We start from the raw sequence: 72,089 nt of genomic DNA, 5'->3' as shown, positions 1-72,089 counted from the left end.
TCTTCCAGCACCGAATACAATGCCGCATCCACCAAACATCCTCTGATCATCGAGCATGCTTTCTTTTCCAACGATGCCCACTATCTATCTGTCATTCCCTCAGGCTTCTCATCCAAAGCCTGATCCAGATCTGCTTGCACCAGAAGATCCTCTACCCGGATTTTCCACATGAAAAAATTTTTCTTGCCATCAAACTTCTCAAAATTGACCTTCATATTGCTATCCATGACTGAATCCAAGCCAAACAAGCAATATAAAATCAAGAAGCGTAGAATATACCTTGATGGTACCTTGATGAAAATTTTCAGCACTTGGGATCTTCAACTTCTCGCGCTTAACCACTTCCTCACCACTATGGCTCTGATACCAACTATTGGAGCATGATCCTGGCTCCTCCCACAAACCTTGGGTGCAGCAAAACTAGCAACAAACAAATCTGGAGACTTCTGGACTCGATCGAAGGCCCTTGACAAAATCAGCCTAGTTGCTGTCTTCTTCATCAGCCTTTCGTTCCAGATGAAGAACGCCTCTAAGATCACCACTAAAAAATCCAAGATCTGGAACCCAACTAGATCAGGCCTGGACTGAGGTCTTTCAATTTGTAGATCTCAAATCAGGATATTTTAGATAGGGAAGAAGGTAGATAGAACCAGACCTTGCAGATCTATCCTGCTGCAGCCTTTCCTGTAGATTTGGTGATGGAGATCTCACCCGTGCCTCAAATGACCTCAGATCAACTCCAGATCTGAGAGAAACTTGTACCAATCTCATAGCAAGAGATTTCAAGTCCTGGACCTAATGTTTGGATGGCTGCAAGAGAGGGAGAGGCAATATGGTTGGCGGCACAAAGGGGGAGGGGCTCAAAACCCTAGCGCCTCCCCTGCTTTTCCTGCCTTCTATGGACTTGGTGACAAGAAACCCTAGGGTTTTTTGCTCCTGGGGCATGGAAAATAGCTGAAGAGAGAGGGAGAAGAGAGAGAGAGACTTGGGAGAAAGGGTTTTTGTATTCCTTGGCTTAATCAAACCTATACAGTGCATGTATATATAAACACAGGGTCAAATGACCCAAACCCAAAACTCTCTTGACCAACTCTATGGAAGATTAGGTTAACCCAAGCCCATGTACACCCATGACTCGACCTAATCTCACCTATCCTGGGTTCAGACCTGGCCCATAAAGAGTTGGTCCCTTGAGGCCCACATAACCTAGACCTCAAGAACCCGAAAGGCCCACAGCCTTTCAACCTAGGGCCCAACTAGCCTTAGAGCCTCCATGAAGCCCTCATGAATGATGGACCTTGGCCTTAGCCTTGATCTCCTGAAGCCTTGGGCACACCACCTGGATCACAACACTAATGAAACACAAGTCTGAAGCCTTTGAAAGGTTCAAAAAATTCAGACATGAAGTAGAAAAACAAACAGGAAAGCCCATTAAGATTCTTCGATCAGATCGAGGAGGTGAATATCTTAGTCGGAAGTTTCTAGACTATCTTAAGGATAATGGCATAGTCTCTCAATGGACTCCACCTGGAACGCCACAAATCAATGAAGTTTCAGAATGGAGAAATCGGACCCTATTAGATATGATCCGTTCCATGATGAGTTTCACAGACCTCCCTGAGTTTCTTTGGGGATATTGTCTCATGATAGCAATATACGTATTGAATAGGGTTCCATCTAAAATCGTTCCTACCATATTGTATGAGATATGGCATGGTAAGAAATCAAGTCTGAGTCATCTCAGAATTTGGGGTTGTCTGGCTCATGTCAAGAGACAGCAGGTGGACAAGTTAGAGTTCAGATCTTTTAGAGCTCGATTCATAGAATATCCTAAAGAGTCATTAGGATACTATTTCTATATTCTGAAAGACCACAATGTGATTGTGAGTCAAAATGCTATTTTTCTTGAAAAATAATTTATTCAAGATGGTGGCATCGAAAGAATAATTAAGCTCAAGGAGAATGTCTCCCAAGAGTAATGAGCTAAAGAACCTGAGAAACCAAATCAATTAGAACCAGTCCTAACACAACCTTTTCCACCTCGTAGATCGACTAGGGTTTTCCATCCTCCTGAAAGGTACTTAGGTATTATACAAGAGGAAGTAGAGAAAATATTTCTCATAGGAAATGGGGCTCATGGTGATGATCCCAAGACTTATGATGAGACAATATCAGATATCGACTCCGAGAAATAGTTAGAGGCAATGAGATCAGAAATTGACTCGATGCACTCAAACCAAGTCTGGACCTTAGTAGATCCACCTGAAGGTATTGTACCTATTGGGTGTAAATAGATCTTCAAGAAAAAGATAGGTGCAGATGGGAATGTGGAGACATTCAAGGCTAGGCTCGTAGTGAAAGGTTATAGTCAGCACGAAGGCATTGACTATCAGGATACCTTCTCGCCCATAGCCATGCTAAAATTCATCCACACATTGCTTACTGTTGCAGCCTATTTCGATTATGAAATATGGCGGATGGATGTGAAAATGGCATTCTTAAATAGATATTTTGAGGAAGATATCTATATGGAACAGCTGCTTGGTTTCACATCCAGTGATGATGATCACAAGGTCTGTAAGCTGCAAAGGTCCATTTATGAACTTAAGTAAGCATCTCAGAGTTGGAATACTCATTTCAATGATGTGATCAAAATGTTTGGTTTCATCAAGAACGAGGAGGAATCATGTGTATTCAAGAAGGTCAGTGGGAGCATAGCTATCTTCCTCGTACTGTATGTTAATGACATCCTCCTAATTATAAATGATATTTCATATTGATCTCAGTCAAAATATGGTTGTCTAAGGAGTTCTCTATGAAAGTCTAGGAGAGGCATCCTTTATACTGGGTATTAAGGTCTATAGAGATGGACCAAATAGGATGCTAGGACTTTCACAGAAGATGTACATAGAGGAGGTGCTAAAAAGGTTTAGCATGAAAAACTCCAAAAGAGGTTTAGTACCTTTTAGACATGGCATTCATCTCTCCAAGAAGATGTGCCCTAGCACACCTGAGGAGATTGAATGTATAAGCAAAATCCCTTATGCTTCGGCAATAGGGAACCTCATGTATGCCATGCTATGTACATGATTTGAGATAGCCCATGCTGTGAGTGTCACAAGCAGATATCAGTCGAATCTAGGCAAAGAGTACTGGACTTTTGTGAAATGTATCCTCAAGTACTTGAGAAGGACTAAAGATATGTTTCTAGTCTTTGAGAATGGAGAACTCCAGATTTAGAAATATACAGACTCAGACTTTATGTCTGATATAGATGATCGACAGTCAACATCTGAGAGTCTGTTCATTTGCAATGGTGGTGCAGTTAGCTGAAAGAGTTCCAAGCAGACGGTGATTGTAGATTCCACCATGGAGACAGAGTATATTGCTGCATCGAAAGCTACGAAGGAGGCATTCTGGTATAAGAAGTTTGCCACGAAGCTTGGAGTGATGTCATCGGATGCCATCCGTCTTTACTATGACAATAATGGCACCATAGCCCTAGCTAAGGAGTCAAGGTCTCACCAGAAGTCCAAGCATATCGAGCGATAATTCCATCTGATCCGTGATTACTTCAAAAAAGGTTATGTTGAGGTTAAGAGAGTCGACTCCATAGAAAATATGGTAGACCCACTGACAAAGCTATTAGGCCAGCAGAAGATCGAAGCCCACCTTGAGAAGATGGGACTTAGATATGTAGCCAATTGACATTAGATCAAGTGGGAGTTTGTTAGATGTGTACCCTAGATACCAGATTGGCTGACACATTTCTGTACAAATCTAAGAGCAAATTTATAATTTTAACTATAAATCAATAAATGGGTTATTCTTCTATCACATTGTGTCTGTGATACATCCTTTGAGTTAGTAGAAATGTCAATTCATAATTTTAAGAGTTGAAAATTTAAGGCATGAATTTACATAACTAACTAATAAACAACTCCTGACCATAGGATCATCACGAGGATGGTGATCGATCCGAAAGATTGGTGTACGATCGCTTCCTTAGGATAGATGTGTCTTGAGTCTACGATGTGGAGACACTGGAGCGAGAGTACAGGTATTCATTGAGAATGAGAGTACTGAGCGTGACCATATTGAGCAGTCATAAGGAAGTCTACCTTCTCATCGATGACTAGCTCGATGCCGCAGTTGTGTGTCTAGTTCTTTGACCTGAGGTGCATCGATAGTTCACCTTGAGTGTGTTATAGTTTGACTACACCATAACTCGGTCTCCTAGCCATTCGAAACCCTGAGGTGTATGTTGGCTGTAGCATATTCATTGTAGGAACCAGATCACACCAAGATGGGATCTATCAACCTCGGTAGATGAGAGGAGTAGTCCTATGATGATCGAAAGATCGAGTCCTTAAGCTCATGGCCAAGGCAGAGTGAAATAATGGAAAAGAGTTTTCCATTGGGATTTCACATCGGACTCAGATCGATCGATTGATTCATATGACTGATGTTGGGTTTGACGAGTTCACCTTAATCCTAATTCAGTTGAGACTCATGATAGAGAAACTCAATCACATAGGTAGCTACACCAAGAGGTTCATCTTCAGTTCTGATGGGTTGCCACTATATACTGTTAGGTGTCACTGGTAGATTTTGAGAGCAATTAGAATGATCTTGCTGATCGATCGTTCTAATTGTATGAATCAGAAGAGTTCTGATCCATCAAAAAGAGTTTCGATGATGTCAATGATGAGATCATGACATGTCTCATTATCATATAGAATTGAACCTAATTGGGTCAGACTAACAAGGGTTAGGATCTGGATGTCATAAATTGGGCTAGCCCAATTGATTTGGATTAGATCCAATTAGGTTTAAGGAAATCGTGCTAGCACACGATTGAGCCTAACTTTCTCCTCGTGCAATCTTTTTCATTTCGACTGAGCCAAATGTGACTCACCCAGAGAACCTTGAGAAGGTTTTTCTCAATCTGACTGGAGCCAGTTCAGCTCAGAAAAGTCTTGTCTTAATTCATGAGATGAATTTAAGACAACACCTGCTAATTCCTGACACCTGCCATTTTTATTTTAGGACATCTGTCAAATATTGACATATAGGTCTTAAACTGAAGGCCACTTGGCAAGAGGTTATTGGAGGTTTTTTGTGGAGTGTCCACATGCCAAATCAGCACCAAAGTGGGCACCACAATTGGATAAGGCTTGCGCCCCAAGTGGATAAAGATTAAGAGGAGTCTTGATCAACATAAACTCTTGGGTGCCATCTCCCTTGTGCTTATCCAATGTTGACGCAAACATAGGAGAGAGGGTGGGGGTTCTTATCTGATGTGATCAGATGACATCACTCTATCAATTAGAATTTTTTTTGGATTAAATAGAATTTTTTGATTGATCGAATGATGTAGCACTGCGCAGCGGAGCAGGGTCTATATAAACCCTGTCTACGCCTAGGGTTTAAGATATTCTGCTTCCTACCCAGCAAAAGCTAGCCACCCCTCCTCTTCTCTACATCCTCCCTAGTGCTCCCTCTCCCCTCTTCATGCCCAAGAGGTTGGGCATTCATCTGGTGCAAGATCAAGGTGTGGTGATGCCTTGAATAGGAAGGCTGTAGGAGTTCTTCGACAAGCTGCTGCTCCAACTTAAGGAAGACTTTTGAAGATCTTCCTAATCATATTTAGTTTTGATTTTTAGAGCATAGATTCATGAGGAGAAGATGATCCAGGTCCTGCTTGAGTGGATACTGATAGAGGCCAGGCGATTGCGTGGCTAAATCAGAACCTCAGGATTGCTACGATCATCTATAGGGTAATCAGATTACCCTTGAGGTATTTCATATTTTTTCATACTTTTAGATTTATTCTAGAATTAATATCATATAATAAAATTAGATCTAGAGATTTAGATCTGAAATAAATATAGGATAAATTTTTTAAAATTATTCCATCCTAGATTTGATGAAATCTGGAAGATCCTATAAGGAAAAAAGTGATTTTTCCTTCAGATTGGCCATGAGGTGGTAGTGGGCATTGATCCAGGGAAAGGAGAAGGGTTGATCATGGATGGGTCTATTGTGGGGTATGAAGCTGTGGTGGGCTGTTTGAAATCAGCCCTTCATGCTATGGGGGAGCAAGCTGAGCCTGGTTCAGTAAAAGATATCCGGTCTAGATTGGGAGATGTAGTGGCCGAGGAGCTTTGAGACCCATCTCCAACCAGCCATTGATTTTTTTTGACTTTGAATGTTTTGAAGGCAAGCAAGCCCTCTTTCCAGTCTACATTCAAGAGGATCATGCAACTCCATAATCCTGATTTGTGTTCTTGTCGAAATGAGACTTTGTGGTTCGAGTTTGGCTCATGCCCGTTGTCACTTCCCGATGAATTGGGGGTTCTATGAGTGGATTCTCAGGGTTTGGTCTGGGGTATCATTGTTGTTTGGAGTAGTGTTGCTATGGTGGATGTCTTCGATCGATATTTCCAGCAAGTTGCCATTGTCATTTCTAAAATGAATAATCTTATTTGGCTTTTGTCTAGTGTATATGCTAGTACTGACTATACAAAGAAGATTATTTGGCAGAAGATATCATGCTTGATTGATTAGGATATTCCTATTGTTGTGGTCGGTGATTTCAACTGCATGTGGCTCCCCATGAGAAACAACGGGGTAGGCCATGTGGATGATATAGAGTCCAAAGAGTTCAAAGACTTCTTATATTCCATCGGCTTAGTTGATCTAGGCTTTGTTGGTTTGAGGTTTACTTGATGTAATAACTGCCAGAGGGATGCTAGTTTTCGAGAGAGAACTGACAGAATTCTCATGATGGCCTCGTAGATTCAGAGATTTTTCAATCACTAGTTCACCACCTGTCGAGGACAGCCTCTAAACACTGTCTGATCTTGTTTACTTCTAATTCCTCCTCCTCTTACTGGGGTCTATTTTAGTTTGAAAAGTTCTAGCTTTCTTACCCTCAATCTTGGGATATTATGAGGGAGGTCTGAAGATTGCCAATAAGAAGGGATTCAAGGAAGAATTCATCCGATTGCATCGGATGTCAGGAAGGTAGAATATATTAGCAATTAAAATTTTCATAATATTTATGAATTCTCATTTTGATTCGCAGCAAAAAAGGATCAAGATTGAAGAAGCTCCTCAATCAATATGCTTCACGAGATCTGGATGTGCAAATCCTCTACTTTGCATGCACGTCAAACACTGTAGGAGAGAGGAATGAACTCTTTCTTCAGAGAGAAAAGAGATGAAGCCTTGTGATCAGATCCTAAGGGTTTGGAAGAGCTCCACATGCCACCATAAAAGGAGGGAGGATGCCAAGAGGGAGGGAGATGCCCAAGGGAGCATGCCAATAGGAGGGGACACCCAAGGGAGATGTTCTCCACGCCTAGCCCAATGGTTGATTGATTTTCTCCTTCTCCCAACCCCTCCTTAAATAGGAAAGAGGTTTTAGATCAAATCAAACTCCTTTAGGTGTAAGGATTAGAACTCTCTATATTTGGAATCCAAACTCCATAAAGTACAAGGATTCCTAATGCGAGTAGGAGAGGTGTCTCTCTTCCTGATGTCCCATGCCCAAAGGGATGGGACTGTTTCCAACCCCTTCTCCACCACTTTGGTTGGCCATAAGGGTGAGAGAACTCTTAGAAAATATGGTTAAGTGCACCAAACCTAATTTGGTATAGATTTGGATTCAATTCGAATCCAATTCAAATCCGATTCGAACCAATTTCAAAAAGACTGCTGAACCTAATCTAATTAGAATTTTTATCCCAATCTAACTTGGATAGTTAACCCAATTAAGCCTTAATAAAACCATATCTAATTAAATTAAATCTCATATAAAGTAATTAAAACTTGATTTATTCTCTCATAATTGCATAGAACATTGATTTGATCAAATTCATCCTTGAAATCAAACATGCACCTCATGCACAGTGCTAGCTGAACATAGTCAGTGTTTAATTCCATATGACCTTCAACTTAATTCTTAATTAGGTTAATCTATATATTCAATCAAGCCTCATACTTTCAAATTGAATACATAAATATTCAATCAATTCTCTTTTACATTGTTTGACTTTTATGCACGACTCTATAGGTTCGAATGCTAAGCCAGTAGCATAGGAACTCCTTCCTATACTAATCGAAGTAACATCTAGTAATAATATCCAATATCCAGATAGATCAAATATTTATAAAGCAATATTCAAGAATCTCGACATATAGTTACCATATAATTCATCTCTTTGATCCTAGTACTCAAGATGACCTAGGATTTAACTATCAACCCTGAAACAGTCATCTACATTGTATTTCAATCTTTTAAATCCATCATATGAATTATTCTGATCAAGATTTTATTAAATTAAAATATAGTGATACATTAACTCCTATAATTTAGAGGAGTCAATCCTATCTTGATCCATATATAGACTTCGTAAGTATTTGATTGTACCCAGTAGTCTTCTATCATTGCATTAACAATGCAGGTAGCCCGATACCTAAGCATAGTGAGTTGCTTGCAAATCACTATGGTGATCTCAGATCTGAGAGATACTTATGCCCATACATTTCGTGAGCTACTCTTGATAGTAGAGTACTCAACAGGTGAGTCACTATTCAGTGACGATATACTCCTACATCTCATCTATATGCCATACCAGTATTACCATATTTCTTAGTTATGAGGATAACCAACCTATATGGCACACAACGTCTTACACTCGATAAACATCATCATCCTATTAATGACATATCATTTGGTCGTAAATATGTTTAAAATTATTCGATAAATCTTCTTTTATCAATCATAATATAGTTCTAAAGATTTCATCACAATACAAGAGTTCTAATAACGAAGATGTATATCTTGTGATGAAAATATCAAAATAATTTTATTCATTGATCAATAATTTATCTACAAAATTTAATTATTTATAATAAATTAATTGACTTTAGGACACAATTCCTAACAACTCTCACTTGAATTAAAGTTAATTGAGATAGTATCTTATACCTATCTTCCACTTATAATCATCGAACTCTTTAATCTCGAGAGCATTGGTGAAGGGGTCGGTCAGATTTTCTTTTTCGTCAATCTTTTTTAGCTCGACATCACCTCGATCCATAATTTCATGGACAAGATGATAGCATCGCAGAATGTGTTTGGTTCTGTAGTGGGATTTGGGCTCCTTTACTTATGCTATGGCTCCAATACTATCACAATATAGTAAAATTAAACCATCAATAAAGAAAATCACTTCAAGTTTAGTGATGAACTTCTTCAACCAAACAGTCTCTTTTAAAGCATCAGATGCCATAACATATTTTGCTTCACATACTGAGTCAGCCACTGTATGTTGCTTAGAACTCTTCCAACAAATTATTTCTCTATTCATGGTGAACACATATCCCAATATGCTTTTAAGTATATCTCATAAGTTTTAAATCAGTGTCTCTATAGACAAGCCATTAGTTCTTAGTATTTTTTAAAATACTTAAGAATTGTCTTCACAACCTTCCAATAGTTCTCTCTCGAATTATATTGGTACCTACTCACCACTCCTAGTAAATAAGCTATATTCGGTCTCGTACACATCATGGCGTACATGATAGATCTCACTGTCGAAGCATATGAGATTCTACTCATATGCTCTCTCTCCTAAGGGGTTGTTGGACAATCCTTCTTGAAAAAAATTATTTTTGGTCTATCGGTAGATAGTCTTTTTTGAAATTTTCCACAGATAGTCTTTTTTAAAATTTTCCATACTAAATTATTTCAGTATGGTATCGATGTGCGTAGATTGTGATAATCTAAGCAACCTCTAGATCTATCTCATATATCTTCATCCCTAGGATGTAGGATGCTTCTCCTAAATCCTTCACGGAGAACTGCAATGATAACCACAGTTTTACACTTTACAAAGCTGGAATATCATTTCTTATTAACAGTATGTCATCTATATACAGTACTAAGAAGATGACTACAAAATCATTAGCCCACTTATAGATGTAAGGTTCTTCTCCGTTTCTAAGGAAACCATATGTTTTGATCGTTTTATCAAAATGCATGTTACAACTCCTAGATGCTTGCTTTAGTCCATAGATAGACCTATTTAGCTTACATACTCTAGATTCATTTGAGGATGTGAACTCTTCAAATTGTATCATATACACCACTTCTTTTAGCTTCCCATTAAGGAAGATAATTTTGACATCCATTTATCAGATCTCAAAGTCTAAGTGTGCTGCTATCGCAAGTATGATCTGAATGGACTTGAGTATTGCCACAGGAGAGAACATCTCGTCAGAGTCAATACCATAATGCTAATAGTATCCCTTGACAACTAGACAGGCTTTATAGGTCTTCACCTTCCTCGCTCCTCTTTTCTTCTTGAAAATCTATTTATACCCTATGGGTTTAATCTCTTCAGATGGATCAATGAGTGTCCATACATCATTGATCTCCATAGACTTCATCTTAAATTTTATGATATCAAGTCATTTCTGGGAGTCAGGCCTTTGCATAGAATCAATGTAGGTAATCGAATCTTTATCGTTCTTATCTAGTTCGACAGGATCACCATCTCGGATAAAAAAATCATAGTATCTATTCGGTTGATGTGGTACTCTATCGAATCTCCTTAATGGTGTCTCTACAGGTTTTAAATTTAATTCTCTAATCAAATTTGATTCTATATGTGTCGGTACTTCTACCTCATGAACTTCACTAAGTTTGATTTTAGTGGCATTAGTTCCTTCCCTAAGGAACTCCTTTTCTAGAAAGGCTGTCTTGTTGCTGATGAACACCTTTTGTTCTTCAGCGAGATAGAAGAAGTACCTTTTAATTTTTTTTGGACACCCTATGAACAAGTATTTATCGGATATAGATCTAAGCTTGTCTATCTTTAAATACTTTATATAAGTCGGACATCTCCAAATTCTAAAGTATGAGAGCACTAGCTTACGTATATGATTTTTTATTTACAGACTTACTCGAGACCTTATTAAGTATGTAACAAGTAGTTTCAAGAGTATATCCCCACAAGAAGATAGGAAGAGTTGCAAAATCCATCATGGATTGAACCATATCTAATAGTATTCGATTCCTCCTTTCTGATATCTTATTATGTTGTGATATTTTAAGAGGGATCCATTGTGAGAGAATTTCATTCTCTTCTAGATATATCAAAAAATTTTTGATGAGGTATTCATCTCCTCGATCTGATAAAAAAAATTTAATACTCTTTTCAGTCTAGTTTTTTACTTCACTAACATTTGAATATTTCAAATGATTCAGATTTGTGCTTCATAAGGTAGACGTACCCATACTTCGATAGGTCATCAGTAAATATAATAAAGTAATAATATCCTCCTTTAGCACCTATGTTCATAGGTCCACATACATCGCTATGTATTAGGCCTAGAATATTACTAGCTCGCTCAATTTTTTTCTTAAAAGGTGACTTGGTCATCTTATTAAGAAGACAGGATTCACAGGTCCGTAATGATTCATAATCATTAATTTCAAAAATATCCTCCTTGATTAACCTATCTATCTTATTCTTGTTCATATGACCCAACTTACAATTCCAAACGTACGAATCACTAATATTATCTATCCTAGGATGTTTGTTTGATGTGTACATTATCCCAACAGGCTGTGATAGTAAGTATATGCCATGTTTCAATTATTTTCATATAATTTTAGTATCATTCATAATGATATCATAAAAATCATCTTTTATTAAAAATTTAAAATCAAGTTTGGCCAAAAGGCCTATAGAGATGACATTCATCATAAAAAAAGGATAATAATGACATTCATCTAATATGACATAATTAGACTCAAAAATAAGTTGCAAAGTTTCTAAAGCAAGAACTGGAATAAGACTTCCAACTCCAACATTCAGGAACCGCTCATCTTCTCTAAACTTTCTACTGATCTATAGTCTTTGTAATAAATTATAAATATTAATTAGACTTCTAATATCCAATACCCAGGTAGTAGTATCACAGATAAAAAAATTATAAGAAGTTATCACATAAGTACCTTGTGAAGCAACAGATTGCTTGCTTCTCTTGTTCTTTGGCCTGTTTGAATCAAGGAAAGCTATATATGCAAGACAGTTTGTCTTCTAATGACCTAACTTTTTATAGAAGAAGCATTCTGTCTGGCTCTTATCAACTTTCGACTTTTTACTCTACTTTGACTTTGGATCGGTGGCACGAACCTTTTACCCTTCTTCTTCTTTCCTCTCTTAGAGGAATGATGACCTGTAGATGATCCTCTGATGACATGAACTAGCTCCTTCTAGAGCTGATGGTCCTTCTCGAATATCTATAGTAACCCTAGCAAATCATGGTAGTTTACTATAGGCTTAGTCATTCTATAATGACTCAAGAAGGGTAGGTAGGACTTTAGTAGTGAGTTAAAGATAGCATCTTTATCCAACTATTCATATAACGAAAAGTTAAGTTTGCTCAGATGTTCAATCTGCTCAATCATATACAATACATGATTAGTGACCAATGCTCCTTCTCACATATGGGCATTGAATACAGTGCATGAGGTCTTACATCTCTCAGCATTCTCAGGGGTGCTGAAGGACTCATTCAACAATTGAATCATCTCTTTAGGTTATGCATCTTCGAACTTATGTCTAAATTCATCATTCATGTCTGCCCTCATTATGCAACGCACAGTAGTGCAGTTATTGAGTCACTTCATATAAGTGTCTTTCACAGTACGGGATGCATTGGTAGTAGGTTCTTTGGATGTGGGATCCATAAGAATGTACAGGATTCTTTCATGCTCCAGGATGATTTTTAGCTTTCGATACTAGCCATTGAAATTTGCTCCAATAAGCTTGTCACTGTCCAACAGCGATCAGAGTGATAATATATTGGCCATTGCTAAAAAAGAAAATCAAAAGCCTATTACTATATGAATTATTTAAATCTTAAATATATGAATTTTTATCTAAATATCCTCTAACTATTTTATATGAATTGATAGTCTCTACCTCTAATTCAAAGAATTACATTAATCTTTTAACAGATACTAGAATCCATACAGACTATATTTGGATCCGAGTGTGGCTCGACCAACCCTAGTGCATCTATGGGAAGGTTCTTAACCAATTATTTCACTAAATAATTTTTAGTAATTAGATTTTATCCTAGACATCTCTTCAACAGGTGTGTGGCACCTTTACTGAAAATCCTAGTTAGGTCCAACTATTAATATGACTACACCAAGTACATCCAACAAACAAATGTCTAGGTCTGAGTGTGGCTCAGCCAACCTGACCATTGATCTGAAGGGCATAAAAAGATGGTCATATGATGAATGATAATTTTAATATTTAATAAATATCAGATGGTGGCACCTCTAATACTTATTTAGAATATTAGATGCATTATCATGCATCTTAATGAGAGGCAATAAACTAGTTATCCTTATAACTGTATTATTTTAAGGGCCTAATAATTTAGAAGATTTTGATTTAATGATTTGAGAATAAGAGAAGAGATTGACCTACGAGTCATAATCCTTCCATTGACTTCACCAAGTCATGAAGAAGACTTGATACAAGCTAGTCTAGAGATATCTAAATTAGTCACACTGATTTATCTTAATGGTTTGGGTCAGCTTGAATCAATCAATGATTTAATCAAAATATAATCTATCGAATTGGCCAGGTAAATGAGATCGATGGGAGAGTCTACCTCGACTTATCTTAGACACTATCAAAATAGCCAGATAAGTGAACTACCGATTAAAAACTACCAGTCAAATTGCCATGCAACGTTACCAAACTTATCTTAAACATCAATTGGTGGATTAGTTTCAATTCAGTCAGCTAAAAGATTTGGGCTAAACCTTTGAACCATGATCATGGTCCAATTGGTATGGTCAAAAATATAGACTTGATCAAGCTATATCTATTGAGGTTGATCTAAAAAAATTCTGACCTAATCTAATTTAATATTTAATTAGATATAATTAATTTCTCTAATTAATTTATATTTATTTCTAACCTTAGGTCTAATCTAGTTAGATGACCTGATTCGTGCTAACCCATTGCCCATTAATTTATGAGGTGTCTTAAGATCTTTAATTCTCAAATCTAGATCTTTTTAAAATTTAATTTCAAATTGAGTGTGTGAAACATATATTTTAATTTATAAAATTATTCTACTAAGATTTCAAGTAAAGCATATCATATGTTTCAAATCAAAAATCTAATTTTTAAATCAATGTTTAACAATTAAACATGTATGAATGTCATGTATACATCATATGTATCATAGAAAATTCAGATTTCTATATCATATGCAACATATAATTCAGATCATAAAATCTAATTTTTATATTTAAATTTATTTTATTAAAATTATAATTAATCATAAATTATTTTAGATCTAATCTAAATATATTCATGATCAAAATAATTTTAAAATTTTTTTTACTGTTCTTCATTATGACACTTGATCACAATGATATCCCTACATGTTATAAGAGCACCCTATTGAATAGGAAGAGAGAGTCTTTAAATCTTATTTGCTCTTATGATCGGATGGCTTGGTGATCTTCTCAATTCGAGTATCGGACTACTAAGATCTAAAATCTAATTTCAAAAACTAATTACATGAATAAATAAATTGTCATACAATCTATGCATACATATGATCATACAAATATGATGTGCATCTAATCATATTAGATCAATGCATAAGTTTATTTCAGATATAAATCTATTTTTATACAGCATATAAAATTATTAATTTAAACCTAAAATAATATAAAAATCTATTCAAAATATATGTATGATTGTATAGAAAAATTTTGGTTAGAGATGTGATCAAACATGCATAGATATTATGCTGAAATCAGATCTGAAACTTTATCAAATAAATTTAGATCTGAGTCTAATTCAAACATCAATTCTCTTATTGAATTACATCACAAAAAATCAATCAAAATAGATTTACATCCATGCATAATTAGATATTAAATCGGCACAAATATCTACAACAAAAATTCTCAAGACTCGAAGCTAACATAACACTTTGGCTACTGCAACAACTCAAATCACAAAGATTAGAAAATCAGATTCCCATCAATCCCAAGGCTATCACCCCCGAGGAGGTTATGAGGGTCCTTCAGAAACTAAACATTATATGAATAAGAAGTTTTTCCCACCACCTTTGGATCTCGCTAATACAGCCTCCTATGGTTTTCGTTACCGAGATATCTTTTCTTTTTTCCTAGGTGTGCCAATTGCCATTTAGCTAATAAGCCCATGGATATTGAAGTTTCGCAAGCCATGCTTCTGAACCTCTAAGTAACGGGACCAAAACCCGCTGCCTTATCGCTTGGCCATGCCCCATTTCAAATTTCTATTTGACACTAATAAACATTAATATTGGTATTAGTTATTCATCAATTCCAACTCAATAAATACATTTAGGATGGAATTAAAGCAAGAAGACAGGCGTTAGCCGATAAGCAAGAGTGAGTCCATCTCAGGGTGATTCTACGAACCTCCTGTCATTACTCAACTCATTTCAAGAAAGAATTAACTCTCTATCCTAACAAAAGTGATTTTCAGATAGTCAGACTAGTGGGTTGAGGTTATCCTCAATCCAAGCAGCTCATCCCTAATGAACATTGAACTAGCCAGTTTCGTTCCTTGGAGATTGAGTTGTAGGCCCATAACCATTTGTTTATTCCCCTACAGTTTAGTGCAAGTGAGTTTGAAAGCATACTTTTCTAGCCAGTAGGTAAGATAGCAAACCAGACTGGAAAGAGCGCTAACAGTATAACGGATAAGAGTACCAGTAGTTCTGAGTCTCGTTCCCTAGAGTAATAAGAAGTTTTATCAAACTAACCTAAAGAAAATTTGACATTCAAAATAGAAGAGCTGTTGTCGATCCATGAGGGATTTTTAGGGCATTTTCTGAAGCTAGGAAAAAGATCTCTCTTTCAACTCTAGCCATTCTTAGTTTGGTCACATGCAACCATCAAGAAATAAGCAAGCATTTAACAATAAAGCATCAATCGGATTCATTGAACTTAAAAAGCATTTCGACATAAAGCATTTTCACTCAAGAGTACGTTAGTTCAGGTAAGGTAAGGTTAGAAAAGGGTGCGAACTCCTAGCTGACGTTGGTTGTCTAAATCTGCCTCTGTGCTTCTGTCCTTCTTTCGTCGGGGGGAGATTCGAGTTTATAGGAAAGATTAGAGTCGGGGCACAGTTGAATGTAGATATCATGAATGCGAGGTGCAGGATACCAGGCCAAGAAATCCGAGGTGGGATAAAGCCATTTGTTTGAGTTTCTTTTCTTGAGGTCGGATTCAGGGGTTGATTTCAATTTGATACTCCGATCAAAATCAGATTAAAAATATACAGGAGATATCAAAAGAGATCAAGATTTAATCACATTAAAAATTTTGATTTAAAATCAAATAAAAAAAAATCAAAAAAATTCCAAAATTTGACTACGCGATCATGACATACAGGCCTGGCTCGATACCAATTGAAAGAAAAATTCGTCCAATCGCATTGGATGCCAGGAAGGTAGAATAGATTAGCAATTAAAATTTTTATAATATTTATAAATTTTCATCTTGATTCGCAGTAGAAAAGGATCAAAGTTGAATAAGCTCCTCAATCAATATGCTTCGCGAGATCCGAATGTGTGGATCCTTTACTTCGCGTGCACGCCAAATGCTGTAGGAGAGAGGGATGAACTCTTTTTTCAGAGAGAAAGGAGATGAAGTCTTATGATCAGATCTTAAGGCCTTAGAAGAGCTCCACATGCCACCACAAAAGGAGAAAGGATGCCAAGAGAGAGGGAGATGCCCAAGGGAGCATGCTAATAGGAGGGGATGCCCATAAGAGATGTTCTCCATGCCTAGCCCAACAATTGATTGATTTTCTCCTTCTCCTAACCCATCCTTAAATAGATAAGAGGTTCTAGATCAAATCAAACTCTTTTAGATGTAAAGATTAGGACCGTCTATATTTAAATCAAATCCAAATTTCATAAAGTACGAAGATTCCTAATGCGAGTAGGAGAGGTGTCTTCCTTCATGATACTGCATGCCCAAAGGGAAGGGACTGTTTCCAGCCCCTTCTCTACCACTTTGATCAGCCATAAGGATGAGAGAACCCTTGAAAAATATGGCTAAGTATATCAAATCTGATATAGTATAGATTTGGATTCAATTCGAATCTAATTTGAATCTGATTTGAATTAATTTAGAAAAGACTGCTGAACCTAATCCAATTAGGATTCTTGTCTAAATCTAACTTGGATAGTTAACCCAACTAAGCCTTAATAAAATCGTATCCAATTAAATTAGATCTGATCTAAAGTAATTAGGACTTGATTTATTCTCTCATAATTACATGAAACATTGATTTGATCAAATTCATCTCTAAAATCAAATTTGGATCTCATACGCAGTGTTAGCTGAACATAGTTAGTGTTTAATTCCATATGACCTTCAACTTAATTCTTAGTTAAGTTAATTTATATGTTCAATCAAGTCTCATACTTTCAAATTGAATACATAAATATTCGATCAATTCTCTTCTACATTGTTTGACTTTTATGCGTGACTCCATAGGTTCGAATACTAAGTCGGTAGCATAGAAACTTCTTTCTATACTAAATGAAGTGACCATCTAACAATGATATCTGGCGTCCAGATAGATTGAATATTTGAAAAGTAATATTCAAGAACCTCGACGTATGGTTACCGCATAATTTATTCTTTTGGTCCTAATGCCCAAGGTGATCTAGGATTTAACTATCAATCTTGAAATAGTCATCCACATCGTATTTTAATCTTTCAAATCTATTACATGGATTATCCTAGTCAAAATTTTACTAAATTGAAATACAGTGATGCATTAACTCCTATAATTCGGAGGGATCAGTCCCATCTTGATCCACACACAGACTTCGTAAGTACTTGATTGTACCCAATAGCCTTCCTTCACTATATTAAAAATATAGATAGTCCAGTATCTAAGCATAGTAAGTTACTTGTAAATCAATATGGTGATCTCAGGTCTGAGAGATACTTATGTCTATATATTTCACAAACTGCTCTTGATAGTAGAGCGCTCAGCAGGTGAGTCACTTGTTCAGTGATGATGTACTTCAACATCTCACTTATATGCCATATCAGTGTCACCACACTTCTTAGTTAGACGACAACCAATCTATGTGGCATACAATGATCTACACTCAATAAATATCATCATCCTGTTAATGACGTATCATTTGATCACGAACATATTTAAGAATTATTCGATAAATCTTCTTTTATCGATCATAATATAGTTTTAAAGACTTTATCACAACACAAGAGTTCTAATAACGAAGATGTATACCTTATGATAGAAATATCAAAATAATTTTATTCATTCATCAATAATTTATATATAAAATTTGATTATTTACAATAAGCCAATTAGTTTTAGGACATAATTCCTAACAGGGATGCTAGGTATCGAGTGATCTGGAGGCTTGAGTTTATGAGGCAATGCTTATTATGGTGGAACAAGATTAAGGTGGGTGATATCTTTATGGTGGAATAGGATTACGATGTTTCGAGAGCTTATCCCAAAGGTCGACAAGATCATGATCGGCAACCCTGCCCTCCCAATCCTCATGCTCCTCAAGCTTCACATCCCCCATATTTTTTTAAAATATTGGACAAATGTTGGCTAATGTGGTGTTGGAAATTATATCCATGTGTTTATTAAATGCAAAGAATTTAGTATTTTTGATGATATTTTAATTGGATCTTCTCTAGCATTTCTATAATGCTGTGCTCTTTTCGTCACATGTAAATATAGGAAAAGCAATCCATGATGATCATTTTATTTAAATATTGGGGATTGCTATGGTACTTCTTTCTTTTTTTTTATTTTTTAAAGAGTGAAATTAAGCATATCTATTAATCATATAAGATTATAATTGAAAATTTAGGTTAATCAGTATCCATCCAAATAACATCCTGCCTCCACTCTCTCCATCTCAAATTGTTCGCACCCTCCCTACTTTTCACTCCCAATGAATTATTCAAATACCATCAACCTCTCTCTCTCTCTCTCTCACCACTTCCTCTCCTAGAGATCTCTCTCCCTCTGCTTGCTCTCCCTCCCTTTCCCTCTCCCCCTCTCTCTCTTGTTCTCCACCCTCTCCCCCTCCTTCTCTCTTTCCCTCTCCTAACTCATTCACCCCTCCTACCCCCCGTTTGCTGTAATCCCAACCCCCTCTCTAACCGACTCCTCCCATGGAAACTTCTCTCCATCCCTCCCCTCCTCTCACTACCCCATCTCTCCCTACCCTAGGATGGGTCAGTGAGAAAGAAGGGCTCCATTTACTATTTTACTAGCATTATGTTATTCAATTTTGACCTCCCAAGTTGAAAGAATTATGTCACATGTTCACCCATGACCCCAAAAGTCATACAAATTACATCAGTTACCACCTCATATTTTGCCCAAATTATGGTACTTGGCACTCATATTTGGGCTTTCCACTAGCTATAGCCAGTTGCCATTAGAGAAATCAAGATCATTTATTTTATGATAAATTATAAATAGAAGTTAAATAGAAATTCTTAAAAAACTTTTAGAAAGTACCATAGCACAATCCTTCAATAATGCCTATGGTTTATGACATTTCAAAGTGTGGAGGACATTGGTATTTCTTGGGACACTTTGCTGTGATTTTTGCTAGCATTTGAAAGTATTTGAAAAACTATATATAAATTTGTATTTTGCCATGTTTAAAAAATATGGAGATTTAGCACTCATTGAGATATTCCTAGGAGACTTTTATGATATTTTTAGTGTAATTTGAACAAGTGTAAATATTATATAAACTATCTATACTATGTTGGGGATAGATTTTTTTGATATACTATGTTGTATAAAGCATCCAATGACATAGCAAAAGTTGAATTTAATCAACCAGAAAAAAATATGTTGATTTATATAGTTATACATACTAAATAACATCCATAAACAAATTTAGTCTTAACAACTTTATCGAAGAAATTTTTAATTGAAACAAACAAATTCATTTATATCTGATGTTCATGATAACTACAAAAAAGAAGTTTTGTTTCAGTCAGCCTTCAGCAAGTGCAACCTGGCAAAATAAATGAATGCATAATTTAGCTTATGATACAGAGTTTTTTTATTAGGTTAAGCAAAATGAATATGTATTAAATACATAAACAGTTTATATTGAGTATAACATATAGGTTGAAGGTGAGGTAATTGAGTATCTCATATTATCTATAATTTTTTTGAATGAGTCAATCTTAAGGATTTATCTAAGACTCTTGAGTTTTCTCAGTCACTATCCATCTAGAAACATCACAAAAAAAAAACACATGAATTAGAATTGTTATAATCCTTCCAAGATAGCATGCAATAGGGCATGCATGAATTTTCTGATACTCCAACCTCAAATTTTTAATTATCTTTTAGGCATCATAAAATATTTCTGATAGTCTTTCACCTTTTGGTAGAGCCTTCTTCAACATCGCAACACTACAACAAAAATGGACTTTGATAGCATTTTTAAGTGCCGCTATAGGCTAGAATGCTGTAAAATTATTTACCAGTATATACCATCTTAAGACGGTATCGATAATTGATTATCAGTATTTTAAAAAAAATATTAATAAAAGTTTTTATTTTAGGGGCATATGTAAGTGTCTTTACCGTTTCAATTCTATCATATGTAAGTACCTTTAAAATTTTAATGTTGGCATTACTTATATGCCAATAAAAATTATTAAAAACTAAACTATATATTATAAAATTAAAATAAAGAGAGGATTTGAACTAATGATCTCTTGTTAAATAGTTTATTTAACTTATTAATATATATTCATGTCATTAAATAAGTAATACTAAGAATATATATATATATATATATATATATATACACACATGTATGTATGTATATAATAACATATTTTATGAGATTGATATGACTAGACCAAGCTCTATATAAAAATTAATAATTTAATATTTAGTAGTAATTTTTTAAAATTCTATAAATTATGATATTATTTATCAGTATATTAGTTAAATGGTATAACAATAGTTTTATTTTTGGGTACCTCAAGTTATATGTTATAAAATATAAATTTATAGCAGCATCTATAATAAAATACTGCTAATAAAAAATATTGATTAAAAGATAGCAGTATTTTTACTAAAATATAGTAAAAAAAATTAATGGTATATAATAAGAAACATCACAAGTAATTTGCTATCAAAAATTATTTTTATTATAGTGCGAGCAATTAAGTAAATGAACTACTGCTCTCTCCATTCATGCAAGGACAAAGGAAGCCAATTTGCTAAATATTTTGAAACTAGGGTAGAGTTCTTGATTGTCATCATCAACAAATTTGTAGAATCTTTGGTCTTTTTCATTAAGCTCCTTAGCATGTTCATTAGGTGGATTGACTATCTCAGCTTTAATGTTTTTCAATTTGAATGCATCATATAACATCCGATGCATATCATGTTGATCATCATATGCATCAAAGTCATGAGGTAATATAATAGTTCGATAACCTTCTTCATGATAACTCAATTAGTGTACCCATTTAGAAAACCATCATATATGAGATCATTGTAGATATTTTTTCAACTTTCAATAAGCAGTTGTTATAGTTGATACATGAGCACAAGATCTTTTCTCCCTTGGATGCATTAGCAAATGCCAACTCATGAAATTGGGCATCCCCAGCTACATTGTTCAATAACAAATGAAAAAAAGTAGTCAAGACAATGCACTGTAAAGTGGTTGAATATATTTAGATGCTAAAGGGACTTCACCAAATTACCTAGAATTATTAATCCAACTCTTATCCATCAAAGAAAATTCTTATGTACTTAAATTAGTTGGTTTGAATATATATGGTGTACAAGTAAATAAAACAATATGAAAACTAAAAAATTAAATTCCAACCGTTGGAATATTAAATTATAGCTTCCCATAGATAAGTTAGTGGATTGGAGGTACTCTACCTATAAATGATAAACACTTCCACTGCCAGCCTTCAAGTCGTGCATTAATTTTGTCAAACTAGAAAATTTTAAATTTTTAGCCTTAAGATTGTTTCCTGATAAAGGTATTATCTAGACAAGTTCCAATTCCTACTTGTTACTAGAATGGAAAGAATGTCTAATTCTTATCTCTTCATATTTGGTTCTGTGTGGTGGAATAGACCTTAGTAGATGCAAAAGTTGACACAATCTGCACTAATTCATGTTCATTTTGTAACTTTCATCATCAATATAAAATCATTTGCAAAAAGTAAATACGATATTAGGGGGCCTTATCTACTGGGCTTGTATACTATCAACGATCCCTTTTTAGTGGACGCCTACAAGGATCTAGAGAGCATATCAATACATAATATAAAGAGAAAGGGGGACAAAAGACAATCTTGTTGAAGACCTTTGAAGGATGAGAATTATTGAGATGGTTGGCTATTGACGAAACTGCAAAATTAGGATGTAGCGCGTGGCCCTTGATCCAATTTATAAATTTGTTATGAAGGCCATAATACTGATTTGCATTTATCAGATAATTCCATGAGACTCTATCATATGCCTTTCTATATCTACTTTAACAATCATCAATCGAGATCTCCTCGCATTATTATTCATAGAATGCATATCTCCTATGCAATCATGATATTATCAAAAATACTCTTATTATACACAAAGGCATCCTTGTTCTTTTGATATTAATGGTGTCATCAAATCCTTCAATCTATTAACCAGAATTTTTTCTACTATCTTATAACAATCATCAATGTAGATTTCCTTGCATTGTTATTCATAGAATGCGTAATCTCCTATTCAATCATGATATGATCAAAAATACACTTATCATACACAAAGGCATCCTTATTTTTTTCATATTAATAGTATCATCAAATCCTTCAATCAATTAATCAAATTTTTTTTACTATGTTATAAGTGGTATTGTAGTCCTTTACCTTAGTTGTGTTCTCCTTCTTAGGAATGAATATTAGAAATGTATTCTTCCAATTTCTCAACACGTGATAAGTTACAAAGAATTTCTTAAGTACAGCAATAATATCCTTTTAGATCATTTGCCAAAAGAATCAATTAAAAGAATATTAGCTGGAACCCATCTTGTATCCTAGCTTACAATCAGCTCCTAGATTCATTATTTTATCTTCAATATAACTTTCTTAGACCGCAATGGTAATTAATAGATTCTGAATTTTGGTAACCATGATTGGAATAGGTGGTGATAGTGGTGTCCGGCCAAATGTACCTATGTCCCAATGGTTCTGAAAGTGCTGATAAAAAGTTTATTTAATTTTAGTGTTATCAGTGGTTGATCCATCATCCCTCTTAATACTGGTTATTTTATTCTTCCTTAAAATTGCTCATTTGTGAAAAGAAAAAGCATTTACATCATCTTCCTTTAACCATTTGATATGAGATTTCTGGTACTAGAAGATTTCTTGCAACCACAATATTTTGCTATATTCCCTTAGCTTCACTAATAATGGAACACACCACTGTGAATTAGGGCCTCCATAGTTTACATCCTCTTTCTACAATAAACAAATTTGCTGTTCCAAACAATCAACTTTCCTAAACAAATTATCAATTGAATCCCAATTCCATCTCAATAAAGCTTATTGTATTCTTTAACAATTTAAAACCTAGACCTTTGGCGAAATGTCCTCTTTGTATCTACAAGCTTTGCGAACATTTCTTTCAGTCCATCATAAGGTAGCTAGTAGTTTTCAAATCTAAATAGATATATATGAATGATACTGATTTGAGTTTTTAACAATAACAGATAGCGTTATAAACCTATATAATTATCCAAGTGAATTAACTTGCAGCTACAAGCACAAGGGAGGATATGAATGAATTATCGTGAGAAGACCATCATACAATGGACTTCGGGATGGTTAAGATTGTAAAGGAAGGATATTTGGAGAGCAAAGAAATTGACTTTCACTTCTTTTCTTTCATTTTCTAAGTTTCTTTCTCTTCTTTTACTTCTCTTTTATCTCATTACCTTCATGTAGAGTCTAGGAAGGGAGAAAATATTGCAACACTTCTAACTTTTGAACTTGAAAATCATATTTCATAGAGATTCATGGTGCCATGTGCTAAGCACATGATAATGATAGAATATATCAACATGATAAAGTAGCCTACGGGACTGATTGCTAGGGCTTATTCAATAATTTACCATGGAAGAGTTTTGAGTAATAAACCATCAAAGGTCCATTATACAAGCAGTTATGCTCCATTATCCAAGCCTTATGTGTCTTTTTTTTTTTTTGAGGGTAGATGGAGGAAGCAAGACACACCCCCATATTTTATCCAAGCACTAAGTGTCATTATTGGTTACATTAATAGACAGGTTGAGAAGGGATTTATCATATTACACTCTCTTTCGTCTTATCAAATAACACATCTACTAGATTTTTAGACATCCTTTTATAGGGAACTTGTAACAAAGGTGTAAAGAAATATTAAACTAACATCTTGGGCATTTTGAATCCTTCCTTGACAATATGATCTTATTGCTTTTTAGGAGCAACTTGACGCTTGCTAATGAAGTAGATACCTAGACTGCTCAAACATGGATGAGTGATGAATATTTCTTTGATAATAGAAGTGTATCTTGCCATTGGAGTACTCAAACAAGGGGTATGAGTAAAGAAAACAATCATGATAAAATTAAGCAATGGATGCCCATATTGCTTCTTCTATAAAAAAATCAAATCCAATCTTAAGCCATCATATACCACTTTTATTGATACAATATTTTGTCCTTCTTCCTCACTTCCTCTTCTCCTCTTTTTTCTTATGCTTTCCAACTATTTGATTAAAGTCAACCTTAGAATTGATTACCTGGCTAATAAAGCTAGGTTTATGGATTTTGTTATTGCAGATCCAATGGATCACTTGCAGCCTGATTTTGTGAATATTCTTATGTCTGATATTAGTGGTACTTTTTTTGAATGAGGAGATGCTGATACGATTTGGGTGAAGAAAGATTTTTCAATCTCTGATTCATCTGTGCCTGATTTTTTTCAGACCAGTAGTGTTAGTCTGGCCATCAGCTGAAATGTTGGGAGAAAAAATATTGGCTTTTAACTAGTGTCAGCTTTAAGTTCTCTTTTGCTATGCTATAGTTTTCTTGTTTTTATACTTGTCGGAATTTTTTTAATCTATAAACTGATGTACCTGATGATGAATCCACTATTGATGTGGTGGATGGCTAAAGGGAGGAATCAGTGAAACTACTGGCTTGGATAGCATTGGGACACTTGGGCTTTGCTTCCTCTCCCTAATTTTTTATGTCATAAATTAAAATGTTGGAAGGAAAATCATTGGTTTTCAACCGGTGTCAGTTTTGAGTTTTCCTTTGCTATGCTGCCGTTTTGGTGTTTCTTTAATTGTGAAAATTTTTTATCTATAATCTGAAGTACCTGATGATGAGTCCACTGTTGATTTGGTGGATATCTGAGGAAAAGAATCAGTGGAATTGGTGGCCTGTGCGGTATAGTGATACTTGGGCTTGGCTCCCTCTTTCTGATTTTCTATGTTTGAAGGATAGTATTGTTTTAATTTTTAATCTGGGCTGTTTTATGCATGTTGAAAGAAATACTCAGGATATTAACAGGATGTTGTTCCTCTTATTTACTACCTTCTATTTCAAATCTGAGAGTCATGTTGATTATTCCTTTACTGTATATTATTCTCCCCCTCTAAGCATACCTATATTGCAGATTTATTGAAAGAATATGCTATATGATATAAGAGTTCCTCTACGCTTATTAATACTTTCTAATCTACAGCATCAGAATTATCTGCTAATATCACTTTATATGCAGTGCATAAGTGAATCAAGGAGGTGGTTCACAGTTACAGATTTAGCTACTACAGCAGATAATTATATATTTTCACAACCGATCTTCTTTGAGATTCTCTACATCTAGTGTTGGTATCAATATCTCTACTCCTACTCTATACTACAATATTAAAGACCTTGGCTCTTGTTTATTGCTACTCTAGAAATCTCTATATTCTGATCATGAAGGACTTATATCAGCTGTTAAGTTTATTTTGTATATTTATTGGCCAACTGGGTGTGGAGCGTATATTTAAAGTCTTAGTTTCTTCCGTTGTACAATTTCTTTTGGTTTTCTTTTGATTATCAGTTGGGTGTCAATCTTTTGTATTATATTCTTTGGTGTTACTTATGGGTTGGGTCATTTTTTTGCTTTATGGTTTGGGGTGGTCTTATATTTGGGTTGTAAATATTTTATATTTTGGTGCCTCTCATAATATATTCTGATTTACCCAAAAAAAAAGTCAACCTTAGAATTGTGTTTTGACTAGAAATTGGATGTTCCTTTCTATTAGACATAGATCCCATATTGCCTGACTATGGAATTAATATACTAATTAGGTAGAACCTCTCTGACTTGTCGTGCACCCTAGCTAAGTTAGACCATGATCCTTAAAATATTTCTCAAATGTTACAATGCATAGCTTAAAAATAATTTAAAAAATATATATACAAAATCTACAAAGATTGGTCTCATGCCGCAAGACAAAATTTTGGAGCTATATATAGTATGATTAGATTGACATATAGAAAGATTGAATTACAAAAAAAATAAACTTAAAAAACAAATGGGCCATTCTATGTTAGATATATATGTAAAATAGACTTTATTAATTGACTTGTGGAAGTGGTATTTTTAGTGGCCTTATTTTTACATATTTATCATGAAAATATTGTATTGATTTTTAGACAATATATATACGATGACTCAAGGCCTCATCCAAAAAGCTTGATCGAAAGAGTATTTGGATTCTTTAGCCCTATATATAAATATATATATATATATACATATACATATATATATATATATATATATACATATACATATATATATATATATATATATATATATATATATATATATATATATATATATATATATATATATATACATATACATATATATATATATATATATATATATATATAAGGTCTATCCAGTGTATAAACAATATGGGACTAAATATATAGCCAAATGGATTCTCACAACCCTCCTGTTTAAATCTTAGTGTTTTAACTAGGTTAAGGATAGATCCATTAAAAGAACCACAATCGGCTCACGGTTCGCTTATATGGGCCCATGTTATAGTGCCCTATAATCCACATGGACCATGAACTAAAGCTACTCAATACCATTTATAATCATCTAGGACTTCATCTAAAAGAGTAATAATTAAAATGTATCATTTAGATTCCTTAATCCTATATATGTATTCAAGATCTACTATATATATACCTAATATCTATGTAGTATACAACCAATGTGGGATAATTAAATACATGCTTGCATAGATCCATGATCCATGTAGACTAGGGGGCAATGTAGCATATGTCTACATAGAGTTGACCATAGCCAATCATGGTATTTGTGAGATTCTTGGCTTAGCAAGGATGCTAGGATTTGAATAAGATAGTGTACGAGGATCTGCATGGGTATATATTTTACCCCATGTTAGTTATGCAATGGATAGATCTTGAGCATATATATATATAGAGGCAAGGAATCCAAATAGTATTTTTGGGCTAGATTTTCTGGGAGAGAACATAGGTCAATATATAGTAGCACGTGTAGCTTGTATGAAAGTTCATTTGAAACTGTCCCAACCAAACTAAATGGTAGAACAGCTTGCCTTTTGATTTTGACCTCACCAAACTAAAGACTGAGTTCACATAGCTGCAATACTCTTAGTATTTTAGATAACCCTTTTACTTCTTCATTTAAATTTTATTTACATTACCTTAATGAAATGGATGGTCTTACCACTGTTTTGCTAAAAAAGAAAAATTAATTTGTCGTATTTAGCCAACTTGTTAATTATTTATCTTCATTGGCAAGAGTAACAATTGTTTTTAATTTAATTCTTAATGTCATCTCCAAGGTCTTGCTTCTTAGTCACTGCACCTTATCTTTTCTGAGAACACAATGCACCCTATCTTCAATTTAGATCCTTGATAACTTTACAAGGCTCTAGTCCCTCTTCTTTAAAATTTTAAATTATGGGGATTGGATTCTAACTTTAGTGTTGACAAGAAAAAGAGCATTATGTACACCGTTATGAAGGCAAATAGCATCTACATGACCCATATACTATACAAACATCGATCTTTATGTCAGTCCAACTTACGTCTTATATGGGTTCCCCAAAAAGCTGATGCTCGGTGCATTAATATATCATGTTCAGATATTTTCTGCCATTTTGTCGCCATTTACCGATAGAACTCTTATCACTAATTATGTCAAAACTGCTCGCTGCTTCTAGAAGGTGGGTTTACCTAGTGGAAAGTGGAGAAAGGCGGCTGGTATTGGACTGATCCATGGTTTTGAACCTGTCCGTTATACACTTGGAAAAAGCTAATAAATTTTCAATAATACTTATGAAATCAATCGACATAACACATGTCAATTCTTGTGAAATATTACATCTGAAAAGCTAGTTTTCCACTTATATATATAATACTTGTGCTGGACTTTTAAAATGTTTCTTGCACACCCATATCAAGTGGAACTATTTTTACTATCAATAACTCATAATCTCATATATATATATATATATATGTGTGTGTGTGTGTGTGTGTGTGTGTGTGTGTGTTATGTATGTCAATATCTCATGCAAAATGCCTATCAAACCAATATTTACTAATGGTTAAGACAATATAAGCGAGCTGCATCCTAACAAAACTATGCCATTAATAAAAAATATGGCTAATATAATGATACTAAAATGCTAACATAAACTAGAATTGAGCATTAGCGATGCATGGGTTGAACAGGGGTTGCTTGATTATACCGAAAGAGTTACTAATGACTATATTCCTTCGCAACAAATATGCTCCCATTTCTATACTGCGCATCTCCTATATATATCTCTATCAAGCAAAAGCTAAATTCAATGGAGATTTTTTTATTTTTAAGAAAGAGTATATAGAGAGCATAAGGCAGATTCTTTGAATTTGGACCAAGGCTGAAAAAACAACAGATGAAGGCTCGTGCAGTTCGTATTACAAAAATAGAAGCTTCTGCAACAAATCTTGGTTCACTGGTTAGTACCTCTCTCTAATCATGCAAGTGCCTGCAGGAATAATTTCCAGATTATTCAAACCTAGAAGATGATAGCATCCCATCACATATCTCAAACAAACTTATTCAAAATTATAGTTTCTGTAATATTTTAAGTAAACTTTTAAGAATACAAGATCATGTTTGGGACATGCAGATAAATCTACAAAACATTTGATAGATATTAAGCTAAAGCAACAGATGTTGCAAGCTAATTGCATGTCGGACTTGCACATACAAACACCCGAGTAGTGACCAACTGAAAACAAAATGATTGTATTGTAGATTAGGTCCAACAATATTGTTGGAGCAACATGATCTGAGCCCTCTCTCTCTCTCTCTATCTATCTATCTCTCTCTCCACATCTCTTCCAACCACACGACATAGTGCATAATTTTGGCCAAGTATACGGCTGTGGACACTAGACATGGCACTTAACTCCCTCTTATTGCATTCCCTTTTCCATGGAACCACTAGTGTTGCCTTCTCAACTGCTGTCGTACCTCAGCTTGTTGTGGAATCCCTCTCATTACTCAGCTTACGAGCCAGCAACCACCAAGCACCAGTGGCGTTATATCCGACACTCTTCGCAACAAGCCAAAACCTACCTAAGAGATAGACGCCTCCTATACGTAGTGTTAACTGACCTTAAGAAATGGCTTCATGACTTAGTGCAACATCCACAAGCCACGCTTGGTTCCTTATCCCTGCCAGTTCATTGGGCTCTGCTTCCACTAGGGCTTTGGTGCCTCTGAGTGGAACACAACCACAAGCTCAATGGGGTTCATATATCTATTACAAGACGTGTTATGGCTTTCTTTGGCTAGTGATGTCACCAAGAGACTCTTATTCAAAATTTTTGTTGGGCTCTATAAGTCATTGTCTACTATAGGATGTTGCTCCTTTCTACTAGTCATAGTCTGAGATAATGACCTTGTATCGATGAGTCCAGAGTCTATGTAGCGTTAGTCTATATTTTCTAGTGGAGACATCAAAGCCATCAATCCTGTCGTGTGGTGAGCACGTTCTTTGTTAGGTCAACCAATAACACCACACGCACATATAAATATATTCTAGTGACAGCTGTCAATTTTTTAAGAAAAATAACATATGAAAATAAGCTATCATGCAACCCTTAGACTGCAGTATAAGAGTTGCAGATAAGTTATTTAATATGCATTGGACAAGTAAGCTCATGTCACTGAGTTCATATCATGTGGATACAATTGCAGTATGGTATATATGTGGTCTAGCGAGAATGGTAGTCTGTATTTAATTTTACTCTCTCCCTTTTTACTCGTGCTCATTCGATCTCTGATCTATAGAAGCTTATTGCCTTATCGAATTCTTTAACAAAAAGCCCGTGGCCATAAAGATCGTAATCTTTGAGCCCTGCCTGTACTTTAATTTATTTGTTTTTTTAACTTTTTAACTGAAAAAGACTCCTGCTTCGAGTGTACCATCCTTAACATGAAAAATACAAAGCTTCATATGACCCCTTTGACAAAGATTACCACTTTTCTGATATCATTTGATTGTTGGGGGAGCGCGGGGGGCCGCGGCAAAACCTAACTTTGACAGACAATAAACCAATAGGTATGCCTTCCAGAGCACACCATAGACTTTTATCCTAAGACAATGCTTGAATTTGAAACTGGAAAAGGCAAATGATGTTTAAGACTCAGATGGAGAAGGTAACCAATCACATTATAACAATCTCACCATGTACACTGTCTTGGAGCTGAATACTGCCACTTGTGGATGAGCTTCCATCATCATAGCCTCCAGAAATTATGATTAAGAATCCTAAATGCTTTAGATTAATGATTGAGTTTATTTGAGCTTCTAGGAGCACTATCAAAATTCAACTTTCATTTCTCAAGAGGAGGAACTCAAAGCATTCACGTTTCTAATTTGACCCTTCTAATTAAAAAGTTTATGATGCCAACATTCTGAGTTCAAATTAAACGTCATTAATTCTATATACAATTTACATATACCATTTCTGATAGATGACATGTATATGGGATACATTTCTTGTAGATAGACTGGTGCCTTACCTTTTAACCTACATATGTAAAACTGTTCAACGTAGTAAAGAAGATGTTATGGAAGTAGATGGACTTGGAAGATAGGTTGACAAGCTAGAGCAGCATGCCTACTGACTTTTTGATTCAAGGGATGGTTTACTTTACAAGCCACATAAATAACAATTAAAAGGTGCCTAGCTATGTTTTGCATTTACTTGCACATAAAGCCCTAAGTACTCCCTTAACCTAATCTTTATTCTTAAGAAATATGGTAGGATGCGATGTCTTGGATTCAAGTGTTGGACCTTTTCCAAGTGGAGAGAAATGGGAACCAACTGAGAGCGGCCATGAATTCATACTTTGAGGCTGAATATTTGAAAATTTTATCCCACCATATTTTTTGGGATATACATACATACATACACATACACATACACATATACATATATACATACATATGTAGGTATGTATATATTCTTTCCAACTATTTCAGAGATAGTTCAGTGAACCTAAACATGTGTTTTCGTCATAAAAACAGCACTGGCTATAGACCACATCTTGATTAGAATGTGGAAGATAATTGTCTAATTAGAGCTTGTGGACATGTCTTCCACAAGCCATGTATCTATGCATGCTAAGAGTACATTGCATTGGCAAAAACTGCATTTGGCTAATGTTCAAGAGATCCAACATATTTTCGACCTCCCTACCACCCTTTCAGAGCGCATTTAAGATTAGATATATATGTTAAGGTCGAAATTTGCTGAAAAGAAAAAAGATAGCACTTCCAGACTATACTGTAACGGTTATACATCTAAAGCACCTCCATTGGGCAATTGGAATACTAGAGTGCCAGGTATGATGCCAATTACAAAGTGGGGTGTCACGAAAAATTGTTGATAAGGCCTAATCATATTATTCTGCTGATGCTAAATGCAATAATTGATATGACTACTACTTTTGATATAGGTTGGTTGGAGAATTCTGGTATCCATCAGCATGGGTCGGTAAGCCGACAAACATAGAAAATATCCAAGTCCTTTTTTGGTACATAGCAAATATCTAAGTCATTCAAGTGGGTAGGTGAAGACTGGATAGCCAGAGAAAAGTCCACCTTTACAAGCTTTAGGGATATATCAATGTGCTCTTGATCGATAAAGCTTTGTAAAAAGAGGGTGAATTCTCCTGCTGCGAAGATTTTTTTCTCAAGTAGTAAACAGAAAGGACCACTAGTGCAAGATCTTCAACAAAAGAATGATAAAATATTTGAAGACGCAGAGAAAAGCTTCTTATTGTTTAGTAAAATATTCTTTCACATAAATAAAGCTTAGTGAGACAACTTTGTAAGATAAGTTTCATACAAAACAAAGGATATCATCTAGCTTATGGTACACGTACTGCTTGGTTGCATGAATAAAGTTCATTAGTCATTTTTGGAGGTGTGGTGGGTTCTTTTTAAAGTGTCCAGGAAAGGATGAATTTAAGCAAGAGAAGAGGGCGTTGATTTTTCTGCAAGTTGGCGTGGAGTCATATAACTTGACACGCACCTTCCTCTTGCATTAGAGAAAGTTGACACGCACGTTCAAATTCTAAATTTGGTCTCCTCGATGGTGCAGAATGGAGGGGAAAAGGCCTTTTTCGTTTTTTTGGTAAATGGAGGGGAAGTGGGTTGATGAAATATGTGTGACCTACACGTGCGCAAGCTCCTAAAATACTAAAATCATAGTATAACAGTTGTAAACATAAACTAACTGGTGATATGACATAACCCAAGACTATACTTTATGAAAAAGTAACATCTCTTTTTTTTCCAATTAATTTAACTCTTAAAAAAAATAATAAAAAAAAAAGAAACTTAACAAGAAAAGGAAGCTTGTATGTTGATAACTTGAAACAATTAGAATAAACTAAGCCTTAGAGATATTTTAACTTTGCTTTACAATTAAAGGACAGCCAGTTATTTTTTTTATTTTTTATTATTTATTTTAATTTTTAATTTTTGGTAAAGGAAAGGGTAAATAGCTCATTTTGACTAAGAAGCATGTACAATCTCAACATAATTGATTTAATACAATTAATATGACGAACATGGCGCTAATGTAATCCGTAGATAATAGAGTGCAACTGTGGTGCCATGTATGCTCTAATCCGAGAAAGAATGTACTATAACAGAAGTTGAAGGCACAATTTAATTAGCCTAATCAGGCCATGAGCATAGGAAAAAGAGAGTACTTTTAATACTAACTTCATGTTTGTCTGACAAGAATTTGAAGGTGGGAATAGTTATCAAATTCCTTTTAAGTCTATTCTGATGTTTGGTAACTTTGTGAGCATGAGAATGCTGATTCCTATAGATAATAACAATAATATGCAATTACTTATCTAACCAATAATTAAATTATGTATCTTCTTTGTTAACTTGAATCTTTTGCACTGATGTGTCCTCTTCAATGCATGCATATCTTATAGTCGATGATGTTCTTCAACACTTTTTCTTAGTATTGATTTGGCGGTTATTATACCAAGATTCTATCAAGCATTTAACAATGAACATCTAATTTTTAATTGCAAATATTGTGAGCATCAGTCAATACCTATAAATAAGTAAAATTAGAAACAAAACTTTGACCATATTCGTATACCCGTAGTTGAGTAGCTTTATTTATATGCATGTTTATGACCGGCTCCTACACATAGAATTAAATCTTTATGTATAAAGTCTTCAAATAATTTGAATTTTGGAGTAGCTTCAAAATTAATTAATATATCAAAAATCTTGTCAAATACGAAAGTACAACATAGATCATCCACACCAAGAAAACTTCTTATTGATTAATCTCTAAAACTACTTCAAAATTAATCTAATCTTTGTCAAGGTGGCTGATTAAATTTCTAGAATAAACATTTATATCTACGGTTACTTTAGCACAAGATGCATCTGCATAATTTGACTCCATTTAAATTTCTATTACTGGATGAACTATGACATCTTTTGACTCTTTTTCTAAGTAATTTCGAAATCAACCTATTTATAAGTCATGATCATTTCTGAACTTGATATAGCATCTATATGATCTACCATTTTTTCTTCTAAATCTTCTTCATAACTTGATTGATACTTGAGCTAACTAATCTTGTCATGCTCTTAGCCTTTCAACTTAATCTAATTAGTTTCTAATTGTTCATGCTCCTCTTACTTCAAATCTTTAACATTGAACCAATTCTGCTCTTCTTTTGGATTTTGGAGGAAGCTTGGAAGCAAAATCCACTCTTTAGACAACTTTTATTTGAGATGTATTATCTTATTGGAATTTGAGTGGACAAATCCCATATTTTCTTTGGCTCCTGTATGTCCTGGATATAGAGATAATCTTTGTTATCTACTGAAATTTAAATAATCCAAATCATCTTTTAGTTTTAATATTTTTTTCCTTCTCACAGTCTAATCATTAAAGATGTCTATTGGAATCATCTCCGACTAATCTAAAGTATCCTATAAATCTTGTTATGTCAAATAAGGCTTGACAATATATTTTCAAATTGAATTATAGGTGTTGTTCAACTTATGGAGACAAATTATAATAGTAAAAATAGCCATGTTAATGTTAGTGAAGTTGAGTATGTTGATCTCAAAGAAGATAGATGATAGCAATGTCAGTTGCAATAATTTATCTCTTGAATCATCAAAATAAATGTTCAAATCTTTGCACTATCACAAAATAAATTATTAGAAACCTTTTAGCCATATTGAGTTAAGAATATATGAACAATTAATTTTTAATTATATATAGCTTTAATATCACATAAAATATATTCAAAGCAAATCAAATATATCTGTTTAAACTCTAAAATAAATATTACATATAAAAAAGTATAAAGAGTTGCAAGACGGCAATAATAATGAATGGGAACTAAAACAAAATTATTTTAATAAAATAATAATAAAATTCACAATCAGAAGCCTATCTTTTTCTTTCTCCTCTCTCTCTGCTAGGAAGGAGCACTGTTAAAAATCCCGTCTAGGACCTTCATCCTCTCATGTCCTGTTAGATGCTTTATGCAAGAAAACATGCTGTCCGAAGCTCTCACGGCTTAACATCACTAAAAGACCGAAAAAAGATCCATTATGACATTTGACTACAAGACCCCTCAACCAAGCAACTTTTATTTCAATTTTTATTTTATTCCATTGAACCTAAGGCTCAACCAAGCAAACATGGACTCACGTTAAAAGGCAAAAAAAATGTTTTGTGATGAATTGTAGCGTAGCAATCGGCCAGATATTAGTTAGATCAACCAATATCCATATCCATCCCATCAGAAAAATAATCTATATCCATACCCATTCTGTACCCATCTCGAATTGGATCGGATCAGATAAAACAGAAATGTAAGAATAGATCGGATCAGGTCGAGTATATCCAAAATCTCTCTCTTTTGATCAAAAATCTCATGAGCCCCATTGATCAAAAATCCCCTCTCAGCCGTTCGATCTCCTAAGGTGCTCACCTTCCCCACATATCTCTGAAAAAGAGAATGAAATGAAAAAGAAAAGAAAGCAATAAAAGCAAAAGAAAAAAAATGATCAATCTATATAGGAAGAAGATTTATCTTTTAATTTTTTTCCCTCTTTTCTTTGATTTGTGAGTCTCAATTGGGTTGGAGGCTTGGAGCAGCTGAATAGGGAAAGCTTAGATGATGACTCGAATCTTTTTAGAGCTGTGGATACCATTCTGCTCTCCTCCTTTGCAGGCCAACTGGTCATCCTTCGAACCCCTCACCTCGTTAGAGCCCCCAGATCCCCACTAGAGTTTTCTCACAACAGCTGCTTGTGTCTCCACGCTCTCCACCCACCTTCATTCCACTCACTCCGCTCACCGTGCTCACCACCTCTGCCTCCACTGGCCGAATAGGAAAGATGAAGGCTAGGGTTTGAATTCTTGTCGGGTGGGACTTGGGAGGCCTAGAGCAGCCGAATTGGTATGTTTTAATGATAGTTAAGGCTTGTTAAGAATTTATATTAATAAGAGTTATCGGATCGATTTTGGGGTATGGCATACTATTATCCGAATTCGATCTAAATTCACTTTGAATTTTTTTCTAAAATCTATATATATTTTGGATTTTAATTGGATCAGATAAAATTTATCCCATTCAAATCGTATTGGGATGGATATCCGGTAGATCGATAAAATTGCCACCCGTAATGAATTAGAATTCGTATACGCAATGACTCCAACAAGGGATGGCCATTATAAGGGTTTTGAATATTGGTCCTTCCATACAAGGATGGAATCCAATCACGTTTCAGATCTATGGCATTATTGCTGTTAAATCAAAACAGTATCTATCCATTGCTGACATTAAAGTAATACCAGCACCAACAAAGCTCATTCCCACTAACGTAACTACATAATTTGGCCACTTGGGCTACTCTATAAAATGGGACCTATGGCCATTGATTCATACCAACTTCCCGGGCTTTTCCCAACTCTTCATTCTCCCTGACATCTCGCTGTCTCCATGTGCTTTCTGCATGTTAGGTTCACTATTCTTTCACTCCAAGGACGCCAAAATTTGTGAAGTTGAAGCCACTACGTGGATAGATTTGTTCAGCTTCTTTTTGTTGAGGATGTCATATGAACTGCAAGTATGATCTTCATGGAAGCTTGGTAGTGGCCAAACAATGTTGTTGCACTGATTTCGTTACTAAGTTCATCTTTGACGCCACAATCTTTCTTGATTGAGAAGGTGAGGATTGAGTACTCAGTAACAACATTTACCACCAACCTTTCCATCAGTTTCTGTACTGAACTTTCAATTCATTATTTGCTGCAGTTAGTCTTATCGAAGTATTAGGCTCGCTCCATCGAGAGTATTCATTGGAACACTGAAAATTATCCTTCTCCATCTCAGCTGCACTTCATTGACATTTCTGCATAGAGAAATGGCACTTGCTCCAACTGCTGAAGTGGTTCTGGGCTCAATCGCCTTTGGAATATTTTGGGTGCTAGCCGTTTTCCCCGCAGTCCCCTTCCTACCTATTGGAAGAACTGCTGGATCTCTACTTGGTGCCTTGCTCATGGTCATCTTCCGAGTTATCACTCCGGAGCAAGCCTACGCTTCCATCGACATCCCGATCCTGAGCCTCCTATTCGGAACTATGGTTGTCAGCATCTATCTCGAAAGAGCACACATGTTCAAGTACTTGGGCTGGTTTCTCTCTTGGAAGAGCAAAGGTGGTAAGGACTTGCTCTGCCGAGTCTGCCTTATTTCGGCCTTGTCGAGTGCATTATTCACCAATGACACCTCCTGCATTGTGCTGACTGAGTTTGTTCTCAAGCTCGCGAGGCAGCACAATCTGCCACCCAAACCATTCCTTCTAGCACTAGCATCAAGTGCCAATATTGGCTCCACAGCAACTCCAATTGGAAACCCGCAGAACTTGGTTATAGCTGTTCAGAGTAAGATCTCTTTCGGAAAATTCCTTACAGGTATCCTCCCTGCCATGCTCATCGGGGTGGTCATCAACATTGCACTTCTTCTATGCATGTTTTGGAACACATTAAAGATAAATAAGGTTGATGAAGAGGTGATGGAGGAAGCGGTGGATGAGGATGAAGTGAGCTCTCATAAGTTCTCTCCTGCTAGAATGTCGCATGTGACCCAAGAAGGAGCTTGTGGGGATGATGTCGGGAAGAACAGGCCGCGAACGAAGATAGCTTCCTTGCAAGTCTCTGATGTGAAGAGACTTTTAACTAAGAAGGCGTTGATCTTGAAGGGCTGTGTTTATCTTGTGACCATAGGGATGCTGATCTCTCTGCTCATGGGGCTAAACATGTCATGGACTGCGATTTCTGCTGCCCTTGCTCTCGTGGTCATCGACTTCCAGGATGCTGGGCCCTGCCTTGACAAGGTAACCAAAAATATGCTTGATGCCAGAAGTCTCCTGACTTTAATGTCAAAGAAGATGGCTGTTGGGATATGAGACTTTCTGATATATTTTTTTTTCATGTTTATTAAAAAAAGTTTTATCTTAATTAATTTTAGACTGTATATTAGTTTGATCATTCTTTGAAAGTCTTTATTTTAAAAGGAAAATTAGGAATCTGATGACTGGATTGATTTCATTATCGATGATATGATGGCTTTGGGAGACCATTGAGGACTCAGAAAGCTTCATAAAGTGCTGTACATGCACCATGAACTTTCTGTAGGCCGTACATCCTTTTTCGCCCATGATTGTCAGGCTTTCTACAGTATTTCAAAAGAGTAATCAAACATGTGTCAAGTGTATGAAATGGTTAGTTTTTCAAAAGAGTAATTAATGTTTAGTAAACAGATGCATAATCATCGATAGCTTGAATCCTTCGGTGAATCATTTCCTCCTACGTACCAAGCTCTACATGGACAGGTTCTTTCATATTTCCTCCTTGTTTGCGAAAACGCTCTATGGTAAAGCTGACGAGCGTCTTTAACTCAGGTATCATATTCGCTGTTGATATTCTTCTGTGGGATGTTCATCACTGTCGATGGTTTCAACCAAACGGGACTACCGAGTGCACTGTGGAACTTCATGGAGCCTTATGCACGGATCAATCATGCTAGTGGAGTGGTGGTGCTCTCTCTTGTTATACTACTACTCTCAAACTTCGCTTCCAATGTGCCCACTGGTAAACTAACTTTCTTCCCTCCAATTTCTTAGCTTCCTACTTTAGTGTTGTAACCTACACTAAATTTTATGCTCATTAGCATCATTCCATTTGCATTCACAACTTTAAGATATAGCATCAAAATTCAATATAAATTAGACTTGGAATCACGGCATCCTATTGTTTTGTCATAATTGGAACAATTAAGTATTAAACAAACACAGTTTTAAGTAAACATCAAAGAACTGTTGAAAAAGAAAGTGGTACTATCTTTTTAAGGGAAAGCAGAATAATAATTCATTTACTTACTAAGAGCGAGATCTTACTCAAACGAGGAGATGCCTTTTCTTTTTTAATTATAAAACGATGCACATTTCATCAGTAGAAAAGATCACTTTTGTGCATAGATATGTTTTTTTATGATTTTAATGGAAGCAAAAAGCATCAAATCTAAAATTAGTGTTCCACCTGAACAACTACATTGCCGACAAGATGCTATCATGAGACCCTATATTGATAGATTCTTATTGAATAAAGTTGGCCTGAGATTTGAAATGCAGTCATCCTACAGTAACCTGTAAAGCTGTTCATAGTGAAGGACCTGAATGGCCTAGTGACTCATCTCTATATACTTGTTATACTCCTGTAAGTCACTAATAGGGACCTTTATATTAATGAATAGAAATTAACAGTACGCTTTCAGATCAGGTGCTGTTCACTTGCATAGGCATATATATGTAGCACATCTGTCAAAAAGAGCCAAATTCTTCTGTAAAATTCAATAAATTTTTGTATATGAATCTTTCTAAGCCATCTGATTCATAGCTTTGTGATTTTGGCTTGGGATCAGAGGGGTTTCAACGGGCAAGCTGAAGAAATGCGCCATTCCTACCGACTAAACCCCCATCTTAAATCCTAAAGAATCATTTCAACCAAAATCATCTATATTTTTGTTACTAAAAGCAGCTGTGAGAGTATCATTTATGAGAATAACTTAGGTTGAATACCTGAAAAACAACAATGCTTATTAACATTCCAACCCTGAACCTCCTCCATGAAAGGGATGAATGCGGCCATTGGACTGCAGCCTAGTTTTGTCTCCAAATGTACAAATAACAATGATTATTCACCAAACTAAATATCAGTTAGAGTTGCAAGTAGACCCAAAACTGCACTTTCATGACAATTTGCATATTAATTAGCAATTCAAAAAAGAAATAAATTAACAATTTGTTATCACAAGACATATATATCACACATTCAACCACCTTTTTTTTCCCTTCCCATGCCTCATGTACATGATCTAATCAATTAAGCAATGCTGGTGATCCAGTGCTCTTGCTAGGAGCTCAAGTAGCAAAATCAGCAGCAGCAGTATCTCCAGCGGACGAGACGAGAGCATGGCTCATACTTGCATGGGTGAGTACGGTGGCTGGCAACCTATCGCTGCTAGGCTCGGCTGCAAACTTGATCGTCTGTGAGCAAGCGCAGCGGTCACAGTTGTTTGGGTACACGCTCACCTTCTGGGGTCATATCGTCTTTGGAGTTCCTTCCACGCTCATTGTGACAGCCATTGGCCTGCCTCTCGTTAGGGGTTAGTTTATAGGATGGTGATTGCCTTGTTATATGGAGGGGTACGAAGTTTATTGTCATCTTGAAAGCTTTTGTAACTTGGGCTAAGTAATGATCTTGAATCTAAGCTAATTTGAATTTAATAATCTTGGGGATAGAAAAGTTTGATGACAACCAGCTTCATATCTGTGGAAATATTTAAGCTAGTATGTGGCTACTTATCTTCAAAAAGAAAGCAATGGATTTTTAGCATGATCACATTTGGCTTATTTCTCTAGACTGATGGCTCAGTTCCTTATTTCTCTAATGCTCGAGCACTTATGGCTTACTAGTTGCATTAACTTTGATTTTCATCAAGCATCACATATAGTAATACTAGCATGATGTGCACTAAACTACTATGAATCCTAATAGTGGCGAGTGAGGACAGTCAATTATATGCTTATTAATGTATTTTTCACAATGATACAATTCATTCGAAAAATGCTTACTCATGTAACACTTGGAATTTTGCCAAATAAAATCTTTAACATAGGGTTCCACTAATGAATACCCCGAAGCATTCGTTAAGAGTATCAACTTCTTGTATAATATGTCTTAATCTAGTTGGAGATGTGAAGTGTTGTTAAGAGGTTAGACTTTCTAATCTTTTTCATGAATGTTATCAACATGCATACTTCATCAAACGAATCTCAATTACTTGTGCAACAACACAGAATCGACAAGAAAAAGAGAAGCTTTTTATGGAAAGGAAGAGAAGAATGTGCAGGAGGTTTTTGCTTGGTAAAATGGGAAAAACTCTGCAAGCCAAAAGAACAAGGCCGGGTAGGCATCATTGATCTGAAATTATTTAACAAGTGCTTATTACTAAAATGGTGGTGGAAGTATTTTCATGAACATGAAAGGCCCTGGCAAAAATTAATCAAAAATCTACACTTCTCTAACAGACCTTCGAGTCAGCCTTTATCAAGAAGTTGTAGATTATCATGAGAGGCATGGAAGAGCATTTTAAAGGTTAGGAAGTGGTTCTTTGAAAGCATAAAATTCACTGTAGAAAATGAAAAGCAAACAGCCTTCCTTGTGGTATGATCATTAAATAAACAAAGTACCATTGAAAAAGCAGTTCCCATTAGTTTTTATGCTAAGCAACAAGCCTCATGCGACTATAACAGAAGTTTTTCACTCTCAAAGAAATATCATAGGGGCAGTAACGCCTATGAGAGGAAGGGAAGAGATCAAAAAACTCAATCAGCTGCTAAGGGATAAAACACTCACAAATGGAGATGATAAAATTGAATGAAAATGGAACAGCACTAAAAAATTTACAGTAAAAGGTTGCTATAAATTCTTCAATCATGGTGAGGTTCATACCGGAGAAAATTAAATTGCTCAACTGGTTAGCAATCAACAAAAAACTACTTGTACAGGATAATCTTCAAAAATGAATTAAGTGGAATGCCCCGCAAAACTGCACGCTCTGTGGTAGCCAAGAGGAAGCATCAGAACATATCTTTGTTTCATGACCCTTTTACCAGTAAATTTGGAGCCTCATTGCAGAGAAAATGAAGAATTCCTACGTCCTAACTTCCTTGAATAACTGATGGACTGTAAAGCGGAAAAAAGACAAAGCAAAGCTTAAGATCAATACGTGATTCTTTAGTTGTATGATTTTTTAGTTGCAATGATTATCTGAAGCACATGGAAGGATAGATACAAAAGAGTTTTCTAATTCCAAGCAAATGCCCCCATATTGGTGCTCAAGGAAGCTTTGTTTTTATTTAAAAGTTGGTCTTCAATAACCTTCGAGACAAACAAGCCACAATTCTTCATGGCATTAAAAAAAATATATATAGAACACCATAGGCAAAACACTAAGAATTCTAAGTGTAAGTTGAAGCTTGAGAAAGATGTTTTCCCACAACCATGAGAAAAGAAAGAAGAGATGAGCCTATGCAAATGCTTGTAGCCTAAACAAGTACTTTCCAGTAAACATTGCAAGATCAATATAAACTCTTATTCTGTATGTAATTCCCACTCTGACATATATATGTTGTTGGGACCATATTCTCAAGTAGCTCATAATACAAACATCGTAAATTCATCTCTGATATTGCAATAAATTACTGGATGGCATGTGCCTCCCATTATCATCAAAAAAAAACTTAGGACTGTACTCAAAAAGACTAGCTAGAAAATATTATTTAGATTTTATGGTCCTATATAAGTACCCAAAATTTTTTCAACAAATAACGAATTTAGGACTTAAAACATACCTGCAAAGATCCTCACATACTCCCCTCATTTAAGCTCTGACATCGTTACTAGGCTGAGAATTTAAATCCATATAAATCTATCCATAAACATCATGATTGGCTCACGATCAATCTTAATGAACTCATTCTATAATGTCTCCTAATTGATATGGGCTATACGATGGGTCAGTCCTAATGCCATTTATAGTAATTCAAGATCTCATCCAAAAAAGCTAACCAGAAGATATCATTTAGATTCTTTAATCCTATATAAATATCCAAGATTTTTATCAAGTAGCCAATGTGGAACTGAATACATGAGTCCTCACAACTTGCATGTGTTGGTATTAGTCTTGGTTGTTCAATGTGGCACCAACATAATCTTTACCCTTATACTATAATTAATTGAAGTCCCCTATAAGTACTCAAGCATGTGGCATCTATGGGGTCCACTTTTTATTGCCGGACAACAATGTTCACCGGATGTATAATCTTACTTCATCAATTTAGATGATCGTTCCGGGTTGTATTAATATTGTGGCTATCAATCCAGGCTGGCCTGAAGACCTGACTTAAAAAAAAGTGACCTTGAATTGATTTTTTAGTCCAAAAGCCCATGTTGGCATGCTCTTTAGAAGTCTCAATCAATTTCGTGCCTCGGCTTGGGCCTTGGCCAAGTTTTGATAGTAGGGCTCAAACCAAATCAAATGCTAATTGAATATTAATATATTTATATCTATATTTATTTTATTTGATGAATACAAGTATATATAGATATAGATGTTAGTCAGATGTAAAAGTCTATATCAATATTTATTTTAAATAAATACAGATATAATCGGATAATGAAAAAATGGATATAAGTCACAATATAATTAAACTTTATAATCGCACAATCAAAGATATTACTAAGTGATAGTATGTGAATGCAGTCATTTATTTTTTTTAAAAGTTAATAAATATTATATATAATGAAATAATGTTACAAATAGAATCAGATATTTACATGCGGATCAGCTATTGTCTATTTGTGTCCCTTTTTTTTTTTTTTATGAATAGGAATACGAATATAAATATCAGTTGGATGCTCAAATTTTTATCCCTATCCGAAAAGATTTGGATACGAACATGAATCTAGATAGATTATCCAATCTATTTTCATCCCTACTTAGTAGGGAAAAGATCAATGTCTCCATTTGAGCCTGGATCATCTAGAAAATTTACTCGAAATTGAGTCATGCTTTGGCCTAGGACATCAGGGTTTAATCGGAGTGGAGGCCTGACCCATGCTTGTATGCGGCTTAGGCCTGGCCCAGCCCCTCGGTCCATCAACACCCCCAATTAAAAGGGCAGCCTGATTTTCTGTCGAAATACCAGTTATACCGATGAGGTGTATATGCCCTTGGGACCCGTTTAAAAGAAGGCTACATTGGATATTTCCTAGTCCTGATCCAAGTTACCGGCTTTCATTCATTTCAATAAACAATCTATGACCATGTAGGACCAAATTACTTGGAATATACATAGAATTGGATATACATGATGTGCTCGCAGGAAAATTATCAGCAAATCTTCGTAGGGATGACATAATAACGATGAAATCAGACCTGAGTGGCTTGTAGACAAGTCATCCACTAGCAATTGTGGGTGAAGACAAATTAAAATTTGCAAATTGTTGGGAAAGTGTTCAAAGCATTGATCTAAGCAATTTAACCAGGCAAATGGTCAAAGCGGTATATGGCTCTTTTGATCCCAACCCAAATCAATGAAGGGAAAATACAGAACAAAAATCCTTTGCTACCTTGCTTCCCCTTTTTGGATTAAGGTAGTATGGATCACAAAATGGATGGGTAACCTCTAACTTCTGTTCCTCCTCTTGGACCGAAGCCATAGAGCCCAGAAGCCACTAAGATGGTGGGTCAAAAGTTGAGGTGAAGTTGGAAGTGATCAAGGTAGCTGGGATGGAGGCATGGTGAGGCAAATAGGCTACAGGGTTCTGTAAGGAAGAGTTGAGGACGCAGATGAGAATTGGGGCTAGGTTTGGAAGTTTGGCAAGTCATGGGAAGATCAGGGTGATCAACCTCAGTTGTGGGGGAAGTAACGGGCCAAAGACAGATTAAGCCTTGGAGGTTGGAGGTTAGGTGAGTTGGAGTGGTTCAGTACAAGAAAAATAAAAATGGTAGTTCTTTCAATCTACTCATCTTTTAACAAAAGAAATAATAATGGAATACCTTTATTTATATTAATGAGATCCAAGTTGTTGAATTTGGGTTGGATTATATTACAATAAAATCCATTTTGCAATTGGATTATGACTCGTACATGAGGTTTGTCTTGTGATATATTATTTGATTTCTCTTGGATTGGAAGATCTATATAAGCAAAGTATTTCTCTAGCCTCGAACATCATTAATCCCTTACATCAACTAGGCGTAATGAACCGTATGAGGTTGGTGAGGTAGTCATAGTACTGGTGAGAGCCTCATTTTGTTGTTGGACCGTTAACAAAGTTGCCATGAGAAAATTGTGGTCTCTAGAAGATTCGATTTATGATCAAGTCTTAGATATGCTGAATCTTACTCTGAAACCTATTCAAGTCTATCCAAAGTAATCCAGTTGACCTACAAGTGGTTTGGTGATTCTTATGGATCATGTTGGGGTGAGAATTATTTGGGTGAGCCATTTTTTACTAAGTAAGGTACCTTGACTTGGAACTGAGGTAATCTAAACACTATCGTAGCTCCAACCCAAAGGAAAGTCACGCAAGTCTATGACCCTAGGTGACAATTGACCTCATCATCAGATGGATGCTAATTTAGTGAATACCAATTCCAGCTCTTCGAAAACTAACCCAGATGTTAGATAATACCATCCTGAGGATTATGACCTCATACATGCTCAATCAATCTTGAATTCAAATTGAAAACGGTACTCCGGTGCCATGCCAATCTTATCACTAGCTATCTCAACAGCAAGATTGATTCGCTGGAACCTCCCAACAACATCTAGAATGTGGATGCAATTCTCAACTAGCATCCATGATTAACAGACATATTTTGCAGGTTAGTGGATGGATTCTCTATCCTAACGGCCAACTAGATCAAAACCTAACAACCTAGCAAACTAGAGCCTAACGGCCTACCAAATTTAGGCATAATAACCTAAAGCTCTATCTCTATATAAAGAGATAACCATGAGATCCTAAGGAAAGCAAGCAAGCACCCACACAGAGAACATATAGTGCCCACATGTACACTCCCTCATGCTCCCATTTCTTCCCTTCTTTCTTTTCTATTCTCAAGCTCTGACTAATTTAAGTATCAGAAGGTCCCCCAGTAGGACATCTCTGGTGTGTGCAGACTTCCATTGCAGATTTTTCAAAGAGAAAACACCCCTTCAACCAGGCCCAAGCTCCACATCGACGGGTGATCGATGTCAGTTTGAAAACTTACAGCAACAGATTGGTACTAGAGAAAGGCCACTTGTTACCTATTTCTTGAAGGAAGAAGGAAAAAGAAGGTGAGAACTAGGATGCAAGATACTTCTGCAGCCTCCCACCACCAGTCATCCCGATGGAGCCAGTGGAACTCGAAGCCTCCAATGGTGGGTCTAATTTCACCCACTATAGCAGTAGACCATCAACAATTCAAAATTCTAGTGCAGCAGGTTTAGGCACTAATCACTACTGTCTAACAACTCCAGTAGGCAGTGGAAAAGTAAAATTGGTGGGAGCCAGCCCACCAAGCTATTCCATCACAGTACTGTTGTTGGTCTAGTCCTAGGATCTTGGAGAGGCTCCCATGGCACTCCCACCACTTCGAGTTAGCTATACACCAATCATTGTCACCCCAATGGAGCTCCAAGAGACTGGATCAGTAGCAACAAACCCCCAAGTCTTTGGGAGGAGGCTAAGTTCTAGGGTACTCTCCATGTCTTAGAGAATCTTGGTGTGAGGATATCCTCGAGTACAAGATCTAGAAGCTTGAGTGGAGGCTTGAGACATTCCAAGAGGGAGATCGGAAGCATGATGACCCCCTCACCTTCAACGCATACCCACCTTTCTTCTGAAGCATCTTGATGTTAGATGTATGTCCTAGAAGCCAGATTGGCCGACACTTATAATACTTTTTTAGGACATATTTAATATTGACTTATACTTAATAAATTGGGTTTGTTTCCATTCAGATTTGTGTTGTTAAGTGTTTCTGAATCGTTCATTGAGTTAATAGATATAATGACATATATTCTCAAGAGTTGAGAATTAAAGATATATGTTATTATAATTAATTCATAAATTACTCCTGATCATAGGATCATCATGAAGATGGTGTTTGATCCGAAGAGATTGGTACATAATCACTTTCTTAAGATAGATGAGTCTTGAATCTATGATGTAGAGATACTAGAGTGAGAGTGCAAGTACTTATTAGGAACAAGAGTATTGAGCATGACCAAACATGAGTAGTTACTAGGATGTCTACCTACTCATCAGTGACTAACTCGATACGACAGTAGGATGACTAGTTCTTTAACCTGCGATGCCTCAGCTGTTCATAGTGAGGTTGCTATAGTTTGACTACATCATAACTCGATCTTCTAGCCATACAGATTTTTGAGATATAATTGACTGCAGTAGACTCACTGTAGGAATAGGATGTGTATCAAGATGGGATCTGTCGATCTCAGTAGATGAGGAGTAGTCCTATATAGATCATGAGGCTAAGTCTTAAAGTCCATGGCCATGGCAGTGTAAAAAATAGAAAGATATTTCTATTGAATTTCACATCAGACTCGAGTCGATTGATTTTAACATATGATAAGAATCAAATTTGATGAGTTATCCTTAACCTATATCTTGTCGAAACTTACGATAGAGGAATCGAATCATATGATAACTGCACTTAAAGGTTCATCATTCAATTACGTTAGATTGCCACCATATACTGTTAAGTGTCACTGATAGATTGTGGGATCAATTAGAATCATTTTGATGATCAATGATTCCTAATTGGCTGAATTGAAAAGAATTTCGATGATGTTACTGATGGAGATCATAACATATCTTACTACCAGATATAATTGGATCTATGGGGTCACACAAATAAGGATATTGGTTTAGGATTGCACAATTAGGCTAAATGTAGTCTGATTGGGTTAGAATCAATTGAGTCCTAGCTTTGGGTTTAAGGAAGCCATGCTAGCACATGGTTAAACCCATTTTCTCCAACCTAATTTGAGTTTTCTATTAGATAGGGCTAAACCAAATTGTAGCAAGCTCATTTTGAACACCGAGAGTTGGAGTCCCTGAAGCAAGCCGTCCATATAAAAATTAAAAGATAGGGAGGGGGCGCCAACTGTTGGCACCCCACACCTTTCATCGTGTCTTTTGTTCGCAGATGGAGTGGCATCCCATATGGATAAGATCCAAGGGGGTGGCACCACTTATGGATAAGGGTGAGAGGGTAAGAGTTTCATCCTCATTTGAATTTGAAGAGTTCAAATTTGATTAGAGGATAAAAGATAAAGCTCTATTTGAATTTGAATTTGGATTCAAATTCGAACTGTTCGAATTTAAAATTGAGGAGATTGAATGTGGTGACAACCACCTTATCTTATCTCCATGCCATCTGATGTTTCTTGATGATTTTGTGTGATAAAATAAGAAAAAATTCATGATGGGTGGGTAGTGCCTTAGCAGAGTCCTTCTACTTTAAGGCATCTGATCCCTTAGCAAAGTTCTTCTACTTTAAGGCATCTGATCAGATCAGATGCCTACATAATGGATCCATCAGATGCCTATATAATGGATCCCCTTTTGAACATAAAATAGATTTTTCATGAGATAGAAAATTTCTATGCCTCCTCCTCTCCTCTCCACACATCCTCCCTCTTCTCTCTCTGATCTCAGACCTTCTTCCACTTTTAAGAGTGTTGGGTGTGCCATCTGGTGGGTTCGAAGCATCAAAAGCCGTCAGATCTGCTCAAAGAAGTGAGAAGGCTGCAGTCAAAGGCTGATCAGAGTTCTATCGAAGATCAGATTGAAAGCAGACCAAACTTTCATATGAATAAGATCCAGTGTACTATAGCTAAGTTGGTCAATATGCTGGTGACCACTGAAGATACCTTGAAGAGTTTGAGGGGCTCTATTCTCACTGTGGAGCTAACTTTTTTCAAGAGAAAGTCTATTAGGAAGAAGAAAAAATCTACAAAGAAGCAGAAGGCAGAGAATAAGCTGAAGAAGAAAGTTCTGAAGAAGAAGATTATTGAGAAACAAAAATATTTTCACTATAATAAGGATGGTCACTGGAAGTGAAACTGCCTTAGCTATCTGACGAGCCTAAAGAACAAGAAGGAAGGCGCACCTTCTGAAAGTATGCTCGTTATAGAAACTAATTTCATGATTTCTTCTACATCTAGTTGGATTATAGATTCTGGATCTAGTGCTCATCTGTGCATTACTTTGCAGGATCTTGAGGATAGTAGGAGGCTGAGGGAAGGCGAGATGACCCTACGAGTCGGAAATAAAGCAAAAGTTGCTACTGTGGCTATGGGGATGCATCCTCTGTGACTACCATCAAAAATTAGTTTAGTTCTTAGGGATTGTTACTTTGTACCTGCTGCGAGCGGAAATCTAATTTCTGTCTTATGTTTAACGCAAGAAGATTATGTAATTAGTTTCTTTAAGGACCACTATAATATTTATTTTTGAAATAAAAAGATTGGTAGTTGTTTCCTTATAAACAATCTCTTTCAATTACATGTGGATGTTTCTGTGAATTATATTGAGCATAATGTGAATGCCATTAGGAATAAATGTCCTAAAGTTGAAATTAACCAAAGATACTTGTGGCACCTAAGGCTAGGTCATATAGGAGAAAATAGGATTAATAGGTTGGAGAAAATTGGATTTTTGGATCTGTTGACTACTGAATCATATCTAGTTTGTGAATCATGCCTTCAAAAAAAATGATCAAGTTTTCTTTTGTGGGACATGAAAAAAGGACCACAAAGTTATTTGCTCTGATATACACTGATGTGTGCAGCCCATTTGATGTACTGGCCAGAAGAGGTTATTCTTATTTTATAATCTTTACCGATGATTTCTCATGACATGGGTACATGTACCTTGAGGTACAAGTCTGAAGTCTTTGAAAAGTTTAAAAAATTTAGAAATGAAGTAGAAAAATAAATAGAAAAATCTCTTAAAGTTCTTCGATCAGATTGAGGAGGCAAATATTTTAACAAAAAAATTTTAGATTATCTCAAGGAGCACAACATAGTCTCATAATGGACTCCGCCTGAAATACCTCAACTCAATGATGTTTCAGAATGGAGAAATCAAATCCTATTGGATATGGTTCGATCCATGATGAGCTTCACTGACCTTTCTATATTTCTTTGGGATTATAGTCTATTAACTGCTATCTATACACTGAATAGGATTCCATCTAAAACTGTTCCTACCACACCATCTGAGATATGACATGGTAAGAAATTAAGTCTGAGTCATATTAAGATTTAAGATTGTCCAGCCCATATCAAATGACAACAGGCAGACAAGTTAGATTCTAGGTCCTTACAAGCTCATTTTATAGGGTATCCTAAAGAGTTGTTAGGGTACTATTTTCATATCCTAGAAGATTACAATGTGATTATGAGTTGAAATACTATCTTTCTTGAAAGATAGTTTATTCAAGATGGAAGCATAGGGAGATAGATTGGGCTCGAAGAGAATCTCTGAAGAGCCACGAGCTTCGAAACCTGAGGAACCGATTCAGTTAGAGCCAATTCATGTATCTCCTCATCCACCTCGTAGGTCAAGTAAGATTTTTCATCCTTCTGAGAGATACTTAGGTATCATCACAGAGGATGTTGAGAAAATATTTCTCACTGAGAATGGGGTATATGGTGATGACCCCAAAATGTATGACTAGGCAATATCAGATATCGACTCCAAGAAATGGTTAGAGATATGAAGTCAAAAATTGACTCGATGCACTCAAATCAAATTTGGATCTTAATGAATCCATCAGTAGGTATTGTACCTATTGGGTGTAAATGGATCTACAAGAGAAAGATAGGTTTGGATGGAAAGGTAGAGACCTTTAAAGCTAGACTGGTGGCTAAAGGATATAGTCAATGCAAAGGTATTGACTATCATGAGATCTTTTCGTCAGTTGCTATGCTTAAGTCCATCCGAACATTGCTAGCTATTGTAGCATATCTTGATTATGAGATATAGCAAATGGATGTGAAGACAGCTTTCCTTAATAGATATCTTGAGAAAGATATCTATATGGAGTAGCTATTGAGATTCACTTTCAGTGATGAAGATCATAAGGTTTGTAAGCTATAAAGATCCATTTATGGACTAAAGCAAGCATCTCAGTGTTGGAATGCATATTTTAATAATATAATTAAATCATCTGGTTTCATCAAAAATGAAGAAGAGCCGTACATCTTCAAAACGATCAGTGAGAGTGCTGTCACTTTCTTTGTATTATACGTAGATGACATACTCCTTATTGAAAATGATATTCCCATACTGACGTCGATCAAACTATGGTTATCCAAGAATTTTTTTATGAAAGATTTAGGAGAAGCATCCTTTATTTTGAAGATTAAGATCTATAGAGATAGATCTGAAGAATACTAGGCCTTTCATAGAAGATGTACATTGAGAAGGTACTGAAGAGGTTCAGCATGGAGAACTCCAAGAGAAGACTTATCCCCTTCAGACATGGAATCTATCTCTCCAAGAAGATGTGCCTCAATACATTAAAAGAGATAGCATGCATGAGCAAGATCCCATATGCTTCGGCAATTGGGAGCCTCATATATGCCATGCTTTGTACACAACTTAATATCACCTATGCTGTGAGTGTCACGAGCAGATATCAGTCAAATTCAGGAAAAGAACACTGGACTTCTATAAAATGTATCTTTAAGTACTTGAGAAAGACTAAAGATATGTTTCTGATCTTTGATAATGAAGAATTGAGGGTACAAGATTATACTGACTCAGACTTTATGTTTGACATTGATGATCAAAAATCGACATCAAGCAGTATTTTCTTATGCAACGGTGGTGCTATAAGCTGAAAGAGTTTCAAACAGTCTATTATTACAGACTCCACCATAGAAGCAGAATACATTGCTGCATCAAAAGCTACTAAGGAGGCATTATGGTTCAAAAAGTTTGTTGCAGAGCTAGGTGTGATGCCATCAGATGCCGTCCTCCTCTTCTACGATAACAATGATACCATAGTACTAGCTAAGAAGCCGAAGTATCATCAGAAGTTAAAGCACATCGAGCAATGATTCCACCTCATCCATGATTACCTCGAGAAGGGTTACATCGAGGTGAAGAAAGTTGATACTACAGACAACATAGTTGACCCACTGATGAAACAATTAAGCCAGTAAAAGACTGAAGCCCATCTTGAGAAGATAGGACTTAGATTTATAACCAATTAGCTTTAGGTCAAGTGGGAGGTTATTAGATGTATGTCCTAGAAGCTAAATTATTGATACTTGTAATACTTTCTTAGGGCATATTTTGTAATATTGACTTATAATTAATAAATTGAACTTATTTTCATTCAAGTTTGTGTTGTTAAATGTCTCTAAATTATTCATTGAGTTAATGGGTATAATGATACATATTCTTGAGAGTTGAAAATTTGAGACATGTATCATTATAATTAATTCATAAATTACTTCTGATCATAGGATCATCACGAGGATGGTGCTTGATTTGGAGAGATTGGTACACAATCACTTTCTTAGGATAGATGAGTCTTGATTCTACGGTGTGAAGATAGTGGAGCAAGAGTATAAGTGCTTGTTAAAGACAAAGATACTAAGCGTGACCAAATATGAGTAGTCATTAGAATGTCTATCTACTCGTCAGTGACTAACTCGATACTACGATAGTGTGACTAGCTAGTTCTTTGACCTACAATACCTCAACTGTTCATAGTGAGGTTGCTGTAGTTTGACTACACCATAACTCGATCTTCTAGCTATATGGAGCTTTGAGGTATAATTGGATGCAGTAGACTCACTGTAGGAATAGGGTGTGCATCAAGATAGGATATATCGATCTCAATCGATGAGGAGTAGTCCTATGTAGATCATGAGGCTATATCCTAAAGTCTATGGTCATGGCAGTATGAAAAATAAAAAAGTATTTCTATTAGATTTTACATCAAACTCGAGTCGACTGATTCTAACATATGACAAGAATCAGGTTTGATGAATTATCCTTAACCTATATTTTATCGAGACTCATGATAAAGGAACCAAATCATAGGGTAACTATACTAAGAGATTTATTATTCAGTTCTACTGGATTGTCACTATATACTGTTAGATATCACTGGTAGATTATGAGACCAATTAAAATCATTTTGATGATCAATGATTTCTAATTGACTGAATTGAAAAGAGTTTCAATCCATCGAAAAGAGTTTCGATGATGTTGCTGATGGAGATCATAATATATCTCACTACCAGATAGAACTAGACCTATGGGATTACACAAATAAGGATATTGGTCTAGGATTGCATAATTGGGCTAAGTGTAGTCTGATTGGGTTAGGATCAATTGAGACCTAGCTTTGGATTTAAGAAAATCATGCTAGTATATGGTTAAACCCATTTTCTCCAACCTAATTTAGGTTTCCTATTGGATAGGGCTAAACCAAATTGTGGCAAGCTCATTTTGGACACCAAGTGTTGGAGTCCTTGAAGCAAGCCTTCCATGTAAGAATTAAGAGATAGGAGGGGGCACCAACTATTGGCGCCCCACATTTTATATCATGTGTTTTGTTAGCAGATGGAGTGGCACCCATATGGATCAGATCCAAGGGGTGGTTTGTTGGGAAATATGTCTCAAAAGTCAATCGTCAGCCTGTTGATAGTTGAGCAACCTTGTATTGTAATTGATTTGTTAATAAATAAAATATATTTTTGATATTTTTTTTATAAGTTTTCATCTTCTAATGAACTCCGTTGTTATGATGAAGTCCTTAGGACTATTTAGATTCGATAAAGAGAAGATTTATCGATTAGTCTTTAAAACTGTTTACGACCAAATGATAGGCTGTTAATAAGGATGACAGCCTCTATCGAGCATAGGTCGCTGTAGGCCATATGGGTTGGTTGTCCTCTTAACCAAAGAGGGTGGAGACACTGATATGACATACAGATGAGATGTAAGGATACATCATCATTGAATGTGACCAACTCCAGAGTATTCTGCTGTCGAGAATGTCCCTGATAGGATATAGGTATAAGTGTCCCTTAGACCTGAGATCGCCTCAGTGACTTGCAAGCAACTCACTGTGCTTTGGTACTGGACTAACTGAATTTCTAATTCAGTGATAGAAGACTTCTGGACACAGTCAAGTGCTTGTAAAGTCAGAGTGTGATCGAGATAGGATTGACCACTCCAAGAGTTGGAGAAGAATGAGTCACTGTATTTCAATTTAGCAAAATCTTAGCCAGGATAATCCATCAGATGGATTTGATATTTTGAAATACAATATGGACAACTTGATCAGAGTTGACAGTTGAACTCTGAGGTATCCTATGATCATTTTGGTCAAGGAGATGAATTATATGGAAACTATATCCGTATGGGTTCTAAGGATGTTGTTCTACACATTCAACTTATCCGACCGTCAGGTACTATTGCTAGATGGTCACTTCGATTGGTACAAAAATTTATTTCTATGCTACCAGCTTAGGTTCAGACCTATGAGGTCACACACATTAGAGTTCATAATCCGATCAGATGGTTAATCAATGATTAAGAATCGTTATAGGGTTAAACGATCAATACGATTGACATTTAACCTAGTGCAAGTATTACAGGAGGATCGATTAGCAATTCGATTGCTAATTGGCTTAATTTGATTAAGTGAAAGGGTTGAGATTAAGTTTAATTAAATATAATTTAATTAGATTTAGTTTGAACTTGATTGGATCAAGTCCAATTGGTTTACTGGATAAGCCAAATGCAAAAAAAACTAGTCCTAGTTCAAATAAGACTTGGGTCAACCTAATTTCTAATTTGATTAAAAAATTAAATCAGATTTAAATCTAATTTAATCTGATTAAATTAAGCTCTTAATTAGATTAATATTTATTTTAATTAGGTTGATTTGATTTTGGTTTGATTTGATTTGAGAAATGAAATTTGAACAAGTCATAAATTGAATCCTAGTAAGACTAGGATTCCACCTTGCACCACCTTAGCCCCCATGCCCACTCTCTCTTATCCCATGCCCACTCTCTCTTATTTTATGTGACAAAACCCTCTCTCCCAGGTTTTCACACATGCCCAAAACTTTCCTCTCTTTCTCTCTTACATGGAATGTGGTTGTGGATCAAGTCAAAGTAGGAATTAGTTTGGATTTCAAATTTTACGAGATAGAGTTTTAGGAAACCAAAACTCTTTCCTTATGATACTGATTTTATCCAGATTTTTTTGAGACTTTTATGACTTTTATGGCATATAATATGCACCTTTTACTGGTGGTTCATGACAGAAAAAGAAGGAGGGGATGCCTAAGAGTTGGGCACCCCTTGTCTTGCCTTGTTTGGATAATCCTTGATTAGGATTTGACCTAGACAAGGACTCTTCATATATCTCTATTTAAAATAAATTTCTTTATAAAATTTTTATGAATTATATACCATTGAGAGACCTTTGGGGCATCCAAAAATCAAGGAGAAAGAGTCTTGGGGCATGGAGATCTAATAGACATAAAATTAGGTGTCTAGGTTAGAGCAAAGAGAAGAAGAAGAGGGTCTTCTTCTAGAGTTGCTGGGTTCATCTCTTCCCTTCCTCCATCTGTAAGTTTTCTGAGAGTGTCTCATCTAAAACTCCTTCTCCTACTTCTCATCTTTGAAAAAGTCCAAATCAAGAAGAAGGAGGCATCTGATCGACCATCGAAGAATGATCAGCGCAGTACTAGCATACTGTGCTGATTTCCTGGACCAGGATTTCTGATCGTGATTCGTGGGCTCGTGTGGATGACTCCTAGAGATTGGATGCATGTACGGCTTGCAACATCATCCTCAAGCCCGGATCAGCAAAGTTAGAACATCTAACTTGCAAGGTAATAGATCTGATCTATTATATTTTACATCCATTAGATGTAGTATAGAAATATGTTGATATGATCAACATGTAGTTCTTGCTCTTTATATTTTAATTTTTGATTTAATATCATATAATAATCATGTAATAAGATTTTAGATCTAGAGATTCTCTGATTTTATAAGATAAATTTTAATTTATTTTAGTCTTCCGCTGTCTGATCTTAAAAAAGTTTCAAGATCTAACCCTGAAACTATAGATCTGGTTCCTTCAATTGGTATCAGAGCCTAGATTGTTTATTACATGATTATTAATACATGCTTAGATTATTTTTTAGATTAGATCTAATTTATAATCTGATTGTTAAATCTGAAATTAAAATTTTTAGATCAATCACGAACTGTAGGTTGTCCTACTGTAAGGTTTACCTTTTACAGTGCAAAGGTTATCCTAGTTCGTGTAGATCTATCTTTAGTCATAAATTTGTTAGATGTGATCTAAATTAAATTTATAATTTATTAGATTTAAAAGATATTTAAATCTAAAATAAAATCTCCTTGCTAATAATTTTCGTGCAAAAGAACCATCATATATTTGTCTGAAAATTTGTGCAGTTTAAAGATGAAATTATTTCAATTACATGAACTTGTTTAGATTAGATCTAAAGTAGTTTCATGCTTATTTCACTTGTATTTTGATTATGAATCAAACATGCAACTTGGTTGGTAGAATCATGTTGTAAAAATATTTTACAAATATGAAAATTATTTTCAAAAAGCCGAACCCCAATCCTCAGCCCAAAACTTAATTGAGAATTAAGAAGTTATTTGATTAGGTTCTAGGATTGTGAATTGAAGAACCTAAGACACAAACCATAACACATTGGGTTAATGGGTTAGTGGGAATTAGGTCCATTAATTGGGTTAGACCTAAGGTTAGATTAAAGATGGACTTAATTAGAGAATTGACTAAATCTAATCAATTGTTATCTTAGATTAGGTCAAGGATTCTCTAGATTAATTACAATAGTTGTAGTTGGTCAAGTCCATGTCTTTAACAAAAATCAAATGGACTTGATTCTTGGCTAAATGGTCTAGCACGAACTATTAGGTTGATCTAATCGAAACTAATTAAACCAGTTGGTGTCTAAGGTAAACCAGATCGATGATTTTTAATTGGCAGCCCGCTTATCTGGCCATTTTTTATGGTGTCTAAGGCAAGCTTTGGCAGATCCTTCCACCGATCGAACTTACCTGGCTTCTTGATGAAATTATGTTTTGATCTGATCACTTGACTATTCGAGCTAACCCATGTCAACTAGGTAAATCAGTGTGACTGATTTAGGTGCTCCTAGACCAGCCCTTTTAATGGTCTCCCTTAAGCTGACTTGGTGAAGCCAGTGGGAGGATCATGATAAGCTGGTTCATCTAATCTCATCCTCTAAATCAATTAAATCTTCTAAAATTATTAGATCCTTAAAATAAAATAGTTATAGTGATAACTAGATCATAGCCTCCCATTAAGTGGATGATAATGGGTCCATCAATTGGATAATCATTGGAGGCCCAAAGGTCTGGTGCTTATCGATTGATGGAATTACCATTCATAATATGATTTCTTGACTGCATCTTTCTAAATGATGGTTAGGTTAGCCAACCAAAGTTGGGCCTAATCATTCATTGGCTAGATGGGCCAAGTATGGTCATGTTAATGGTTGGACCTAACCAGACCTTTTCAGTGGAGGCCAAAGCCTACTGATTAGGGACTGGGGCAAAAATAAAATTATTAAAAATTATTTAAAGAAATAATTGGTTATGAACCTATCCTTAGATGTACATGGATTGGCCAACAAAGTTGGACTTGTATGCAGTCTAAGTGGATTCTAGTACCCACTAAGAAATTAGGATAATTCTTCGAATTGGAGGTAGAGGCTACCAATTCGAATAAAATAGTGGGAAAAACTTTTTGATTAAAGTTCAAATCTTTAAGTTTAATGAATCAATTACTAATTAGATTATGATTTTCCTTTATGCAGATATGGCCACTTTTCTATTGCTCTGATCATTGTTGGACAATGATAAATTGGTGGGATCCAACTTCGATAGCTGATACTGAAAGTTGAAGATAGTCCTGGAGCATGAATGGATCCTATATGTGATAACGGATCATGCACCTGAGGAGCCAGCTGCTAATGCACGTGGTACAGTCAGAGATACTTACCAGAAGTGGCTCAGTGATCAAACCATGGTGCACTGCATCATGTTGGCTGCCATGAGCGATGAGTTCAGTCATAGATTTGAGATGACTTAGCCAAAGGACATACTTCAAGTGTTGGAGGATGCCTTTGGCACACCCGATGATGTGGAGAGGCACAAGACTAGTTGTACCATTTTCAATGCCAAAATGCAGGATGGTGCCTCTGTCACTGATCATGTATTATACATGATCGAGCTGATGGAGCGTTTGAGCAAGCTCGGCTTTCCCTTGCATGAGCAGCTTGGGAAAGATGCAATACTGAACTCGCTGCCCAAGTCTTATCTCCCATTCTTCACTCATTATAGAATGACAAAGTCTGAAATAAACTACCACGGGTTACTGGGGTTACTTCAGAACTTTGAGAAGGATCACCAACTCCACAAGGAGTCGGTGAACTTAGTGGGAGGTTCATCTTCTGGTTCTCGACTCTTTAAGAAAGGGAAGAAGAATAGAAGAAGAAAGTAAAGAAGGTGCAAGTTTAGGCTGGGACATCAATGCATGGCCAGACCAGAAAGATCAAACTCGATAAGAGTCAAACTGAATGCTTCTTTTGCAAGAAGCGGGGGCACTGAAAGAGAAACTGTTCTCAGTACATTGCCTCCCTGGACCCGAACAGGAAGAGAAAGAAGCAAGCTGTTGCTGGGTAAGGTATTTATATGATAACTCCTTGCAATTTTTCTATTTATGATATAACTGACTGGGTATTGGATACTGATAGCCCTTACCATATTTGTAATTCGTTGTAGGGGTTGCAGATCAGTAGGAGATTCGAGCAAGGCGAGAGATTCCTGAACGTTGGAGATGGAAGACTAGTTTCAATTCTAGCATTAGGAATCTTGAGACTTGTATTTGAGTCCCATACTGCTGTTCTTAATGATTGTCATTTCTGTCTCAGTTTTTTTTTAAATATCATTTCTGTAGGCCTTCTGGCCAAAAATGATTATGAAATTTTAATAAAGAAACAAGTTTGTAATATCATTATGAATGGTGTTCCTATTTTTTGTGGACATTTGAACAATGGTGTGTATATGTTATCACAACCTGTTAACATAGTCCATTCCACTGGCAAGCGCCCTAGATTAGATAGTGTATCAGATATCTACTTATGGCATTGTAGGCTAGGTCATATAAACAAGAACAGGATAAACAGGTTGACTCAAGAGGGAATCCTCGAAGCCAGTGATTGTGAATCACTTCCAACCTGTGAATCCTGTCTTCTTGGTAAAATGACCAAATCACCTTTTACTGAAAAAGGTGAGAGAGCTACTGAGCTCTTGGGCCTAGTACATACTGATGTATGTGGACCCATGAGCATAAGTGCTAGAGATGGATATTTTTACTTCATCACTTTCATGGATGATCTATCCAGATATGAAAATATCTATCTGATGAAACATAAGTCAGATTCATTTGAAATGTTCAAACGATTTCGAAATAAAGTAGAAAAACAAACTGGGAAGAGTACTAAAACTCTTCGATCTGATCGAGGAGGAGAATACCTTTCTGGTGAGTTTCTCACATATTTAGGAGAGAATGGGATTCTCTCCTAATGGACTCCTCCAGGAATACTACAGCATAATGGTGTGTCTGAAAGAAGAAATCGGACTCTGTTAGACATGGTCCGATCCATGATGGGTTTTGCCAGCTTGCCGATATCCTTTTGGGGATATGCACTCGAATCGATCTATTATTTGTTAAATAGGGTTCCAAGTAAGTCTGTAATTAAGACTCCATATGAGACATGAATAGTGCGTAAGCCAGCACTTTCACACCTTAGGGTCTGGGGGTGCTTGGCCTATGTCAAACGGCTAGTTACAGATAAACTTGAACCTAGGTCTGACAAATGCACATTCATAGGGTACCCCAAAGAGATCAAAGGATATTTTTTCTACCATGCTGATGAACAAAAGGTGTTCGTCAGCCTTAAGGCAACCTTTTTAGAAAAGAAGTTCCTTGGTGAAGGAACCGTTGCCTCTAAGGTTGAACTTGATGAAGCTTAACAGGTAGAAGGACTAACACTAATAGCTGAACTTGAGTTGGATTTGATTAGATCAGATCCAGAGTCCAATGTACCTGCACCATTAAGGTGATCCGATAGAGTACCGCATCATCCGGACAGATACTACGGTTTCTTGGTCTGGGATGGTGATCCCATCGAACTCGATGAGAACGATGAGGATCTGATCACCTATATGGATGTAATGTAGAGATCTGATTTCAAAAAATGGCTTGAAGCCATGCAATCCGAAATGGAGTCCATGAAGGTCAACGATATATGGACATTGGTTGACCCACTTGAAGGGATTAAACCCATTGGGTGTAAATGAGTCTTCAAAAGGAAGAGGGGCACAGACAAAAAGGTGGAGACCTATAAAGCCCGTCTGATTGTCAAAGGGTATCATCAATATTATGGTATTGACTATGACAAGACGTTCTCTCCTGTCACAATGCTCAAATCCATTCGGATAATACTTGCAATAGCTACCCATCTGGATTATGAGATCTGGCAGATGGATATAAAGATAGCTTTCCTGAATAGAGAGCTGACCGAAGAGGTGTATATGATACAACCTGAGAGATTTACATCCACAGATGAGTCCAAGATGTGCAAGCTTCAGAGATCTATTTATGGATTGAAGCAAGCTTCTCAGAGTTGGAACATGCATTTTGATAAGGTGATCAAAACGTATGGCTTCGTTAAGAATGGAGAAGAGCCCTACATCTATAAATGTGTAAATGGTCTAGTTGTGGTATTCCTTATCTTGTACGTGGATGACATTCTCTTAATCAGGAATGACATCCCCATATTACAGGGAATAAAAATTTGGTTATCATCACAGTTCTCCATGAAGGACTTGGGTGAAGCATCCTACATCTTAGGGATGAAGATCTATAGGGATAGATCTAAAAAGATGCTTGGGTTATCTCAGTCTACGTATATAGATACTGTGCTGAAGAGGTTCAGCATGGAGAATTTTAAGAAAGGCTATCTACCGATAGGCCATAAAATTTCTCTCTCTAAGAAGGATTGTCCGACAACTCCTGAAGAGAGAGAGCGTATGAGTAGAGTCCCATATACTTTGACTGTGGGATCTATTATGTACATTATGACATGTATAAGGCCAGATATGGCATACTCACTAGGAGTAGTGAGTAGATACCAATCTGATCCTGGAGAGAATCACTAAAAAGTGGTTAAAGCCATCCTTAAGTATTTGAGAAATACTAAGGACCAATGGTTGGTTTATGGCGAATCAAATCTGAAACTTGTAGGGTTCACAGACTCCAGCTTTCAATCTGACCATGATGATAGCAGAAGCATGTCGGGTTATATCTTTACTCTGAATGGTGGAGCCATCTGCTGGAAAAATTTCAAACAGCATACTGTGGCAGACCCTGTTTGTGAGGTGGAGTACATCGCAACATCAGATGCCGCAAAGGAAGCTGTGTGGCTGAAAAAATTCATCACCGAGCTCAGAGTAGCACCCTCCCTCGATGGTCCGATCCTGCTCTACTGCGATAGCACTGGTGCCATTCCTCAGACGAAGGAACCCAAAGCATACCAGCAGGCGAAGCATATTTTGCATCGCTTCCATCTGGTCTGGGAGATCGTAGATCGAGGTGACGTCGACCTTCAGAAGATCGACGGAAAGGAGAATCTGACCGACCCCTTCACTAAAGCCCTAGCGATAAAGGAGTTTGACAATCACAAGTCGAAGATGGGTATTAGATACTGTGCCAAATGACTTTAGGACAAGTGAGAGTTATTGAAAAATATGTCCTAAAAGTTGATCGTCAGCCCATTGACGGTTGAGCAACCTTATATTGTAATTGATTTATTAATAAGTAAAATATATTTTTGGCATTTTCATCATAAGTTTTTATTTTCTAATGAACTCCATTATTATAATGAAGTCCTTAGGACTATTTAGGTTCGATAAAGAGAGGATTTATCGATTAGTCTTTAAAACTGTTCACGACCAAATGATAGACTGTTAATAAGGACGATAATCTTTATCGAGCATAGGTCGCTGTAGGTCATATGGGTTGGTTGTCCTCTTAACCAAGGAGTGTGGAGATACTAGTATGGCATACAGGAGAGATATAAAGGTACATCATCATTAAACATGACCAACTCCAGAGCATTCTACTATCGAGAATATTTCTGATGGGATATAGGTATAAGTATCCCTTAGACCTGAGATCGCCTCAGTGACTTACAAGCAACTCACTATGCTTTGGTACTGGACTAACTGAATTTTTAATTCAGTGATGGAAGACTTCTGGGTATAGTCAAGTACTTATGAAGTTAGAGTATAATCGAGATGGGATTGACCACTCCAAGAGTTGGAGAAAAATGAGTTGCTGTATTTCAATTTAGCAAAATCTTGGCTAAGGTAATCTATTAGATGGATTTGATATTTTGAAATACAATGTGGACAACCTGATCAGAGTTGATAGTTGAATTCTGAGGTATTCTATGATCATTTTGATCAAGGGGATGAATTATATGAAAATTATATCCGCATGGGTTCTAAGGATGTTGTTATACACATTCGACCTATCCGACTGTCGGATACCATTACTAGATGGTCACTTCGATTGGTGCAAAAATTTATTTCTATGCTACCGACTTAGGTTCGGACCTATGAGGTCACACACATTAGAGTTCACAATCCGATCGGATGGTTGATCAATGATTAAGAATCATTTTAGGATTAAACGATCAATACGATTGATATTTAACTTAGTGCAAGTGTTGCAGGAGGATCGATTAGCAATTTGATTGCTAATTGACTTAATTTGATTAAGACAAAGAGTTGAGATTAAGTCTAATTAAATATGATTTAATTAGATTTTATTTGGACTTGATTGGATCAAATCTAATTAGTTTATTGGATAAGCCAAGTGCAAGAAAAAACTAGTCCTAGTTCAAATAGGACTTGGGTCAACCTAATTTTTAATTTGATTAAAAAATTAAATTTGATTTAAATCTGATTTAATTTGATTAAATTATATTCTTAATTAAGTTAAGACCTATTTTAATTAGGTTGATTTGATTTTGGTTTGATTTGGTTTGAGAAACCAAATTTGAACAAGTCATAGATTGAATCCTAGTAAGATTAGGATTCCACCTTGCGCCACCTTAGCCCCCCACACCCACTCTCTCTTATTTTGTGTGAAAAAACTCTCTCTTCCAGGTCTTCACGTATGCCCAAAACTTTCTTCTCTTTCTCTCTTATATGGAATGTGGTTGTGGATCAAGTCAAAGTAGGAATTAGTTTGGATTTCAAATTCTATGAGATAGAGTTTCTGAAAACCAAAACTCTTTCCTTATGGCACTAATTTTATCCCAATTTTTTTTGAGACTTTCATAAATTTTATGGCACATAATATGAGTCTTTTTCTGGTGGTCCATGGTAGAAAAGGAAGGAGGGGACGTCCAAGAGTTGGGCACCCCTTGTCTTGTCTTGTTTGGATAATCTTTGACTAGATATTTGACCTAGACAAGGACTCTTCATATCTCTCTATTTAAAATAATTTTTTTTATGAAATTTTTGTGGATTATAAAGCATTGAGAAACCTTTGGGCCATCCAAAAATCAAGGAGAAAGAGTCTTGGGGTGTGGAGATCTAATAGACACAAAGCTAGGTGTCTGGGTTAGAGCAAAGAGAAGAAGAAGAGGGTCTTCTTCTAGAGTTGCTGGGTTCATCTGTTCCTTTCCTCCATCTGTAAGTTTTCCGAGAGTGTCTCATCTAAAACTCCTTCTCCTATTTTTCATCTTTGGAAGAGTCCAAATCAAGAAGAAAGACACATCTGATCGACCATCGAAGAAGGATCAGCACAGTACTAGCATACTGTGCTGATTTCCTGGATCAGAACTTCTGATCGTGATTCGTGGGCCGTGTGGATGACTTCTAGAGGCCGGATGTATGTGCAGCTTGTAACATTATTCTCAAGCCTAGATCAGCAAAGTTAGAACATCTAACTTGCAAGATAATAGATCTGATCTATTATATTTTACATACATTAGATGTAGTATAGAAACATGTTAATATGATCAACATGTAGTTTTTGCTCTTTATATTTTAATTTTTGATTTAATATCATGTAATAATCATGTAATAGGATCTTAGATCTAGGAATTCTCTGATTTTACAAGATAATTTTTAATTTATTTTAGTCTTTCGCTGTCTGATCTTGAAAAAATTTCAAGATCTAATCCTGAAATCCTAGATCTGGTTCCTTCAGGTGCCACTTATGGATAAGAGGGAGAGGATAAGAGCTTCATCACTATTTGAATTTGAAGTATTCAAATTTTATTATAGGATAAAAGATAAAGCTCTATTTGAATTTGAATTTAGATTCAAATTTGAACTTTTCAAATTTGAAACTAAGGAGATTGAATGGGGCGACAACCAACTTACCTTATCTCCATACCATCTGATGTTTCTCAATGATTTTGTGTGACAAAATGAGAAAAAAATTATGATGGATGGTGTCTTAGCAGAGTCCTTTTGCTTTAAGGCATCTAATTTGATCAGATGCCTATATAATGAGTCTTCTTTTGATCGGGAAAATAGATTTTTCATGAGATAGAAAATTTTCATGCCTTTTCCTCTCCTCTCCATACCTCTTTCCTCTCCTCTCTCTGATCTCAAACCTTCTTCTGCATCCAAAAGTGTTGGGTGTGCCATTTGGTGGGTTCGAAGCATCGAAAGCCATCAGATCTGCCCGAAGAAGCAAGAAGGCTGTGATCGAAGGCTGATCAGAGCTCTGCTAAAGATCAGATTGAAAGCAGACCAAGGAGCTTGCTGATCCATCTAGGAGTAGGTGGATTGATCAAGGAGAAAGTATCCTAGTTTAAGCCCAAGTAAATATCTATGGAGGCTGGGCACGTGCGAGGCTCAACAGCGAATCTCAAAAACTCACGGATCATCAGATTGCGGAGTTCGTTTACCCGCACAAGGTGATATGATTACCATCTAATTTAAAGTAGTTTAAATCTCTAATTTTATATTTCTAATATTAGATGCATGATTGATCTGGCCATGATCAAGATCTGATCTCGATCTAATCTCATGTCCGATCGAGAAAAATTTTTTGAACTCTGCTGCATCCTGATCTGATCGATCGGGCGTGCGGTCATTCCTTCACTTGAAGGAATAGGTCCCACCTCAATTCAAGATGCCGTAGGTGGAATCCTTTGATAGGTCCTCAAATCTGTTGGATCACCTTGAGAGCTACAGGATCCTCATGATACTTTAGAGGGCCTCGGATGCCCTCCTTGATCTTGCCTTCTTAGCCATACTCAAGAAGTCAGCGTGAGCATGGTATTTCGATCTCCAGTCAGAGAGCTTTCATTCTTTCGAGCAGCTTGGGAGGTAGTTTGTCACATAGTTCAGCAGCAACCACCTCCAATCAATGAACTTCGACAATGTCTTTTCAATTCAGTATAAAGAAGGGGAGTCATTATATGATTATGTGGCATGCTTCGATGTAGCCATGCTGGACATCCACAATCTCAATAAGGAGGTTGTGATGTTGGCTCTAAAGAGGGGGTTTCAAAGTAATTATCTTCTCTTCCTTCTCAACAAGAGCTTCTTGGAGGATACACCAACTCCTCACCCATGCTTGAAAGTATGGGTAGGCTAAGGAAGCAGCTGCCATCCATCAACAAGCTAAGGGAAGTAAGGGAGGAGGCAAAAAGCACCTCCGGGAGGGCCCTAAGGACTCGAGGTTAAGGCTGAATCCTCTTGCCAGCCAAAAGATCTAAGGTCGAGGAGCCTCAACAATTTGACACCTACACCTCTCTTTTACACCTCGATCCCAGATCATCATAGAGATTGAGGGAGAAAGATATCTTCATCGATCAAAACCAATGAAAATCTTATTGACAAGATAGAATCAAAACAAGTAATACCAATTTCATTATGATATTGACCATGACATCAAGGAGTGCTACCAGCTAAAGGATATGATCGAAGCCCTAATTTGGAGTGGGTACCTCAGAAAGTACATCCGAGAACATAAAAATTAGATGATTGAGCAATCACCTCAGCACCAGCCTAAGGAGGAAGACAACAGTAACCATCCAACAATTGGTGTCATCGACATGATCTTGAGATTTGTCCGGAATAGAGGTGCAAAGGACCAAGCTAAGAACCCATCATCGAAGAAACAACAAATGGATGATGTTATTATTTTTTCGATGAGGATATTCAAGACGTTCAAACTCCTTATGATGATCCTTTCATCATTTTTATGACAATAACAAATTATGACGTAAAAGAATCCTTATTGATAATGAAAGCTCGATCAATGTCTTATTTTATGATGCTTTTCAAATGATGAAATTACTAGTGGACTAGCTGAGAAGGGTTAATACACATCTTGTTGGGTTCTTTAGAGACTCCATCCGAGTCGAAGAAGGAATAACCCTTCTGTCATGGCAGGATAGGAGCCTCGACAAACTATTAAGAAGCTGACCTTCTTGATAGTCCGAGTTCCATCTGCCTACAACAGTCGACTCGAGCTTAATGCGCTCCAAGGTGATAGCTTTCACCTACCATCTCATGGTGAGGTTCCCAATGAAGAACGGGGTTAGCAAAATCTGAGAAGGCCAGATGTTGGCCTGCTAGTGCTTTATAGCTCCAATAGAAGGAAAGAACCCATAAAATCTCTACCTATGGAGAACCTTAACCATTGAGAAGAGCTCAAGGAGGCTCAAGGTGAACCTGCTAAGCAACTGAAGTCTATACTACTCCAAGAAGAATATCCAACCAAAATGGTTTAGATCAGGACAATGCTGCCCACCGACCTATGGGCCTGGTTGCTATAGTTCTTATAGATGAACACTGACATGTTTACTTGGTTGGCATCTGACATGCCAGGTATTCCTCCTAAAATCATTATTCATAGGTTAAGCTTGATCCTGATATCGATTGGTCTGGCAAAAGAAGAGTTTCACATTGGATTGACAACATGTGGTAGATGAGCAGGTGGACAAACTTCTGGTCATGGTCTTCATCTAAGAAGCCTATTACCTTGATTGGCTAGCAAACATGGGGATGGTAAAGAAGGCTAATGGCAAGTGGAGGATATACATCAACTGCATCGATCTCAATAAAGCTTGCCCTAATGATAGCTTTCTGCTATCATGGATTGACCAGCTCATATATGCTACCTTAGAACATAAGCTCCTAAGCTTTATGGATACCTTCTCAAGATATAAACAGATTCGGATGGCACCCAAGGATGAGGAAAAGATGATATTCATCACCAATAAAGGATTGCATTACTACAAAATAATGTTGTTTCAATTGAAAAATATAGGTGCAACATATCAGAGCCTTGTTAACAAGGTATTTACAAATCAAATCGGCAACAATATGGTGGTATATGTGGACGATATACTGATGAAAAGTACTAAAGCAGATTAGCACATAGTCGATCTACAGGAAGCCTTCAAAGAATTGAGACGACATTGAGTGAAGCTCAACCCCATGAAGTGCACCCTTGGAGTCACTTTAGAAAAATTCCTAAGGTTCATGATAACACCGTGCAGGATTACAGCAAACTTGGAGAAGATCTAAGTAGTCCTCAAAATGAAGCACCCGACCTCCAAAAAGGATGTGTAGCGCCTCATGGGGAGAATAGCACCTTTAACTGATTCATCTCGAATTTAGCTGAAAGCTGCCTCCCATTCTTCAAACTCCTATGCCAAGTAAAAAACTTTGAATGGATGGAGGAATGCCAAGCTATATTCGAGAACCTCAAGAGCTATCTTGGGTCACCACTGTTGCTGTCCAAATCGAGTGTAGGTGAAATCTTATACCTATATTTAGCTATCTTGTCCTTTGTAGTGAGTTTGAAGCCAATCCAAGAATAAGGAAAGGTCCAGAAGCTGATCTGTTATGTGCGAAAGGTGCCGTGAGATGATGAGATTAGGTATTCTAGATATGATAAGACTGTCCTCACCCTTGTCACCTCGACATGGTGATTCCAACCTTACTTTCAGGCTCATTCAATGATTGTCTTGATTGATGAGCCACCGAAAGCCATATTGTAAAGGCCTGATACCTCCCGAAGAATGGCAAAATAGACAATCGAGCTCAACAAGTTTAACGTTGAGTATATATCAACCCCGATTTACTATGAAAGCTCAAGTTCTGGCAAACTTCATTACCAAAAACACCATTGCCAAAGAGAAAATAATTAATCCTAGAGACATCTGAAGAAAGGTTGACGGACCCTAGTGGATCTTACACATTGATGGAGCCTCCAATTCTCAAGGCAAGAGGGCTAGACTCATCCTTACTAGACTCGATGGGGTTGTAACTGAATATGCACTATAGTTCGATTTCAACATGTCTAATAATGTAGCCAAGTATGAGGCACCAATTGCCAGCCTTAGAAACAATAAGAAGCCTTGAGTGAAGCGACTTAGGGCCTTCATGACTCCATATTGGTCGCCAGCTATGTTTAGAGGCAATATGAAGCTTGAGAACAAACAATGATCAAATATCTACAAAGAATCAAAGAGTTGTCCTCAACTTTAAAGAAATTCAAAGTTCAGTAGATACCCAGGACCAAAAATGCCCAGACAAATATGGTATCCCAACTAGCCACTTCAGGGAACACCGAGCTTAATTGGAGAGTTCTCCTCAAGCACCTAGAAAGATCCAGCATCGAAGGGCTGCTTGTAGTCATACAGGTCGATCATAAGCCAAGCTGGATGGACCCACTTATGAGTTACCTCACTGGTGGTGTCCTTCCTCCAAACCCCATGAAAGTCTAGAGGATCAAGTGATAGGCCCCCTGGTACATTCTCCTCAAAGGAAAGCTATACAAAAGGTCATACTCACTTTCCCTACTCAAATGCCTAATCTGACTATGCTGTTTGAGAGGTACACGAAGAGATCTATAGAAATCACCTGGGAAGCAAATCACTATCTTATAAAGTACTCTAATGGAGGTACTATTGGATGACTCTATAGTAAGATGCTGTCGAGCTTATCAAGAAGTGCAACCAATGTTAAAGGCATGCCAATATTCAATACAGGCCTTGAGTCGAGCTCACTACAATCTTTGCATCCTGACCATTTGTCTAGTGGGGAATCAAGATCCTCAGTTGCTTCCCACAAGGACCGAACAAAAGAAGTTCCTCATCCTTGCTATCAACTACTTTATAAAGTGGGTCGAAGTTGAGTCTTTGGCACAAATCATCAAGAAAAGGCCTAGGACTTCGTCTAAAGTCAATCATTTGTCCATTCGAACTTTCTCAGGACATCATCACTGATAACGGATGATAGTTTGACTATCTAAAATTTAAAGAGTTTTCCTCGAAGCTCCACATCGATCGTAGGCTCACCTCAGTCAGACACCCACAATTCAATGGGAAAATTGAGGTAACTAACCAAACATTTTTATAGGGTCTGAAGTCAATGCTAAGCCAAGCCCAAGGATTCTTGATGGAGGAGCTCTACAACATCCTCTAGGCTTACCAAACTACACCTCAGGTATCAATTGAGAAGATACCCTTCAGTCTTGCCTTCGGCATAAGGTGGTCATCCTAGTCAAGATTGGCATTCCATCAATCTGGGTGGAGAACTATAATGAGAAAACCAATTTTGGTCAACTACAAGCCAACCTTGATTTGCCAAAATAAAAAAGAGAATGAGCTCAGATTACAATGACTTTGTATCAATAGCAGGTAGCCCAATACCATAATGCCAGAGTCAAGCTGAAAGTATTTCAACCTGGTGACCTCATACTCTAGCGAGTTGAAGTGTCCAAGCCTACCAATTAGGGCAAATTGTCTTTGAATTGGGAAAGTCCATATCAGATTTTAAAGGTTACCCAACCAAGGGCCTACATACTAGAAGAACTTGATGACAAGACCATTCTCTGATCTTGGAACTCTGAAAACCTAACGATGTATCATTAGTAAGCTTCTAAGCTTGTATTACTACGCAATCAATAAAATATATATTGTTTTCCTCAATTTTCTTTCAAAAAAAATTTTCAAGTACCTGAAATTGGATCAAACCAATCTAGAGATACCTCGGCCTTAGCTAGGACCTCTAAAGAAGAAAGACTGGAGATGCATCTATCATAAGGAGACATCCATGCCCCAGCTTACACCTCAACTAGGTCGACGAACTGACCTCCTAGAGATATCCTAACTTCGGCTAAGATCTCCAAAAATATGCTTCATTGACAACCAGCATTGGAGACACCTAGGTTTAGGCCTAGACCTCTATGATTAGGTTAGTGAACCGATCTCTTGAAGATATCCCAACTCCTGGTAGGACTTCCAAACACAGATCGGTGAACAACAACACGAGAAGACATCCTGACCCAAGTCGGGACATCTGAACTCAAAATCAAGAATCAACGATCGCCTCAGATCTTATCTCAGATCTAAGTAATGCTTTAAAGCAACTCATGATTATGCGAAGGCTCTGGCCTGGCTAGGGTCTGATCTTAGGAAAACCTGACAAAGACTACTTTAGTGACAAGCTCTAAGGAGATAAATCTGCCTTAGCTACTATGATGACCAATCTCGAATGGCTAATTCAGATTTTCATTCTACACTAGATGTATGCCTCCTACGATGACCTGCCCTAAAGGGCTAATCATATTTTGATGGCCTATCATAGAGATTAATTCGGACTGTGGCTCTATACCTAACCTAAGCTCACTTTGACAACTAACTTTGAAAGGCTAAACCAGACTTCAATTTCTTCCCAGAACAAGATTCATTTTGGTTATGTACTGAAATATGGCTATGGTCTCCAAGGCTTAAGAATTTCATGCAACCAAAAAGCAAAGCAGCAGCAAAGTACAAAAGATGAAATCCTTTTCATTAAGCAAAAAGATTCGTGTTACATTCACTTTGGTTACAAGTCCAAAGCACAACAAAAAAATAAAATGATGCAAAATTGAAGAGCTTCAACATCAACTTCGGAGTCAAGGACCACCTTAGGAGGATCTTTAGTTGTTCGGCCCCACCCTGATCTAGAGTTTTTCCACCAATGGAACTATGATTTCTATATATGTAGGGGTGGTTGGCACCATCTGATATCATTGGAATAGCTTGGCATTATGTTTCACAGCTGATGATCTGTAGAATCATCACTTGCGACGAGGGCCTTAATGACTGGCATGACTTCTAAAGCTAAATCAATGTTTGCTCCATTGATGGGTCGATGAGTTCCCATTATTCTTTTTTAATTGTAGTAGAATGTGCAATTGAATGATGTTTGTTCCTTCTATGCTAGCTTTCACAAAGATCATGATTGTATGGTCCTTTTTGCACTATTTTCATGCACTGTTGACTCCAAAATCTCAAGCTGCAAGCTTGGATGATTTTCTTCCCATCATTCTATTTAATTCCTTTAGATCATTTCAAATGTCCTATCATCTTAGCTTCAGAATTTTATCCCATTTTGTTTCTTTATGATCCAAGCGCATTTATTTTGAATGGTTTCATCAAAAGTAGTTTGCCAAAAAGAGATAACTTTTTCAATTATTATAGAGGAAGAAAGGAAGGGGCTCTATGGAAGCTTGATTTTGGAGGAGTGATAAGTACATTGAATATCCCATAAGAAGTATCAAAATATCTACCAATTGACCTCTATTTCTTAGGAATGGATAATTTTGTTTGTATTTTGTAGGAAAGATAATCGCCAATGTAAAGAGCCCAATTCACAGATTTAGAAAAAAGAAAATTGAGAGCAACTCGAACTCAAAATAAATCCCGAATAAAGACTCAATGGTAGGCACAAATCCAAGCAAAAATAGGCCCAAAATCAAGCCCAAAAAGAACATAAACAGGCCCACAAACCAGCCCAAAATCCGTTCGGTCCACCATGAACCGGTCGCTCGATCCACGAGCAGCTCACCAAAATAGGGCGCGGTCTACAAAATTTTTTGCCCGATCCACACCACGGTGCACAGTGGACGGC

The 72,089-nt window shown here is 36.4% G+C and overlaps 1 protein-coding gene across 2 annotated transcripts; it reads left to right on the top strand.

Annotated features, from left to right (window-relative positions):
• Positions 1 to 36,754: 36,754 nt before the first annotated feature.
• On the top strand, positions 36,755 to 40,747 carry LOC105034715 (silicon efflux transporter LSI2). 2 transcript variants are annotated; one of them, XM_073245690.1, is made up of 4 exons: positions 36,755 to 37,024; positions 37,190 to 38,189; positions 38,757 to 38,946; positions 40,259 to 40,747. In XM_073245690.1, exons 2-4 carry the CDS (start codon positions 37,221 to 37,223, stop codon positions 40,522 to 40,524), a joined length of 1,425 nt encoding a protein of 474 aa, XP_073101791.1. In that variant the 5' UTR covers positions 36,755 to 37,024; positions 37,190 to 37,220; the 3' UTR covers positions 40,525 to 40,747. The 2 variants fall into 2 exon arrangements, with proteins under 2 accessions (XP_073101791.1, XP_010908273.1); XM_010909971.3 differs by having other exon boundaries at positions 37,112 to 38,189.
• The last annotated feature ends 31,342 nt before the right edge of the window (positions 40,748 to 72,089 follow it).

This window comes from Elaeis guineensis, chromosome 11, assembly GCF_000442705.2.
Source record: "Elaeis guineensis isolate ETL-2024a chromosome 11, EG11, whole genome shotgun sequence".
In the NCBI taxonomy this organism is placed as follows: domain Eukaryota; kingdom Viridiplantae; phylum Streptophyta; class Magnoliopsida; order Arecales; family Arecaceae; genus Elaeis; species Elaeis guineensis.
The sequence above is the reverse complement of the archived record's forward strand: the minus strand, read 5'-3'. Positions and strand labels throughout refer to the sequence as shown.

Excerpts from the sequence above, each read along its gene's own strand:
- LOC105034715 (XM_073245690.1), top strand. The coding sequence starts at position 37,221 with ATGGCACTTGCTCCAACTGCTGAAGTGGTTCTGGGCTCAATCGCCTTT. Across the intron at positions 38,190-38,756 it reads CTGGGCCCTGCCTTGACAAG|GTATCATATTCGCTGTTGAT; the intron begins GTAACCAAAAAT and ends TCTTTAACTCAG. Across the intron at positions 38,947-40,258 it reads CGCTTCCAATGTGCCCACTG|TGCTCTTGCTAGGAGCTCAA; the intron begins GTAAACTAACTT and ends CTGGTGATCCAG.